The sequence below is a fragment of the Juglans microcarpa x Juglans regia genome, chromosome 4S (genome assembly GCF_004785595.1).
Source record: "Juglans microcarpa x Juglans regia isolate MS1-56 chromosome 4S, Jm3101_v1.0, whole genome shotgun sequence".
Taxonomy (NCBI): domain Eukaryota; kingdom Viridiplantae; phylum Streptophyta; class Magnoliopsida; order Fagales; family Juglandaceae; genus Juglans; species Juglans microcarpa x Juglans regia.
This window is the reverse complement of record NC_054601.1, coordinates 24960523-25032611: the sequence shown is the minus strand read 5'-3', so window position 1 is coordinate 25032611 and position 72089 is coordinate 24960523. Positions and strand designations below refer to the sequence as shown.

Here is a 72089-nt window from a genome sequence, read left to right as displayed (position 1 = left end):
GATAAAAGATGCTACTGAATTGCTGTTGGCAAGCCAATTAATGATGATTCCTTTTCTAATAAGTAAATCTGCATCTTTGGGAGTGTTGATTAGGAAAGTCAATAGCACAATGTAGTCTGTAAAATGTGAATCATGTGGATAATGGCATTGCTCAAATGCTATGATGTTTCGATAAGTAGTCTCCGTCTCGTTATCAAGATTAATGCATGGAATTTCAAACGTTCCGTTGGTGAATTTCAGGTCAAGTAAGCACTTGCTTGCGCTCACCTTAAACTTCACTCCAGCCTCGTACAACTGGCTTGCAGAATATAAATGATCAGCACTAGGAAGATCATTGCTTTCATCCGGTAGAACTAGCAGCTTTCTGGATGATGGAAGAAAAAATGTTCTGGCGAAATCAGCAAAGTGTCTTGTTAGATCAAGCAAGTATTTGCATGATCTCACCTTAAACTTCACTCTAGCCTTGTACAACTGGTTTGCAGTATATAAATGATCAGCTGATCTAGGAATATCATTACTTTCATGTGGTGACAATAGCTTTCTTGATGATGGAAGAAACAATGCTTTGGTCAAATCAACAAAGTGTCTAATTGGTTGCTGTCCAAGATTCACAGGAAATTTCTGATGTTTAATGCCCTCCAACTCAAAGACCTTAATTGCGAGTGAAGTGAAGGAAGGATGCACATGGACATCCGCAAGGGTGAATAATATCTCAAGAGCAAAGAAAGGAAGTTGATTTTCAAGTAACCGGAAGTCCAACATAATTGTCTGCCACGATATTGGGTTTAATAGTATATGGTTCTCACGAATAATCCAATTTGATCCTTTGAACCATATTTCGTGGAATAATTCAATAATAAAGATCCCATCCACCAAAATTAATTTCACGAAATCGTCACTGCTAAACTTGATGGTTTCTGCATAACAACTACGCACACTTTCTTCATTCAGCTTTATGGCGTTTACTAAAATCTCCACGTTGAAGTCATCAATCCGCCGCATGAATCTTTGAAAATATTTTAGTTTCAACTTTTCCATGGGTTCTAATCTTTTGCTGCCATGGTGGAAAGGTCCTATCGATATAACCTCAGGAGTATAGGCTTCCTCATTCAATTTGCGAAGACAAGTTGGAATCCTGTAGATACAACACTTGTTTGATGATAGGGGTGGCTCCAAGCTTGCAGCCATTTCTTTGATGCTATTTACCAACTGATCTTTATGTTGATTTCCATTTCCACTACTCAAAGTGTTCGCAGCTTCTTGATCCCATTGTTGAATTTCAGCATGATTTTGATTTGCATTTGTGACTGAAGCAGTTTCCACTTTTTGTTGAATTTCTTGATCACTTGTTGATTTTTCCATCTCACATTAATTAATCTTCTTAATTAATTAATTGGCTTCCAGCTCCCGGCCTGCTGCTTACACAAATTAAGACTCAGTACTGACTACAATAAAATTGTATTATAAAAATATAGGCTAATTTTGTTGGCAACTTAATTAGAGTACTTTAATGCTAATGCTAACTTTTTCATTTGACGGCTTTAAGAATTAAAAGAAAGGAATTAAAATAAGTAACTAGCTAGTAAAGCAGCTAGCAAACAAATTAAAACCCCATGCATTATCAGTCATTCAAAGTAAATTAACAATATCATATTATATATTATTTATAGATCACCTAGCTAGAAAAATAATACCCAAATCAACGTACAAGCAAGCTATGCATTTATTTTGTATGCAACGAGTTGAGTACATTAGCTGATGAACTAGCTATATATACATAAAAATGTCAATATCCTAATAAATTAACATCTCAATATTCAAAACAAAGAGGTCCAGATAGCACATATATAGGCATGGAATTAGATCCATAGATATAGACGACGGGGCTAATTAGTCAATTTTTTGACAAATAATTTATCGTAAATACTCGTTTTTATTATAGTGAGTAAGCCTAAAAACATAATCAGTGATTATCAATAAGTTAAAAAAAAAAATGGAAGAAATTAAAAGAAAGAAAAAGACGGTGATTTCGAATCATGTTTTCCTTACCGAAACAAACGCTTTCGCTTTTGGTCGCCGCAGTCTCAACTTCTCTGACTTACAGATCAAAGAACCGATGAAGCAAGTCGAGTGATGAAATGGAGACAAAGACGCTCGTACTCATGTTAGAGTGGAGTTAACTATCAAGAAAAGAGATCTATCCGGATGTTTCGTTGATTTCACCTACCACACTATTACTCATGCATGGTGGGACAAGCTGCAATATTCAACACCTCGGCTAAACTCAAAACCTATAACAGCATCACATGTGGTGTCTTATTCTTATTAAATTATTTCATTGAAGAAGGAATCTCTCTGTCCTCGAAAAAACAAAAGCATCATGTGTGGAGAGCACTCGTGACCTAGGTCTCTGTGAGAAGACTTGAAAATTTGGATGGGCACGTTGCTTATTAAAAAATATATATTAATAATATTAAATTCTGAATAATTTAAAAGGAAGATAAATTACTCGTGAAACATTATTAATTATTTTTTTATATTAACGAAAGATGGAAAAAAGTAATGCTTGAAAATTTGAGACATTAGCTTATCTATAGATAAACTTATAATTATCCATCTCACAATATCAAAGTATCGTGTAAATGGATAAGTTGAAAATTTCTATCAAACACTCTCCGTACGTAGAAAAATTACGAGAATTCACAATTGCAAAATGTATGTGTTTTAATAATTATTTTACTATTTTATTTTTTCCCAAATCTTATATCATGTATAACTAAAAATATTATAATAACTTACTAGAAATGAGACTATTGTAGTAGCCGGGATCATTTTAAAGTGATTTTCGTGGAGAGTAAATCAATTTATTTTATTTCTATAGAAATTTCTAACACTTGACTAGGATTGTTCATCCTGTTTTTTCCCGGCCCAGGGTCTGGAACCCGAGAAACTGGATTCCGATTCCCGCTTTTTTTTTCCTTTTCCGTTTAAATGTTTTTTAAACCAACAAACAAACATATAATATAAACTCCAACCAAAACCACTCAAGCAAAACTGGATATCCGAGTGTATTCATGAGTATCATCAACGGCTATTATATATGTAGTGAGTTTATGAGAATAAAAAAAAAACTCAAAAACTATATATAATTGCATGTATGTGAGTTAAACGCAGACAATTGTGGAGACGGAAAGTGGGTAGGGAAGATATTGGCCTACTGGAAAGAGAAGATAGAGCCATAGAACAAGGGCTTGCCGTCATTGACAAATTTGACAAGGCAATCACCGTAGCCAAGCCTCTTGAAGATTTTAGGGTTTATGATGTTATACAAATATTTAAAAAAAAAAAAACATCAAAACTGAAACACTGAAAAAAAAAGGGATACTGGGTTGTAAACCCGGGTTCCACGTTTAAAATTCGAATTCATTTGGGTTTCGGCCTGGATCTAACCCGGGCTAACCTGGTTTGGGTTTCGGCCCGAGTTTGAAACTTGGGTTGTGGTTCGGGTATACCTGGATGAACAATCCTATACTTGACGTGTTTCTTCGAATCCTAGCCATTAGTTAGCGATATTATGGTATCGCAATTTTATTATATATGGTAAATATTTAAATATTCGAATTTGATAAATGCTAGTGTAAAAATAATTTTGTTGTTGAACTTTAAAGCAGGAATAAATCTATTTGGAGGCTGATTCCCCGTAGCATACCACACACCGTACATGACAAACCCGGTTTGGAGCCATGTCACGGTTCGAAGGGCAAACCCACATTCCTTTCCCCATTCTTCTCTCTTCTCTCTTCTCTCTCTCAATTTCGGACTTCCCGCTCTTTCCCCTCCGTTGCTTCTCTCTCTCCCACTAATGCTTCTCTCTTTTCTCTCAGTTTCAGAAACCCATTTTATTTCCTTTGCTCCTTTCTCATCTCCCGTTGCTCCCATCTTCTGCTTCTGGATTCAATCTTCCAAAACCCTCTTGGCATGTGGCCTTCCTTTCATCAGGTGTGTCTCCTATATTTCTGTACAGGTTTTTCTTTGTACTTTTAATCTTCCTGGTTTCCATGATCAGATATGGTTTCGTGCAAACCATATTCTCCTCTTTTCTCTCACTTGTTTCTTGGAAAACAAATGACCTCCAAAGAAGTCCTTATTTCTTTGTTTGTTTTTTCCTTTCTTTTCAAGGAACTTAGTAAAAAATAATATTACTATTTTTGCTCTTTTATGTTTGATTTCTTTAATAACTAACTTCTAGTAATTATTTTTTGTCAACCTTTTCTCTTGTTCACACCCAAAGCCTACTCAAATCAGCCACCTTTCCACAAGTCATGCATTTTGTGTTCTTTAGATATGCTTCTCAATCAACTCAGTCTTTTTCATTTGTTCTCATTTATAATTTAATTTTGTAGATCGAAACTCTGAAATGTGCCATGTTGATACTCGATTTTTCTTTAAGGTATCGACATGAATCGACTCCCTTCCTTGGAGATTGGCAATTGCGAAGAAGAAGCAGGATTTTCATCCCCTAACAGCACGATATCTAGCTTGAGCGGAAATTGAGCGAGAGGCAAGCTAACAAGGAAGAGCATGAGATTGAGAGTGGGCCATTTTCTGGTGGAGGATGTTACAGATGCCGTCAACGTTGGGGGAGATTTGGGGGAGGGGAGAAGAGGGCCGATTGCTTGAGGGGGTGGGGGGTAAGACGAATTCAAAATGAAAATTTGGGACTTCTATTTCAAACGTGTGTTTATGTTAGAAAAGAAAAAAAACATTTAGATGCTGACAGGTGTACAATGTAATACCTCTGTATAGAAGAACTTTTAAAACAATTTTTATGATACAGAAAGATGTAACAATAAATTATTGTAGGACTAGGCAATTGGGCCTACTTCACTCAGCTCAGGGCTATTCATTTGGACTTGGACAAGTGGATTTTGTAAAAATGCGCTGAGGTGGGCGAGACAACTATTTTCTCGTGCTAAATATTATTAAGCTTAATATATTAAATTTTAGTTTGTTCAAGAGAAGTGCTAGATCTATATGCAAATCTTACAAAATGATGTTTAAATACTGACATGACGTCAAATCTATTCTACAATAAAAAGAGCTTTCCGATTTAAAGGATCACATGAACCACGACATCGTGTAAACTTTCTTGTGCTAAATTTTTGTGCAACCTAAACATTTTTATTAGGAGTGCCTCCGCTTGGGTAGGGAGTTAGTTTTTTCCCCTCACCCCCATCCTCGCTTCTATATACACCCTAACTTCATCCGTTTGACAGGTGGATGGGTGGCTCATCCATTGTCTGGATCCCTGCCCCTAACACTACCATATCACAACCAACAAAGTAGAAAAACATATCATAATCACCATATCGCAACCATATGCATTTGAAATCCAGCTTTGAATAGATCTGTGCTTGGAGATCCATGGCAATGGTTCTCCATGCACCAGTCTTGATGTTGTAATCGTTAGTTGTAAGAAAAAGAGGTGGAGGTGAAGAAGATGAGGAGAAGAAAAGTACGATGAACGGAAATGAAGAAGAAGAAGAAAAGAAGCTGAGAAGGCAAGCCTCACGAAGAGGTGCAGTCGTGCAGAAGAAAATGAGGTGAGAGGAGAGAATTAGCATTTTAGCCTTATATACTGTGTATATTAGCGGGCGAGTAACCCCACCTGCCTCTCGCTAGCCCCTTTAGTTTTTATTCATCTACCAGCTCGTCCATCCAAAAATACGAGGAAGATTATCTTCCCAATACTAGGCAAATGTGCTGGGTAGGTTGGGTACAGGGGCCAATTTTTTTTTTTTTCTTATCTAGCTATCAACTATTTTTCTTTTTTCAGAACTATTGGGCGGAGAGGCCAATGTATAGTCCAAAATATGGTTTCAAAGCGTGTAAAATTAAAGTTAAGATAAGGCATATTTGAGTATTGGAGCCACCAATCCCCATAAATGAACCTCCAAATCCTTAAAACAATAAAACCATGAGAGGAGTAGAATAAAAGGCCACAAGAATAATAAGATCGATCATGTGCTATTAAAATTTCAAGCAAATAGTTTCACTACATCTGCACAACTTAGATGAGGGAGCATATATATAGTTTGTTCGAGAGTGAGTAGCAGTGAGATACCGGAAGCTGTGTGTAATAGAAGCTATTCTCTACGGAATGCTAAAATAATCATGTTTGAAGGTTGCCTTCCAAATATGCTTAGGGTCCTCCTAGAATGCATTCAAATCTCTACACATACCACAGTAATGAAAGTTGTTGACATCGTATATAATATTCTTTACCAGATTTTTTACCAGAGATGCCACAATATTGTTTTCTCCAAGTCAGCTAACGATGATTCATTTTCTGACAAGTAAATCCACGTCTTTTGTGGTGTTTATTAGAAAATCCAATAACATGTGTTATACAATTTTATGCATGGGATTACCAATGTTCCATTGCTTAAATTTTAGGTCAAGTAAGCAGTTGCTTGAACTCACCTTGAACTTTACTCCTGCCTCGGACAATTGGCTTGCAGTGTATAAATGATCAACTGCAACAGAGTTTCTTTGTTGTATGCATGCAGATGATGGCAGAAAAATACTTTGGCCAAATCAACAAAGTGTCTTGGTTTGAAAGCAGGATTGAAAAGAAATCCTTGAGTGTTGAACCCATCAAAGAAATGAAATGCAAGTGAAGCAAAGAAAGAGATCTGATGAGATGCAAAAGTGAGGCTGAATAATATCTCAAGAACGAAAAATGGAAGTTGGTTTTCAAGTACCAGCAAGTCCAACATCATCCACTGCAATATTGGGGTTGATAGTATACGGTCTTTTGGAAAACATGGTGTCCTAATTTGGAACATGTAGTTAAGAAAAACTCAATGATAAAGTGCGTATCCACCAAAATTAGTTTCATGAACTTGTCACTGGTAAGTTGGATGCGTTCTGCATTAAATATTTTAATATAAATCATGAAATATAAGGATTTTCGATTTTCTATAATCCAAGATAATAAATAATAATAGTTAGAAAACGTACCTCCATCTATTACGGTTTGATAAAGAGTCTAACCTGATTATGTGAGAATGATCACCTTAACAACTTTACCTCCGAGTGTCTCTCAATGACTAGAGGGACAATGATGTTATCGGTGAGAACCCTTAACCCATTAGTGCTATTTGTAGACTTCTAGCCATGAAGAAATCTAGAGACATTTATATCCCACTGTGACTATATCTAGATATATTATTGTCCCACTGTGACTCATTAATTAAGTGATAATATTTGAGCTAGTCCAAACCCATTAGGATATGCGTGTGTGGGATATAAAGTTTTAACAAAACTCTTATATTCTCCCACTTGACCCATACGCTCATAAAATAATATTTTCCATTCATGGGTTTATTACAGAAAATTAACCATACTGTGCACGTTCATTTCTAGAAAACTTCATAGTTCAAAATACATTACATGAGTTCCGTAATATCATTGTCAATTCAGTTATCAATGCGAGTCATGGTAGTCCTCTGTTCTATAAACAACAAATTGCCTTCCATGTACCACAAAATCAATAACTTAATTTAACACGATCTTTAATTGGAACAATTAAGGCTAATATTGTGATGCCTTGGGATTCCAATTCATGTCTGTTGTAGACAATATCTTGTCATCATTCATCCACACTATTTAATATACATATAAAGTGAAAAGACAAGAAAATATAAATAATCATAATAGATATTTTTCAATGTCCAGTAACAAAATACTCAGCGTATCAATGATTTTTTTAACATGTTCACATCATGAGTATAAGTATATGACCCATCTTTTCCAATATGTTTTTTAAAGTATAATCATTAACGCACTATTGATATAGACATATTTGTTTCTGTACTTTTTCTTTAACACTTAGGTATTTAAAATTATATTAAATACTCATCATTCAAAGAAAAATACTCTTAGAAATTCTTGACATACATCCTAGTGGCTTGGCTATAAATCGACATTTTCAAGTCCTAAGATAAAACATACCACTGTGGTCTCAAAACATACCACAATCTTAGTCTCTATTACACATGAAGCAGTAAGATATTTACCTCATACTTTTCCATAAAATAACTCTACTAGATAGCAAAATATATAACCATAACTGTATTTTTTATCATTAGAATAATTCCACAAAATAGGGTCTGAATATCCAGTTACCTTAAGAGTATCAATTCTTCTAAAGGTAACAATTAGTCTTTAATTTCTTGCGTATTGCACTATTTTCACAACTTTTAGGTCAAAGATCCTTAGGTTACTTTGGCAACAATCAAGGATGCCAACTGTAAAACTAACGTTCGGCTCTATACAAGTTTGTGTTACCATCAAATTCTTTATAACTATCATATACAAATTTTTTTTAACAACCCAATCAATTTGAGGATACTGTAAAATATTGAGCATGCCACATTTTGTTTTTAAAGCATCTATTAACTAACAATTCTACATGTAAAGTCTTTCAAAACTTTATGCAAATATAATGAGACAATCCTAATAGTCTTTGTGGTGGTATTAAAATTCAATCCAAGTTTAGAAGGATGTCTCATTCATAAATTTCATTTTTAAAGTTCTTTAAGACATAACTTTGATATCATATGACAAACCATGGTTTATATTAGCTGAAAAGTCATATACATACATGACTATAAATGCAAATATACTCCCACTAACATTCAAGTACACAAATTAACAATAAATCCAAAAACATTATTGGTAGTATCAAATATCATATACAATTTTTCAAAAAATATTTTACCTTTTCTAAGTAGTCCTTTTATTCGTTTCTTATAGATTCAAACTTTCACTCTATAATTGTTTTCACTTCCAGTTGATGTAATTCTAAATTGTAATGAGTTACTAATATTATAGTGATCCTGAATGAGTCATTTCAGGTTTATTAGAAAATCTTATTTTCTAATTAATACTCATTTTTTAGTGAAATCCATGATTACAAAACAAACTCTATATCGTTAAAAATTGCCCTTAAAGTCAAGGTTTTGTCACCAAGACCCATTTACATTCGATTTTTTATACATTTTAGACAATTTAAATTGATTCATGGATTTTAATCTCTTAATTCATGGATTTCAATCTCTTTTATGCATCAATCTTTCACTTTTTTCTATAATTTGTGAAAACATATGTAAACATTTATTTGTTTCTATGCCAAATTCAAAATTTGAAACTACACCATGTAGCCTAACCAAATAGTAAATCAAGATGATTATATGAGATTACCTGTTCTAATGTCTCCATAGCCAATTCTTCAGCGGTGTTTCTCTAATGAGGTGGATGGTCATTTGCTTCTTCTTTCATATTATTATTGAGATAATCAGAAAAAGAAACTACAAGTATTTTCAAAGTACAAGAATGCACTTCACGACAATCACATTTATAGTTTCTATGCTCCCACTGATTTTGACAACTAGGGTTGTAACCGGTCCAGTTTGATCCAGTTTTGGAGATATTTTATAACTGAACCGGAATATACTGGTTTTGAATTTGAGAACTAATACTACACCAGTTACACTCCTAAATCGGTACTTCCAGTTTTACCGGTTCCAGTCTGGTTTGGTCTAATTTTTTTGGGTATATTATATAGCATATATAATATAGTATATATATTAGAGTATATAATAAGATAATATATATATATTATAGTATGTAATAATATAGTGATAATATATTGTAGTATATTATAATATATATTATAATTATATTATAATATATAATGATATAGTATTAGTATAACTACTAATACAATAGAATATAGTAATAATATATAGTTATTTATATAGGATTTTAAAATTTAATATTATATTAATTAGTAATTTATCATATAATACAAAATTATTTTATATATAATTATATATTATATATAAAAATTAGATATAATTAAAGAAATCATATAAAAATATTTTGTACAATATAAAAAATTAATATATATATATATGAACTGGTCCGGTCCGGTGTTAGAAAAAGGAAAAACGGAACCGGACCGATTTCGACCGATTTTGAGAAAAATGAAACCGATACTGGATCAGACCAAACTCGGCACAGGACCAAACCCACCGATTCGGTCTGGTTCAATCCGGTTTACCAATTCACTAGTTTTTTTTTCAACCTCTAATGCCAACCTTAAGGAGTTTGACATCTCAATTTTCTCAAAATTCAAACTACAAATGGAAACAATCAGCCTAAATCATTTGAATCTCCATGAATAATCAATAATGTACCCATTAAATTTTATACAATCCAACTTCCTTTTATTTGGATTGTAGAATCTTACATTAGATTAACCATTTATACATATATATACGCCTTAAATCAAGTATCCTATCACTTCACAATTCAAAACAAGTCTTTGAGACTACTTACTAGGAACACAAATTAAGATATATGCCATTGTCTTAAATAATTTTACTGCACATCTTTTCAAGAAGTTGACAAAATAGGTCATGGTTATTGCCTGACTTATAATACTTTTCCTGGCACTCTCTAATTCAATCTAATTTGATAATTTTCACCATTCTACCTAACTGCATTTCCTCCCCATGAGAAGTACCTCAAGAATTACAAAAGGCTTGAGACTTCTCATATAACAGATAGATACTTCCATACCATGAAAATCATTTATGAAGGTAATGAGATACTTCTATCTATCAAATGTTATAGAGAAAAATATTTACATGTGTTTATATGCATTATCTCAAAAAACTTTCTACTCTTCTAGTATCTTTTCTTGATATGTCTGATTTGCTTTCATTTAATATAAATAAAGACACATCTTGATATTAGAAAATCTAAATGCGGAAAATATTTTATTTACTAACCTCTACAACTTTTCTTGGGGATATTTTTCAAACTTTTATGCCATAAATTGTAACAGATTTTTTATAATTCATTTTTCTTTTGGTTTAAGTACATGCCTCATGAGTGAAAAACTTTTAACAAAATCATTATTTTGAAGGCATGACAAATAAAATTTTATTAGAAGGAAAAATGGAATCAACATAAATGGCATTTTGAAACTAATTGAAATTTGAATATTTGTGCTTAAGTTCAACCATCAAAATAAGTATAAACATTATAAAGTTTGATTTGAAACTTATACAGACAAAATAAATATGAACATCTGCACTCGAGTTTAATATCAAAAAATGTATAAACATGTATAAGATCTGATTCAGAACTTCTACAGAAAGGGGGAAAGTTTACCATTCCCTTCGAATAAAGTTTTATGTTTAAGACACCTAAACCTTCATGTGTCCTTGTTTATTTCAAAATTCAATTGACACAACTCTTATATTTTCGCGACCATCATTTCATTCATTTCCCAAAAGATAAAGTTGATTTTTCATACAAATTAACAAATTAAATTTATATCCAGCTAACAACCATGCTACCAACTTGTTCATATCTCATTATTTTAATAAAATAATAATGCCTCTAGAGTAAACCATTCTATACAAGACTAAGAAATTCCTATAGTTTATATGTAGTAATTAATTCAATCTTCTTAAACATTGTACTTTTCTAACCTTTATCACTATTCTCAATAATAATTGATGTTAGACTTAAAATGAATAAACCAGGGTCTAAAACTCTTAGTGTAAATTTGACATGCTCATGTTCATCTAAATTAGAGTCCATTTTGTACAAGAAACCTTGTAAATATATTCATATACTTGCTGCAAGAAAATCATTTTAATCACATTAATACTTTGAGTTCGACACTTATAAACAATAACAGAATTTAAACCATTATGGATGAACTAATAGTGTCATCGCGAGATCCCTCCTTTGGGAGATAACGCCAACACACAAAATGTTCCTTCCAATTTTGTGCATAAACTAGTTGTATCATAGAAATTCTCATTTGGGAGTAAACTCTGACATACAAAGTGTTTCATGCAACCTTAAATTATGCGTATGAACTAACTATATCACCAGAACGCTGCTTTGGGAGTAAACTCTGGTATACAAATTGTTCACTCCAGCTTTATTTTGATGGATGAAGTAGTAATGCTATCAAAATCCTCATTTAGGAATAGATCTTGACACACAAATGGTTCACTCCAACTTTACTTTGATGAATGAATTAATAGTGTCATCAAAATTCTCATTTGGAAGTAGATCTTGACATACAAATTGTTCACTCTAACTGTACGTTAATGGATAAATTAGTAATGTCATCAAAATCCTCATTTGAGAGTAGATCTCGAAACACAAATTGTTTGCTGCATCATATACATCTTTACTATTGAGTTTAATAGTTTTTCCATCAAAATTAAGAAAAATCTTGTATCTTTGGACAACCAATTTTTTCATTAATTTTGGTGCAAACCATTTGCTCTATATGGGATAAAAATTATATATGGCATATCAAACAGTTAGAGCCAAAAACCAATGTTAAATAATTCATGCATTTATTGAACAGAAAAAACATGCACATAAGAGAAAACAAATTTTAGATTTTGTTTTTTATAGGGCTGAGCCAAAGTTTTGGCCTACTATGCTGGCCATTACATATTATTGCCCCTTTCATTCTTCTCAGACTAGGCCGAAGCCACAACCCAGTATGGGCCCAAAGCCTTTAATGGGTTGAAGAAAACCCTACCCGCCTTTTTTTTTTTCCTCTTCTTCTTCAATATTGAGTAGTCGTTGCACCAGATAGCATTCTTACTTTGTTCTGGCACAGCCATGGATGTTTCCGGCGAGGTGAAGCCTACAAGGCGTCCCCGGCCTTCTCCCGCCTCCGATGTTTGCCTCCAACGTCCACCTCCTTTCTTCCTTCTCTCAGTTGTTTTTGTTTAATATATATATAAATAACACTGCCGCGATCATTGGGCTTTATAGCTCTATGCCCGCCGTCACAAAGCTGCATGGCGACAACACCCCTGCCTAACACTGAGCCCATAATTTAGGTGACAAAACACCCTAAGCCGCCCAAAAAAAAAAAAAAAAAAAAAAAAAAAGAAGAAGATCAAGCTACAAAATGAAGCCATAGATTTATAAAGAGCAAGCTACAACATGAAGCCGCAAAGTTACAAAGAATAAGTTGCAATTTGAAGCGTCTAATTACAATGACATACAGTAAAAGCCAGCTAAGTACAACAAAAAGTTGTAAGGCGCGACAAACCAAAGCCTTATCAAATAAAGTCGCTAAGGCCCTAAGAGGACGACTATCTAACAAGGGCGAACAAAGGCATTGCAAACAGACAAGTGGATGGCCAGTGGGATAGTTAGGAATCCCATAATTTCCTACAACAAAACTCCCCAAGCAAGCCACGGTAAAGAAAAAAGAAGGAAAAGCACAAGAGGGAAACAACGTAAAGACAAGAAGCCTAGCACAACCAAAATGTGAAACAATTTCATTAATCAAAGTTACATACAAGCTAGAGGGTGATGACACATAGGTATATACATTTACTAAAAAGAAAATAAAGGGAAGAGCAAAATAAAAGAGTGGCAACACCACCAAGAAGCTAGGGCGTGGCGACGTCAGACCTTGGCACCGGGAGTGCCAACCTCAAGAATGTTGGGAGCAGGATCACCGGGCTTGGAAGCAGCAGGCTTGGGCACGGTCAGGAAGGCAGGATGCGTGAAAGCATCAAGGATTTCTTTCCTTCACAACTGTGCTTGAACGCAAAATTTGCTACGTCGACAGTGATCTGGGCAAGGTCAAGGCCCTACAAATATTTCTTGAAAGTCCGCGAATGTAGTTGCAAACTCCCCAGCAGGTGGTCCTGCATCGACCTATGACCCTTGGCGCACTCGTGCCCCCAAGCAAGATTGTAAACTCCCAGGACTAACTTCAGTAGCCTGTCCAGGCGGGAGATGACCTCTTGTACCCGAGACAGGTTGCCCCGAAGATCTATAACAAGTCGCTCCGTCTGCTGGCTGTTGAGCCTCTTCCGACAGCGATTAAGCTCTTCACATTTCTTGTGCACCTCCCCAAAGCAAGCAGTACCCTCCTCAACTCTTGCTCCAACTGCTCCCTTTCTTCCCTCTCACCATAAGCACACTAAAGGGTAGTCTAGGTCATCACGCAAAGGTCCTAGTTTTCTTGCTCAATGGCTTCTTGGTCGTCCACAATGAAGGCCGCTAGCTGAGAAGAACCCTGACAACAAGGGGGCCGACATGCAACAATCAATAAAAGGAAACTAGAAAATAGCGAAAGAAAGGAAAAAGACAGAGAAAGAAGTCGCTGAACCTCGTAGAAAAAGCCGGACAAACACTTGGCAACTTGGCTGATAGCTTCAGCATGACACCCCTGTTTCCAGTCGAGCCAAATGGGGGATAACTTCTACTGAGCCCTCAGCCTCAGATGCTTGCGCAGCTGCCTCAGCCCAATGAGCCTCGTTGACAACCTCTTTTGGCATGCGTTCCCGTTTGGGCGGGTGGATCTCTGCACAGACTTCTCGACCGACTATAACATCTAGAGGGGGCCCACCCTCTGCTTGGTGCTCTGCTCGGATGGGCAGATCTTCGTACGGACCTCTCAGACCCAAGCCGACTACAATATTCAAAAGGGAACCACCTTTCACATGGTGCTCCACCTCCACGACACGGTTATTGGAAGTAGCGGTCATCACCCTCTCAATGACGATGCCCAAGCCTCCAAGTGACCTAACATCCTCCCCACCTACTACCAAGTCAGGAACCCTTGAGCAAACCTAGACCAAGGAGTGACTGCCTGTAGCAAAAAGAGTTGTAGTAGGGGAGGAGACCCCCAGAGAACGTTGTTCCACAATAGCCTGCCGAAGATTCTCGACTGCATAAACTCCCAGAGTAGGGCATTAATTTCACCCGTTTCTGAGAGCTTATCAGCAGCTTTAGTTGATGGGGTAGCACTACGGGAGCATCAGTCGAAGGCCTCTCGCCGGTGTGTCCAAGGACTCCAAGGAAAATGGTTCTACCGACACCTCCATGCTAGCAGGATAGTGGGATGCCTTCATCGGCATCACCGGGACAGCAGGACAACGGACCTCAGCCGCAGTCAACGCCCGTTCTTTAGTAAATTGGGCTCCAAAAAGGGGCCCACTGCCGGCCCCGGCCCTTTCAAAGCGAGGTTTCTTTTCCTTGCCCATGGAAAAGGGTCCGAGGGTACTTTCGACCAAGGGTGACCTGAGGCCAGGCAACAGTCACCCTGTCATCATAAGGAACGTGGTTAAGCGGAGGCAAAAAACCCCTTGGGCTTTCCTGAAGAAGGAGGGCTTCCGAGAAGACGCTACTAGAGTTCTTCTTCTCCCAATCCCAAACAATGGAAATATGCCAAGACTAGGCTGTAACATCCCGTATTTTAGTGTATTTTTTACTGAAGGAATTATTTTTGTAGATTCAAAATTTTATTCTCTTATTTTAAAATTATTGGATTTTTAATTGGGTTATTTTTATGATTTTTAATTTACAAAAATAATTTTCGAAGTACTTTCTTTAAATTAATTATTGTTATGTGTTTAAATTTCTTCTCGAATTAAATTAACTTATTATTGGGTTTAATTATTTATTTCCATATTAATCACTGTGTTTGAAATATTTTATTTCACTAGCTGTTTTAAAATCGTTTCCGTTGGATCATTTTCGTGACCCAAGTTATGAGGATTGGACCTCATTTCTTTTCTCTCTATTTTTCTTTTCCTTTTCTTTTTCTTTTCTTCTTTTTTTTTTTCTTTTCTTTTCCTCCTCCCTGATTTCCCTTCCCGCGCGCGACTCTCTCTCTCTCTCTCCGTCCGTTCTTCTCCTCCCCAGCCCGCCGCCGTGCGCCGGCAGTGGTCGACACCGCCCGGTTCCCTAGCTTCCCCAACCACCGGCGACGCTACCCCTCCGATCTCAACTCCATTCGCGCTACCGTTAGCCACCACGAGCCCACTGAAGCCTCGGCATTCTTTCCGCCGCTGCGCCGCCGTCGCACCACCATTGGCCACCATCTTCACACCACTTCATCCTCGACCTCTTAGCAACCCATTGGACCCAACCCCACCTCCGATCCGTCACCGGTGACGCTCCACCATCTACATTTCCGATTTGGGTATTTTGGTCTTCTACCGCCCATTGCGCCGCCACCCACGGCCAACCTTCACTACCACTAGATTCACCAACCTCCCTTGACCCTACCCTATCATTTTTGGATCTTCGTTTGTCTCCGTTGAAAAGTGGGTATCTGTGACCCACGGCCACAGTGTATTTTACACTGTTCTGTAACTGTTTTTCCACTTCTTGCAGCTTCGTGATCCTTCGGAAATTGCTTTATAGCGCTGTAAGTATTTCTTCAAAGAATTCTTGTGAATTTAATGTATTTTTGCACTAACACATTTCACTGTATTTGAACTGTTGATTGGTTTTGCCGGACTGAGTCCGAGGAGTACGGGGGTCGGATGGATTGGTGATTGGAGTTGTTTGGTTGGATTTGATGGGACTGGTTATTGTTGGTTTGGATATTGTGTTGGTTCATGTACATTGCATTTGGCACGCATGATCATGTTTGTAAAGGAAAACTGGGTTTTCGTGTATTGCATTCATGTTCATGTGTTTATGAAAACTGGATTTTCATGTGAGTATGGAATTTTGGTGCGTGTGTATCACGACCCAAGTCGAGATGGGGCATTATCTCGGTGGAGCTCCTCTGGTTACTCGGAAGCGGAATATACTGAGTAACGTCCCCTGGATTGTCGCCGGGCAACAATGGGATCGGACGAGAGATTCGTGCCGACTCCGTGGTCCTTCTGCTGGCGGGGACTAGAGGATGTTTGGCCACGTACGCACTGGGCGCGGAACTGGGCATCGCTCGTTGCGTAGTGTGGGTGCTTGGCCATGTACGCGCCGGGCGAGGAACTGAGCACCGCTACGAAGCCAGGAAGTGCGGATGGTCCATAGGGGAGGCCATGGTGCATAGGGTAATAACGGATTAATTGGCTATTTTCTGGGAAAATAGTGTGCGTTGGATTTTGTGTAAATCATTTTCTGGAAAAATGTTTTACGGATTATTTTTGGGCCAAATGAGATTTTGGCATGTGTTGGAAAATTACCATTTTCGGAGAAAATGATGTTTTAAGGAAAAATGCATATTTCATCATATGTATGCATGTTAGTTGCATTAAATGCATTTTATTCTTGAGGATTATTTGGGTTATACTTACCTGCGATACTATTTTGTGATAACGCAGATTTTGATGCAGATGAGGAGGATGAGGGCGAGCCTGAGGAGACGGCTCCGCCTGAGGAGTGATCTGGGATCACTCGTTTGTTTATTTGAAAACTATTGTATTATATTTTTATGGATGACTGTATAACTGCTATTTAAATTTTTACTGATGTTTGATTGTAAATAAATTCTGGTACTTAGTTGACTATCCGCTGCGTTATTTTATTTGTACACTGTTGTATGTACACACACTGGCACTTCGTTGGGATGTGTGACCGTGTTGTCACTATCTTGGCGTCTCGATCTCTGTGTATTTATATAAGGGGGATTGAGGGCGCCACATAGGCAAGAGTAGCCATCGGACGTATTGCCTTATGTTCCAGAACCCTTCTCCAGTTTGCTTGAATCGGGAACTCGCGACGGTTCATGATAAGTGTGATTTTTATTACTCTTTTATTTATGAAAATTGTCATTTTTCCTTCAATACTATTGATTTTATTTTATTTCTATATATATTTCTTTATTTTCATGAATTTGAAGGAATGTGAAGATTTAGTACGTAAGGAGAGAATTTTGGTACAAAATAAGAGACTACGGATTCAGATCAATGAGAGGTAGCGAGATCTGAAGAGGCATGACCAGAATTTGCGGCAGGAGTTAGGAAATAAGCGAGATATTTTACCTCTTGGGTGCAAAGACTTGGCGCAAGGCTCCGGGTGACTATATTGGACGACCAGTCTAAATGACCAACTTAAGCAACCAACCTAAACAACATCGTGGGCAACAACTAATAAAGGAGAGCAGTTTTACTGCTCGGTAGGTTGACGAGAGGGTTCTATCATCCCGGTCGGAAATTTTTCCTATCGGTAGGCGAGGAGACCAGTTATATTCAATGCACACGGCATCTACTTGGTGGGACCCTTCAAAGTTTCGCAATCAATCAGCTGACCACCAAATCCTTCCGAACTCCTTAAATCAAGCCGCCTATTACTGAATCTTCCATTTTAGATAATTCTGTTATTCTTGAGATAATTTCTTTTATGTTAACTTTTATTTTTAGAAACTATTTTTCAGATCTTTAAGCTAGATTGTAGCCGCATTTATCTTATTTTCGCATTTGAGTTTTGACATCTATTTAATCTCGTCTTATGGGATGAATAGAGGAGGAGAGTCTGAGTTTTAGAGAGTTAGAGTTTAGAGTAAAAATATTCATTTTCAATTTCATTATGAACTAATTTTATTTTCTAGAGTTTTGATGTAGTCTAACATTGAACAAACAATTTATATTCTAAGTTATCGTATTTTCAATATTTCCATGATTGAGTGTTTAATATTTATTTTTTGTTCTTAATGTTTGCAATCTTCTAGTTAATTATTGTTTGATCTATTGAATCACAATGAGATCGAGAGGTGATTTGTGATTAAATCTCTATGATTAAACACCATTAGTTGAGCGAAAGTAGAGATGTTTTACCACAATTAGTGCAATTTTCAAGAAAAATCTAAAGAACTTAATGAGTTTCCAATTAGTTAAATTCACACAGAGATATAGAGTTATTAGTTGGAGATATTTTTGGTATTGTTTGAGAGAAAGTATTGAATAGTTAGAGGATTTTTATCATCAACTTGGAATAACTGGAATTCTATAACAAGTAAGAATAAATTGTGTTAGATTTGTTAGATGAAATCAAACGCTCTAGATCTATTTTTATTATCTTTAAAAATCTAAATTTCTTCAGTTTAATTTAGATAATCTATTATTCAAATTTCGGTTTTCCAAATAGTAATTAATTTAGTAAATTTCAATGCTCAATAACATAATTATTTCATGTGGGTTCGACATCCATTTTCTTTAAAACACTTTATTACTTGTTATGATTCTGTGCACTTGTAGATATTTTATGCACAACAGTTCACCTGACCCATCAGAAACTCCTATCCGTGACCAAACACAAAACAAAAACTTTGTGGACCAGTCCTTCACCTTACGATACCGCGACTCCACATTGACGATGGCATGCATCACCCTGAAACTGCAGATGTTCTCCTTCTTCCGTAACACCTTGTGAGTAAGGAGGAACTCACGGTCGGTCAGGTTAGCTTGCTCTGGGTTTGATTCCAGCCCAGATGATACTGCAGCAAATCAAGAGCCTCCAAGCATTCAGATGAAGCTAAGAGAGGGCTAGACCAAGATAATCTAGCAAGTCGCGAACAGGGCGAGGTAAATGAAGCCTCAAGCCACACATAAACATGGATGGAAAGAGGGCAACTCGAGAAGAATGGCCCTTAACATCAACAACACCCTCTTGTTGGTCGGGGACCTTGAAGAACACCGATCCCAATATCAGCGTCTCCTCCACCGGAAGCCATAGGTTGGGTGGATTTCTCAAAGGCCATCGACAAAGAAGTAGAATGTAGTAGAGAAAGGAGAACAAGAAAAAAGAAGAAGATGGGAGAACAAGAATGAAAGGAAGATCACAATGCGGTGAAAGGAAATGAGACTCTAATCCAAATCGCATTTATATAGGGGGAAGACAACGATTAATCTCCCACACCCCGTGGTAGAAGGGAGAAGTATGAGACGCTTTGAATCCCGAAAAACACATACCATGAAGCGACGTGAAGGCAAAGAGTGGCCTGACGCACTCGACATTGATACAATTTAAAAGACGCCATCAAAGTATCAAGAGATGTGCCAACGAAAGTGGAAAGGAAACGATATCAGGGTTACAAAGCGACTGGAACCTCCTCAAACTTTGGAGTCGTGTGCACGTCAGCAGAGAGATCCCGACCTCAACAATAAGGTAGGTTCAAGATTGATAATAATTCCCACCGTACTAGTCTGGTGAAAATTAGCAGGGTAACTGCAAGAGGTTTTTCTCCCTTTCTGTCTCAGCAGGCTTGAGAATGGTGACTAAGGGGACAAGAAGCAAAGACCTAGCCCACAACAATTATTGTTTGGCAAGTGAGAGTATCTCAAGTACTCTCATTACTATTCTTTAGTTTATTATTACTTTTCACATACTTTTCTATTATTAATTACTTTTCATCTACTTTTTACTACTATTTAATATTTTATTATTATTTTTTCACTACTATTCACAAACATTCTCAACACTTCTCAGGTATTCTCACTACCCAAACCAAGATGATTCCCTTCCCATGGGTAGGCCCTTTTGGATGTTACTTGCGTGAGGGAACGTTCTGCAGGGGATGAGACTTACTGACCTGGAGACCTCTCGAATAGTGTCCAGCTCTTAAGGGCTGAAAGCACGGGGGACCCTCGATCCTCTAAAATGAGAGGCATCAATGGACAACCAAGGACGCCAGTGGGATGAGGCAAATCGAGAAACCACGCCGCATTAATGTCACCACTACATGAGCTACAGGCCACATTAATGACGTCGTCCCAGAACCACGCAGCATTAAAGGATTCTGACAAAAGGAACAGTACGAGGGGCACGGACTCCATGGAGGCAAACACAATCTGTCTCTCCAGACTCATGGTATAAATAACAAGTCTCAGGTACGAGAAATGCTCTCTGATCCTTAGACTCTCATACTTATTTACAAACTTTCAAGAGAATTTATTGACTTTAGAGTCGGAGACTCTCCGGCCCCAAGGCTACCATCTTCCAGATTGCCTTTTCTCTATTTCCGCAGACCCAAGTTTTGAAGACCTGAGTTGTTGGAACTCAGCCCAATGCATACAAAACATGATGTTAACAATAATGATCTTCGATTTTCTATGATCCACGATGATAAATAATAACAGTTAGAAAACTTACCTCATTTCATTACAGTTTGATAAAGAATCTAACTTGATTATGAGAGATGGATCACCCTAACAACTTTATTTCCAAGTGTCTTCCAATGGCTAGAGGCACAATGATGTTGTAGGGAAGAACCCTTAATCCCTCAGTGCTATTTGTAGACTTCTGACCATAAAAAAACCTAGAGACATTTGTGTCTCACTGTTACTAAATCTAGAAGTATTTTTGTCCCACTATGACTGATTAATTAAGTGATAATATTTAAATTAGTCTAAACCTATTAGGATATGGGTGTGTGAGACACAGTTTTAATAAAACACTTACATTCTGTATAACAGCGACGTGTACTTTCTTCATGCTTCTTTACGGTGTTTACTAAAATCTCAACTTCGGAGTCAATGCGCTGCAAGAATTTCTTTAAGTATTTCACTTTCAACTTTTTCATGGTTTTTAATCTTTTGCTGCCACGGTGGAAAGACCCTATTGATATAAGCTAATCCTGTAGATACAACATTCGTTTGATAAGGGGGGCTCCATGCTTTCTAACATTTCTTTGATGTTTTTTTCCCAACTCTCTATGTTGATTGTCATTCCCAGCACTAGTCCAAGTGTTTACTTGATCCCTTTGATAATATTCAAGTTCAATATTTTGATTCCCGTTTGTGATCATTGATGCAGTTTTTGCTGCTTTTTGTTGAATTTCCTGATGATCTCTTGTTCGTTTTCCCATCTGTCAAGCTCTTGTATAGCTTCCTGTAGAATTAAAAATACTAGGATGATGGTTCCTTTCTTTATGCTGAAAATCTGGTATTTATTTTTACATTATATTTATTTTCATATTTAAAATAATAGAGACGAGCCTAACAACATTTAATGAATATTAATAAAGTATACATAAGGTTAATAATATCTTCTCAATTTTTTATCCAAACTTGAGAGCCTAGCATAATAGAGATCAAGATAGAAGCATAAAGTGGATATCACAAACGCAACAATATTATTAGAATAGTGAGTTAAGTTGATATTAATATTAGATTCACAGGAGAGATTTCGATAGTGAGTTGAGTTGAGATTTGAAAGTTGAAGAAAATATTACTAGAATATAATTTTTTAATATAATTTTATTTTTAAATTTAAAAAAATTGAATTGTTTATTATATTTTTTTTAAAAGTTTGAGATAGTTGTAATGATTAAATAAGATGAGAAATGATGGGATGAGTTAAGTTGCGATCAACTCTGAATCCAAACAATCTTACAGACTCCTGCCTATCACTCCCTCACTTGAAGAGACACTTAAGCTTACACATGAATTTGAGTGTCTGATCTTGAGGATGGATGTAATACAACTAACGGAGATCAGATAAAATTATAAGGCCTCGTTTGATTACACAGATAAGATAAAATGAGATAAGAAATATGTGAATAATAGTGAGATAGTTCGTGAATAATAATGAAATGATTTGAGTTAAGATGTTTTATGAGGTTTTGCGAAATAAGAGAGAAAAAGTTGAATAAAAATGTTATAAGGTTAAAATATTGTTAGAATATAATTTTTGTTTTGCGATTTGAAAAATTTGAATTTTTTTTATATATTATTTAAAAGTTTGAGAAAATTATAATAATTAAGTAATGTTAACATAAAAAAGTTAAAAATTTAAAAAATTAAAATTAAAAAATATTTGTATTTAAATAATTTTTTGATGTTGAAACGAGATAAAATAGATTGAGACTAGCTGTGAAATCAAACGGGCCTAAGACACACCGGTAGAGAAAGTCAGTGAAAATATTATGTGTCAATTTTCAATTGACAAGTGTAAAAGCGGGACTTTGCATCCCATCTGGACTAAAGTCACTCCCTAAATTGAACGCTCAATTAGGGACGGTGCCAAGATTATAATTTTGAGGGATACCATTAAAGTGATAAAAATAATAGAGTAACTATATACATATAATTTATTATATAATTATTTTCACAGCTCAATTTTAATCGAGTGGTATAAGCATGATAAATAAAATAATAATAATAATAATAAAAATAAGTATGTGGTATAAGCATGATAAATAAAATTTATTTCCTCAATTGTAATATTAGATACAGTCCTAAAACATACAATACTAGTACATTTATTTTGAAAAAAAATAGAATTCACTATTAAAAAAATAATTTTTTTCATATAGATTTTATATTTACTCACTTTTTTCATGTGGATCTTAAAAAGAATGGACGATACTTGCACATCATAATAAATATATTTTCATTTAAAATATATCCCGTTAGTGAGATTTCTTTCCTCTTCTGCATCAAACATTTGTTAATATCTGACCTTTTGATGTTGAATTTTTCACGATTTGGGTATGAATTAATGGCTCAAATTAAGGAGTAAAAAAGGAAAGAAATATTTTAAAAATACTCTCAAAGAAAAAAAGTTAATAAAAGAAATATTAATTTATTTTAAATAAACTACAATGCTTGGCTTATATATATATATATTCAAAAAGAACTCCAAGAATTATGATGGAATATTCTCAAAAACACTGTCCCTAGTCATATAACAGCTATTTCGGAGGTTTTAATAATGATTAAAAAAAAAAGTCTAAAATATTATCCTGTAAAAAAAGCTATTTCGGAGTTTCGCGTGCAGCGGTTAGAAGCCATTGGCTCAGTGGTGATTTGGTCAGCAGCGCTAGTTAACCTGTAAAATATGTAATTTTATTTAAAAAATTTATATTTCTAAAAATTATGAGATTCTTAAAAGTAGGTTTGTATTCGTAAGTCATCTTAACTCATCTCATTACTATTTATTATTATTTATCAATTTTAACTTACAAATCTCATTACTATTCACAACTCATCTCATTACTATTCACAACCTATCTCAACTCATCTCAACTTATATTCGAATTCAAACGATACCTTAAGAATTTAAGAATACGTTTCGTTACTAAACATTTTTTAATTTATTTTAATTTATTATTATAATTTTTTTAAATTTTAACATAAAATATAATAAATAATTTAATTTTTTTAAATCTTAAAATAATAATAATATTAAAAAATAATATTTTAACAATATTTTATCATCTCAACTCAATTCAATTCAACTCAACTCACTTCAATATCAAAACGTAACCTAAGACTGTCTATCTGTCAATATATATTTTTATATATTATGAGATTTATAAACCCATGTTCTCGCTCTCTCTCTCTCTCCAATTTTGCCGATTTCATTCCCAATTTTACCGTTTCGGCAATTATGAGAAGATAAAGTTGACTCATTTAACAAATTTCATACTTTATTCTCTCCATTCCGGCACCGCCCAATTCCTTAAATTTCTCTCTTATCGTCGGATCAGATCCCGGATCAATATTTCTCCTCTCTCTCTCTCTCTCTCTCTCTCTTCAAATAAGTAATTAATTTACTGCAATTTATAAAGTAACGTCGTGAGTCATCATGGGTAGAGTTATAAATTTAGAACCACATTAGTCTAAGCGATGCCGTTTAATTGGTAGCACGAGCTCTACCTTAACGACAAGTCATAAGAACAAATATATTTATTATTTATTATTTAATTACCATAATCTTCAACATTACACCTAATCAAAATCAACCCAAAATCCTATATAAACCCCCACCACCCCAAGCTCCAAGTCCTCCACACAAAGCATCTAATCTCACTCTGACTACAAACCTTTTCTTCTCGAACACATTTTCTCATCATCCAAACAAACAAAACCATTTTCTTTTCTCAACTCCAAAACCTCATCCTCATTACCCTTTTTCTTCCTTTCCCTAGAAAAACAAACTGTTTTCTTCCAGACCAAACATCTAAAAGCTAGCCTTCTGATCAAATCCGTTCAACCGGTCTTTGTTGATATCATCCTTAATTTCTCCAAAAAACCAACTTCAAATGGCTCCTAACATCACCACCACTGGGCTAACCAAGGTCGCCAGCATGCCCACCAGGGCATACGTTACGTTCTTGGCAGGCAACGGGGACTACGTGAAAGGTGTGGTCGGGTTGGCAAAGGGCCTGAGAAAGGCAAAGAGCAAGTACCCACTGGTGGTGGCAATCTTGCCGGACGTGCCCGAGGAGCACCGTGACATTCTGGTGTCTCAGGGTTGTATAGTGAAGGAGATTGAGCCGGTTTACCCACCTGAGAACCAAACCCAGTTTGCCATGGCATATTACGTTATCAATTACTCCAAGCTTCGCATTTGGGAGGTATGCATGCTTTGTTGGTAACCATTTTCTAATTTTTCATGGTTTACACGTATTTACTGCTTTCTGTTACTGCTAGCTAGTTAGTTTGCCTGTTCTAGATAAGGCTTAGTTTTTTCTCGAATAAAAGTAAATTAGTAGGTTCGGTTCCCATCCAGATATTGAGGAAAAAGTTTTTTCAAGAAATATATCCATTTGAATCCTTTGAATCTCTCTCTTGATTTGAAAAGGAAGCCAAGCTTGTCTTTTGTCAGCTTGTGCAACCAAACAATCTTTTTACTTCTGCTTTGACCTCCTTTTAACCTCTTGTTATATATATTTGCTGTTCCTGTGAAAGTGTATACGAAATTGACGGAGCATTTTGTCTGCCACCACTAAAATATTCTTGACGGTGACATAATTTTTTGTAAAAGAAACGAAATTTCTTGTTTTTCTTTCCTACCCGCATGAGTTTCAATATCTTTGTGAGTGGAGTTTAATTTGAAGTTTTGCTACGATGGAAATTGCAGTTTGTGGAGTACAGCAAGATGATCTACCTAGACGGAGACATCCAAGTTTTTGAGAATATAGATCACCTCTTTGATCTCCCAGACAACTATTTCTATGCAGTGATGGATTGCTTCTGCGAGAAAACATGGAGCCACAGTCCACAATACAAGGTTGGCTATTGCCAGCAGTGCCCAGACAAGGTCAAGTGGCCTGCTGAGTTAGGCCCCAAGCCTCCCCTCTACTTCAATGCTGGCATGTTTGTGTATGAACCCAACATGACCACATACCATGACCTCCTCAGGACACTCAAAACTACCCTCCTACCCCTTTTGCTGAGCAGGTAATTCTCGAAACTTCAGGACACAAGAGTGGTTTTTAGTCAATCAAATCAATTATCTGACCCAAAAATATATTTATGATTCTTTCAGGACTTTCTGAACATGTTCTTTAGGGATGTTTACAAGCCGATCCCACCAGTTTACAACCTTGTCCTGGCCTTGATGTGGCGCCACCCAGAGAACATCGAGCTTGACAACGTCAAGGTTGTTCACTATTGTGCTGCTGTGAGTATCCCTTTTTTTTATGAGAACTATCTCTGAGTTTCGTATATACTATTGTTGTTTCTAGGAATGATAGTCTTCTAATGGTGAATTTGTTTGGTTCTTTAGGGGTCAAAGCCATGGAGGTATACTGGGGAGGAACAGAACATGGATAGGGAAGACATCAAGATGCTGGTGAAGAAATGGTGGGACATATACAACGATGAGTCATTGGACGACAAGAATATTGTGCCAGCAGGAGATGCTGAAGTAGGGGATGAACAGAAGAACCTGCAAGCATTATTGGCGGCGCTTTCCGAGGCTGGTGTCGTTAACTACGTTTCAGCCCCATCCGCTGCTTAGTGCTTATGTAGGTTTTATTTTGTTGAAGGGTTGGTTTTGGTCTTTCTGTTTTTCAAGTGGAAGACCTTCCTATACATGTAACTTGTAAGTAATATTGTATCGGTTGGTTTTGGTCTTCTTTATTTTTAAGTAGAAGACCTTCCTATTATTTTTTCATTTGGATTGTCAAGGACTTTTGGGTCCTGCTTGCCATTCCTTGGCCATTGTTTGGGTTTCCCCTTTGGTTTTGTTGGCAAGCTATTATAATTATATACACATGTATTCAATTCATCGTTCTTCGATCTTATGAACGTTAATTACAGATTTGATGACAATGCCATGACAAGTATGGTAGAGATGATAAAAATATGAGCTTATCACATAAAGAGAAAAGAAAAGAAAATAAACTTTTGTGAAGTTAGGTTTCGTCGTAATGCAAAACATCCTTTCGAACCAGCTAAACTCAATGCCACGAAGGGTATACACCATTTCCAATTTTCTTATTCGAGCTGAATTTATACCCATCGAGGGTCATCAAGCGAGTGTAAGGAAATAACTTATCTGCATGTCTGAAATAACTAGATGCATTGCAACCAAGAAGCACAAAAGTATAAAAGGCAGGCCAACTGCCACCGTAAGGCGAGGAAGATGAAGGCGGTTGTAATTTGTACAAAGAATGTAACAACCCAAGAAAAACTCAAACCACATCTAAGCATGCGCTCCGAAAGGACTAGTCAAAGTTATAATTGGAGTACCTTCGAATCATTGTAGATTACAAAAACTTCTCCATTCCAACCAATATGTGATCCCATTCACCACCCTCTTATACTAAATTAGGGTGATTACAAAGAAAATATGGATTTAACGAATTCCAATGAGGAATTTAATCTAACAACATCAAATCTAATGGAAAAAACCCTCTCTTTTGACTCGTTCATTGCTAATCTGCCATTTCCTTCACTAAATCAACCCCGCCCATCTTTTGCTGCTCATATAGAGGCCACACAACCATTGATATGCCCCCCCACGGGCTTAAGCAGTGATTTCCACCTTGAGTGAGGCAAGAACCTGTCCCCCGATTTAGTACCTTCTCACCTGTGGAGTCCATTGCTTCAACCTATCGTTGGAGCTCAAAAATAATAATGAAAAAAAACATTCCTTGGTACTTTTCAAGGAAACCCTTAGCAAGATTTTATTCAAATATGATTTGCTGTTTTTTTCAAACATATGGCATCCTCCCCTTTATACATTGGAGGCTTGCAACAGGAGGCTAGCCTCTCCCCAGAAAAGTGATACTAGGCATATAAAGGGTGGAAGAGGAAGAGGTGGAGTTGGAATACAGAACAGAATTCGACATAGTAACAAAGAGTAAGAAAACAAATAGGTGTTAAACCCTGAGGGGTTCTAATACCATGCGAAAAATGGACCAAAAGAGAAGTTTTTATATTCACTCAAACTTATCTTTTTACAGAACAGTATTGCTGTATATATACATGTATGTCCATAAATAAGAAGATTGCAAGATATCCAAAATTGAGAGGATTACAATAAGCAGAAAAGGAAAGTGTACAAAGATAATAAGGAAAGAATTAACTAGAAAGAGTCAACTGTCTAGTGACAGAATTGATCTTAATCATCGTGGTCTGGCTTTCCAAAGATGCAGATCGGTGTCTAGCTGCGTATGGCCTTTAGTCAGGCTATTAGTTAAGCCTCCATCTGAGGCTAAAGTTAGGCCTCCATTTGAGGCTGAAGATACTCTTAACATATTTGAATGGCCTCACTTTTTATGTTCAAATATAATTTTTTCCATTCCATCATTGACAATAAAAAAGAAGTTATTATATAGAAATACAACAAGACAATTAATTATAAGAGAAAATATAAAAAAATTCTCATGAATACAAGCCCATTATCCCAACAGTATCAACAACAACAAAGCTATATCATTCTATGTTAATAAGAAACAAAGACACAAAAATCACTTCATTCAAATCCCTCGGGTTGATAGCATGACCTCCACTTTTGTTGCATGAAATTCATCTCATGTATCACTAGCTTAATCTCCTCTTGCTTTGCTCCAATCTCAGCCGTTATATGTGTTCCTGCAAAAAAGTTTATAATTTAACAGTTGAACTCTTAGGTCCAGATCCTCTTTGACCGAACGTGTTTTCATATGGTAAATCACAAATTGTTCCAAATCAAGCAACTAAATCTTGAATGATGCAAAGAGAACATTGATATCACACAATTCACTAGACATCATGTAAATCACAGAGGGGATGACATCGAACTATGATTTTGTACTTTATTCTAAGAACTTGTCTGAGTAAACAATGAGGAAAACATAACTCAACAACAAAGAAATCACCATAGAATCCAAGACCTCACCTGTGGTGCTATCAAATGCAAGGGGTTTGGAAAATCACAAAGCAATCTGTAAATCAGCAAATGAAGAACAGGGTAAAGAATGAAAATGTGGTGAAGTTAGAAGATATTAGTGTAGTATATGTTCTATAAATAGGCAGGTGTATTTATACAGCATTCAGAGCTGAGGCTCTGTACTAAAAGATGAAGAAAGTGATGATAAGGCATATTATTTCAAGCAGTACTTATCTTTGTGCATGTTATGTTCAAATTTTCGAAGCTGTTGCTAGCAATCTAACAAATTAATTTCTAAAGGTGAGGAGTAAAATAAAATGTGATGTCCTACCAGAATTCCATGCACAAAGCTTCTTCATATCTTCACAACTTGGATGATGGAGCATATAGTTTGTACAAGAGTGAGCAACAAGAAGGTAACAGCCGTTGTAGTAGATGCTATTTTCCAAGGAGTGCCAAAATAATCACGTTTCAAGGTAGCCTTCCAAGTATGCTTAGTGTTCCTATAGAATGCATTCAAATCTCGAAACAAACAACGATAAGCAGATTTATTGCTAATATATACAATATTCGTCCCCAGATTATTGATAAAAGATGCCACTGAATTGCTGTTGGCAAGCCAATTAATGATGATTCCTTTTCTAATAAGTAAATCCGCATCTTTGGGAGTGTTGATTTGGAAAGTCAATAACACAATGTAGTCTGTAAAATGTGAATCACATGGATAATGGCATTGCTCAAATGCTATGATGTTTCGATAAATAGTCTCCGTCTCATTATAAAGATTAATGCATGGAATTTCCAACGTTCCGTTGGTGAATTTCAGGTCAAGTAAGCATTTGCTTGAGCTCACCTTAAACTTCACTCCAGCCTCGTACAACTGGCTTGCAGAATATAAATGATCAGCTCCAGGAAGATCATTACTTTCATGCGGTAGCACTCGCAGCTTTCTGGATGATGGAGGAAAAAATGCTCTTGTGATATCAGCAAAGTGTCTTGTTAGGCCAAGCAAGCATTTGCATGATCTTACCTTAAACTTCATTCCAGCCTTGTACAACCGGCTTTCAGTATATAAATGATCAGCTGATCTAGCATGATCATTACTTTCATGTGGTGACAAAAGCTTTCTGGATGATGGAAGAAAAAATGCTTTGGTCAAATGAACAAAGTGTCTAATTGGTTGCTCTCCAAGATTTCCAGGAAATTCTTGATCTTTTCTAGCCTCAAAGACCTTAATTGCAAGCGAAGTGAAGGAAGGATGCACTGGCACATCTGCAAGCCTGAATAATATCTCAAGAGCAAAGAAAGGAAGTTGATTTTCAAGTAACTGCAAGTCCAACATAATTAACTGCCACGATATTGCATTTAACAGTACATGGTTCTCACGAACAATACTATTTGATCCTTGGAACCATATTCCGTAGAATAATTCAATAATAAAGATCCCATCTACCAAAATTAATTTCACGAAATCGTCACTGCTAAAATTGATGGTTTCTGCATAACAACTACGCACACTTTTTTCATTCAGCTTTATGGTGTTTACTAAAATCTCCACGTTGAAGTCAACCCGCTGCAGGAATCTCTGAAAATATTTCAGTTTCAATTTTTCCATGGGTTCTAGTCTTTTGGTGCCATGGTGGAAAGGCCCTATCGATATAACCTGAGGAGTGTAGGCTTCCTCATTCAATTTGCGAAGCCAATTTGGAATCCTGTAGATACAACACTCGTCTGATGATAAGGGAGGGTCCAAGCTGCTTTCACCCATTTCTTTGATGCTAATTACCAACTGATCTCTATGTTGATTTCCATTAATTCCACGAGTCGAATTGCTTGCAGCTTCTTGATCCAATTGATGAATTTCAGCATGATTTTGATTTCCATATGTGACTGATGAAGCATGAGTCGCCATTTTTTGTTGCATTTCTTGATCATAACTTGTTGATTTTTCCATCTCACAATTTAGCTTCTTATACAATAAATTGGCTTCCTTCCGGCCTGCTTACACAATTAAAGAATAATGACTCCAATAGAATTATATAAAAATATAGGCCAATTTTATGGACAGCTTAATTAGAGTACTTTAATATACTAATAAAATAAGTACCCAGCTAGCGCTAGTAAAGCAGCTATAAGCAAACAAATTAAAACCCCATTATATATGATCAGTCATTCAAAGTAAATTAACCATATCATATTATATATTATTTATAGATCACCTAGCTAGAAAAAATAAATACCCAAATCAACGTACAAGCAAGCCATGCATTTATTTTGTATGCAACGAGTTGAGTACTACTGCATTAGCTGATCATGAACTAACTATAGATAAAAATGTCAATATCCTAATAAATTAATATCTCAATATTCAAAACAAAGAGGTCCAGATAACATATATATGCATGGAATTAGATCCATAGATATCGACGACGGGGCTAATTAATTAGTCATTTTTTTTTGACAAATAATTCGTTGCAAATACTTATTTTTATTAAGTGAGTAAGCCTAAACATAATAAAACCAAAAAAAAAAAAAAAAGGCCTAAAAACATAATCAGTGATTATCAATAAGTTAGAAAAGAAAATGGAAGAAATTAAAAGAAAGAAAAAGACGGTGATTTCGAATCATGTTTTCCTTACCGAAACAAACGCTTTCGCTTTTGGTCGCCGCAGTCTCCAACTTCTCAGACTTACAGATCAAAGAACCGATGAAGCAAGTCGAGTGATGAAACGGAGACAAAGACGCTCGTACTCATGTTGGAGTGGAGTTAACGATCAAGAAAAGAGATCTATCCGGATGTTTCGTTGATTTCACTTACCACACTATTACTCATATATGCATGGTAGCTGGATACCGGACAAGCTGCAATATTCAACACCTCGGCTAAACTCAAAACCTATCACAGCATCACACGTGGTGACTTCTCCTTATTAGACTATTTTAACAGTCAACATCAATAATTCAAGAAGGAATCTGGCTGTCCTCAAAGAAACAAAAGTATCATGTGGAGAGCACTAGTCTTGACCTAGGTCTCTGTTAGAGAAGACTTGGAAAGTAGACGGGCACGTTTTCTAATTAAAAAAGAAAAAAGATTACATAATATTAAATTCTAATAATTTAAAAGAAAGATAATTACTCGTGAAACATTATTAATTATTTTTTTATATTAATGAAAGATAGAAAAAAGTAATGTTTGAAAATTTGAGATGTTAGCCTATCTATAGATAAACTTATAATTATTCATCACACAATATCAAAGTACTGTGTAAATGGATAAGTTGAAAATTTCTATCAAACACTCTTCGCATGTAGAAAAATTACGAGAATTCTCAATTGCAAAATGTATGTGTTTTAATAATTATTTTACTATTTTATTTTTTCCCAAATCTTATATCATGTATAGCTAAAAATATTAAAATAACTTTCTAGAAATGAGACTATTGTAGTAGTCATGGGATCATTTTAAAGTGATTTGGTGGAGAGTAAATCAATTTATTTAATTTCTATAGAAATTTCTAATATTTGATTAGGACTGTTCATTCTGGCAAGATTTTTTCCTGATCCGCGAAACTGGATTTCAATAAAAGTAAAAGAATCGTTAGAAACAAATATAGTTTGGATCAAGTAGGGGCATGAATTTATTTTCTCTCGTGTCAAGAGAAATGCAATGTATAACTGAAGTGAATGAATGAAAGGTTACAAGGTTTATTTAAAATAAAAAATAAAAAATGAATAAACTTTGGCAGAAAGACAAGTATGAAAGGGAGACCACTTTGTGGGTTTTAATAAAAAAACAAAAAGTTGTAACGTAGAGAAAGGCAAAGTTAGTCAGAAAGACAGGTATGAATGGGAGACCACTTTGCCTTTCTCTACGTTAAAGTAAAAAGGCAAAAACAAAAGAAAACGACAAAGTAGAGGCCATTAACCTTTACTTTCTAGAAAGAGTAAAAAGGCAAAAATAAAATAAAATGACAAAGTTTTATTTCTTCTTTTTCTTTCGGTAGCAGATCACACTTTAAAATTTTCTATTTTTCATCTTCTTTTTCGATAGAGTAGCAGACCACTGCTGCAATAAAGGTTAGAGTACTGTTATGGACATCTTCTTTTTATTTACATATTCATTTTGTGGTTGAAGTATTTTCTTAAAAGTTACTGTCTATATCCTAATTAATTAATATCTCAATATTCAAAACAAAGAGGTCCAAATAGGATATATGGAACAAGAAATGCTTTGGCTACAAATGAATCATATAAATATAAACTCACAAATTAATTGATGTGATTTGGTTGGTACATCAAATTATAAAATTATTTTTATTATAAAGTAGATCTAACGTATCACATAATATCATGTCAATTTGTGAATTAATTTTTATGAAACCTATTAATTTGTGATCGTTACACTTTTCATTTGGAATTAGATTACGGTTAGAAAAGGCCCTGAAATAATTAACCCACAACTGAGTAAAATAATAAATGATTCTCAATACTATAAGCTATAAAAATAGGAGAATTATGGAACAGATTAAAAAAGAGAGAAAAAAGAAGATGATGGTGAATGTTTTGCTTACCCAAACAAACAAACCCTTTCGGTTTTGGTCGCCGCGCGCGCAGTACCGTCTCTAACTTCTCAGTAAGATTAACTGATGAAGCTAGGAGATCACCTGATGAAGCTCGTCTCTGTTTTTTTTGTTTCCACAAAAGTCGTAGACTCGTAGTTTAGAGTACTGCATGGACTGAGTACTCAACGATCAAGAACGTACAGAGTTTTATCATTATTTGACGTTTCGTTGATATCACAGCATTACGCATTGTAGCAGGTGGATGCGGGACCAAGCATAAATCTCAGTGGAGACTCCACTGAGAACTGAGAAAGCCAAATAACTTTAAGGCCTTGGGTTCTCATCGGGCTTGGTCCGGTCTACGCCCGCTACTTGGTTGTTCAGCAAAAATGGAATATTAAAGGAAGTCTCATAATATTTGTTTCCCTTTGAACAATTATGAATGAAAATTATGAATACTTATGTGTCAATTATTATGTTTTTTTTTTCATAATAATAATTTTTATTATGAATGAAAAAAGTCTCAAAACATTTTTTTTGGGATGAAATTTTTTCAACTTGTTCAAAAGCTAGTGTTCGAGTGGATTTTTTTGGACAAAATATTTTTTGTCCCTAATATGTGTTCAAACGGCAACAATAACATTCAAACATAATTTTTTGAGACGAAATTTCTTTAGCCCTAATAATTGTTCGAACACCAATAATTCTATTTTAAAACAAAAAAATAATAATAATAATTTGATCCCCAAATCTTTATGCAAATAGATATTGTAATTTTTCAATTATTTTTACAACTAAACATTCTATTATTAAAACTTAGACAAATTAAAATAAACAATCGAATGGTTTTTTAGCCAATATTTGAATGGCCTCATTTTTTATGTTCAAATGTAATTTTCTCCGATCCGTAATTGACAATAAAAAAGAATTTATTATAACGAATTTCAGCATGATTTTGATTTCCATTTGTGACTGATGAAGCAGTTGCCAATTTTTGTTGAATTTCTTGATCATAACAGCTTGTTGATTTTTCCATCGCACAATTTAGCTTCTTATATAATAGATTGGGTTCCTCCCGGCCTGCTTACACAATTAAAGAATAATGACTACAATAGAATTATATAAAAATATAGGCCAATTTTCTGGGCAACTTAATTGGAGTACTTTAATACTAATAAAATAAGTAACCAGCTAGTAAAGCAGCTATAAGCAAACAAATGAAAACCCCATGCATTATCAGTCATTCAAAGTAAATTAACCATATCATATTATATATTATTTATAGATCACCTAGCTAGAAAAATAAATACCCAAATCAACAAGCAAGCTGCCATGAATTTATTTTGTATGCAACGAGTTGAGTGCATTAGCTGATGAACTAACTATTGATAAAAATGTCAATATCCTAATAAATTAATATCTCAATATTCAAAGCAAAGAGGTCCAGATAGCGCACACACACACATATATATATATATATATATATATATATACATGGAATTAGATCCATAGATATAGACGACGGGCTAATTAGTCATTTTTTTTTTTATAAATAATTTGTCGTAAATACTCTTTTTTATTACAGTGAGTAAGCCTAAAAACATAACAAATGATTCTCAAAAAGTTAAAATAATAAAGCAGAATATTATGGAACAGAATAAAAAAGAGAGAATGTTTTGCTTACCCAAACGAACAAACGCTTTCGGTTTTGGTCGCCGCGCACCGTCTCTAACTTCTAAGTAAGATCACCTGATGAAGCGAGGACTCTGTTCTTTTTTGTTTCCACAAAAGTCGTAGACTCGTAGTTTATAGTCCTGGACTGAGTCAACGATCAAGAACGTACATAGTTTTATTATTATTTGACGTTTCGTCGATTTCACCTATCACAGCATTACTCACGGTAGCTGGATGCGGGACCAAGCATTAATATTCAACACCTAATTTAAACTCAAGACCTATCATGGAATTACACGTGCCGTGACTTATCATTATGAAAATGTCTTAACATTAATCTGGTTGTCCCAAAAAAAAAAACATGTTGGCCTAGGTCTGCTGTGAGAGAATTGGATGGCCACGTTTTCTAATTAATATATATATATATATGTACACACATACATACACACTGGCAGAGCAGAGGCTCAACGTGCGAGACACATTTACCTAATTTGAAGGAAAAAAAATTACCAAAATATAAAGGTTTTCCTGTAGAAAGCAGATGATAGAATAAAAATATTTTTAGAAATATTTTTAGAAAAATTTTAAAATTATTATAAAATATTTTAAAAAATATTATATTTTTAAATATTTAATGATTTATTTTTAAGATATTTAAATAAATATCTTATCCATCCTACCAACATACTGTAGCATAAAAAAGGAACTACAATTTCGTCTTCAGAAGATAAACTCGGCCAGAAAGTAATTAAACAGAGCAAAGACGTAATTTTTCAGAAAAAACAAAACTAATAATAAGGACAAAACGGGAAAATGATAAATGCAGAGGGATAAAATTGGAAACAAATTTGGATAAAATTACTGTTCATATACGGTTACACAGCAATTAGAGGCAATTAAACAGGGTCAAATATGTTAAATCAATCAATTAATTTAAAAGAACAAAAATGTAAATTTCCAAATAGAAGAAAAGCCATGGACAAAAAGGAAAAAGCAAGAATAAAAGGGATAAAATAGAAAAACAAATTTTGAAGAAAAAACACTGTAGATTGCCGCTTAGGTTTTTAAACTGTGTTTTGATATTGAACTGAGCTCAGATGAGTTGAGTTTTTTATATATAGTAGTGAGTTGAGTAGTAAAGAGAATTATGTGGGACTCATCTAAACTGAGTTTAAAGTGTGTTTGGATGTTAAAATGAGTTTAATACTTTTTATGGGAAATTGAAAAAGGTTACGAGTCCCACGTATTAAGATGTTTTAAGTTGAAAAAGGTTGTGGATCCTATGTGAAAGAATGTTTTGAGTTTGGATGAATTTAGTAATTTTAGAGTTGAGTATTTGGATGTTAGATTCAGTTTAAATTAGACTGAACTCAATTGAGTTCAATAACCAAACGAAGCCTTATTCACTCTTAATTGGGCGAACTACCTCCCTTGGACCTGTTCCCACTACTAGTATATATATATATATATATATATATATATATATATATATAGAAAAATAATAAAATAATATACACATCAATCTTAGCATGATATTTGCATCAATTATAGTAATATACATGCTAAAAAAATTTGATATAAGTGTACAAAAGAAAGTAATATACATGTTTAACAGAAGCTAAGATTTTATATTCACATAATATCATATTATATTATAATGTTTACATTATTCTACATGTTCTGAATAAATATCATGATGTTAATTTAAACATTAAAACATTTATAACATACAAAATAAATCTTGTTCTCAAAACAAAGAAGATCATGAATGAGGATTTTTATCAAACAATGGAGGAAAGCTATAATAATAACTTCTTTTATCTAAACACTATCACAGTAAAGATTGTGTTAAGAACCCCATCAACTAATGAAAATCTTCATCATCTAAATTCTCTTTTTTGAGAAGAAGCAAAATAATAAATGTTATTTTTTATTTTATTCTTACAATAGATCATACAACAATCAGAAAATGGAAAAAATAATTACAACAAATAGAAGATCGTCCAAAACATACATGATGAAACAGAAATTTACTTTTTAAAATTATATACCTTAATAAATCAATTAGCATAAATCTTGATAGATAAATAACCAAATATTTCTAGAATGAAATATAAAATTATAAACAAAAATTGTCAAAGATTTATACAGAAATGATAAAATCCACGAACACAAACCTTCAACTAAATAGCATAAGTTATAAAAATAGGAGAATTATGGAACAAAATAAAAGAGGGAGAAAAAGAAGGTGATGATGAATGTTTTGCTTACCCAAACAAACAAACGCTTTCGGTTTTGGTCGCCGCGCGCGCACCGTCTCTAACTTCTCAGTAAGATCAACTGATGAAGCGAGGAGATCACAATGAAGCTCGTCTCTATTCTTTTTTGTTTCCACAAAAGTCGTAGACTCGTAGTTTAGAGTACTGTATGGACTGAGTCAACGATCAAGAACAGATCAGTTTTATGATCATTATTTGACGTTTCTGAGACACACACACACACACACACACACATAGACACACATACACATAATACCCACCCATCTGTCTTGGTAGCTGGAAAAAAATTGAAAAAGAGAGAAAATCAATTATTCCTTAATCTAAGAATCCAAAACAGTTTGATTCGAACTCAAACAACTTAAAGGCTAGTCTTTCTCACTATTACCCAGTTTCTTCAAGAGAATTTCCTTTTCAACAAAGAAATATTTTGTCGGGAAACAAATAGAAAAAAATATCCAAGTCTAGCGTGTGACAAAGAGAGAAACAGAAAGGAACCAACCTTGTGAAAGATCAAGCCACCAGACTTATTGATGATGCAGAGGCTGTAAATTGCTGGCATTTCGAGGGGAATCTGGAGAAAGAAAATATTGAAGAAACGAGAAATTACGAGGATGAAAAGAAAGAGACTCAGCAATGAACTACAAATGCAAAATGGAGCTGTTAAAATTCAAGTAAGTATTGAAGAAAAGAAGAGCCATGTGGCCTATTAGCTCAGCTGGTTAGTGCGACGTGCTAATAACGCGAAGGTCGCAGGTTCGAGACCTGCATCGGCCACTTTTCCACCTAAGCTTTCCGTAACACTCTTTTTTTTCCTCCGTTTGGCTTCTAGGAAAATAGAAAAAAAAGTACTATTTAGTACCATCTCAATTCACTCATCTCATTATTACAATTTTCTCAAATTTTTACATAAAATATAATAAATAATTCAATTTTTCCAAATCACAAAACAATAATAATATTAAAAAATAATATTCTAATAATATTTTATTCAACTTTTAACTTTTATCTAAAATCATCTCATCTCTTCTCGCTATCCAAACGAGTAATATTTTATTCAACTTTTAACTTTTATCTAAAACCATCACATCTCATCTCACTATCCAAAACGAGAGTTTAACCAAGATTAAGCCCCGTTTGGATACAATAAATGTTTCATTTTATTTCATTTCATCACATCTTATTATTACAATTTTCCTAAATTTTCACAAAAAACATAATAAAAAATTCAATTTTTTCAAATCTCAAAATAATAATAATACTAAAAAATAATATTCTAATAATATTTTATTCAATTTTCAACTTCTATCTCAACTCACTATCCAAATGACACCTAAAATTTCTTCTCTAATTGGTTAATTTTCTCCACAATGAATTGATTTGTATACGATGCTTGGTTCAGAATCTTGTTCAGTGTTTTAAATTTTGTACCGTACCGGCCGGTACGGCCGAAATTTTTCGTTTCGGCCGTCCGGCCGGTACAGGTACTATACCTGTTCCGTACTGGCCAAAATACTGGCCGGTACCTCAATTTCGGCCTGTACCAGCTTATATTTCGGCCGGTACCGGCCGATATTTCGGCCTGTGTTTTTTTTTTTTTTTTTTCGTTTTTTCAAACTACAAGCTTATTTTTTAACCCCCAATTCAGACTAGACTATTTATAATTTATATATATATGTATTTGTATATAATTTATTTATATATAGATTATTATTTTGGAATATAATTTTTATATATATTTATATATATAATTTATTTATAGATTGACTATCCCGAAACGTTATCCCGAAACGCTATCCTAAAAAGGTACCGGTACCGAAATATTTCGTTCCAGTGCCTTGACCGGTACGGCGTCTGGTACGGTATTCAAAACATTGATCTTGTTCCATTAATTTAGATTTTTTTTTTAAGATAGAAAAAATTCTATTTATTCATAACGTAACATTACAACTTTGATTTGAGATATATAGAATACAAGTCAATTATTGCTTTTAAGGCTCCTCATTACACAAATTTCTTTGTGACTGACATGGTCTAATCCATTGTTGTAACTCTCTACAGACAAACAGTCTGAGAGACAACACTCTGTCCTAAGAAAAATTTAACAAACCTCACATTCCGTCCTAAGACAGAATTAAACAACCCAACACTCAGTCTAAGACGGAGTAGATGATACACTCTATGGACAAAATTCAAGAGACTGTTATTTTTTTTTAACCTAAAACAAAAGAGATAACAGAAAATGTAAAAGATACATAGGAAAATAGCGGATTACAACTTGGAAAGTTGTAAATTCTAAGCTGTAGATCCGCATTTTCAACTTTAGAGGAAATAAAAAATGTGAACACCGAGGTTGTGGTGGTGCGTGAGGGGCAAGCGCCATCTTGGAAGTACGGTGGAACGTCAGGTTTGAAGAAACCGATGGCTCTGGTCCCAAAAAGGCCGTGCGTGGCGGCGATAGAGCTCCCTTTGTAGTGGTGCGTGGATGTCACACACGCACTTTGGGCCTCGTGTATGGCTCACGCGCTGTTCCGTTCGACCAGATTTGTCGTCCGTCTGAAGGATCGGTGCCTTGAGAATCTTGCGGTGGGGCGCGTGGTGGTCGCTTGGCTCCGGAGAACAGCAGATCTGCATTTCGCCCTACTGTGAACGAAAAAAATAAATAAAACCAGAAAAATAAAAGAAAAACTAGAGATAAGAGAGATGAGAGATGATGGAGGAAGGGAGGGGGGAGGGAGGAGCCAAAGTTCCAACACCCCTCATTTGGTCTTTTTTTTTTTTGGGGAGGAGATTGTATAGAGAGAAAAGAGACAGAGAGCGAGAATAGGATTTTTTTCTTAGTGCAAGATTTTCTATTTTTAATTTAGTTATTGGTTCATTATGATGTTTACACTCCTTGTCGTCTTCATCAAAATTGCATTCCTATTACCTAAATTTTCATACACCATGATCTCCATGAATAAGAGTAATGAGTTCAACCAAATACCCAATTCAAAATGAATAATTCTACTTATCATCCTCACACATTACACACTTCACCTATTTTAATTTTATTTTTTATTTTTTGTATAACAAATATGTAGTGTATAGATGATAAGAAGAATAACTCAATTAGTTTAATAAGAATAAATAATAATAATAATAATAATAATAAAAATATTATTAAAATATGTAAAGTATGTGATGTGGGATGGTGAATAATATCCCTCGCCGTATATATCCATGATGGTGAAGAAGACAATATACTAGCAGTGGGGCCAACATGCGAGGCACGTTTGCCGGTTGAAAGAAATATATATATATATATATATATATATTTATATGGATCATATATATATATATATGAATTTTTTGAGGTGATAAATATTTCCAAACCAAAATAGATTGACCATATCTAGGGTTAGTTTACAGACAATCAGCCTGATGGGCTAACACATAGACACCATTAACTATTTCTAATGAACAACCAAATCATATACGTTGGGATGCCACATGCAACAAGAACATCATAGAAAACATCATAGGAATGTAATCAAGTAGGCCACAGTTCATTTGTTGGTCAATGAAATAAAAGAGAATAGAACAATGATAGAGCGAAACACAAATACATATGACAACCAGTATCTTTGATTGTTAAGCTGTTGATAAATAACACTTTTGAAGACACCATAGTTATCACTTGCACATTTGTTAACGAGGAAACCACTTATGTATTGTTATGATAATAATAGAATCTATACGGTTTTTGTCTCCCATAGGGCCATAAGTTTAATTATCATTATTACTATTTTAGATTTCTCAAAAAAAAGACGAATAATATAATCTCTCCATACCTTAAAAGATGAAGGTAAAGTAGATGAAAAGCATAATAAATGAGAAATCTTGAAAAAAAAATTTAGAGGCCAGCTATAAACCGATTACTAGTTACCCTTTTAAACCGATCACTAATAGTCATTTTCTTAACTATCAAATAAAATAAAAAATCTTTAAAAAAAATAATAAATAGATGATAGGAAGGTAGTGAGCATATCATTATCATTAACAAATTATTTGGTCATACAAACGTACCTGCAGGTTTTGTTTTGTTGCCATGTGACAATAAATGCATTTTTTATTTTTTATTTTGAAACGTGACAATAAATGCATGAACTAAAATTCCAGGTGTGCAAAAGCATTGTATGAAAATAGTAATGCATCATAGCTTGGGGAAACATTAACAGAGTTAACAATATGTCATAAACACTTTATTTGCGTAAGTTCTTTTTTCTTTTTTGGGATCCTTGTCGAGATTTTGTGTATTAATTATAAAAAGATTCATAATGCAAGCCTACTGTTCTAGTACTACCAGCCCAGCCCATCTCTTTTTTTTTTTTTTTTCATTTTTCTTCCCCATTTCCGTCCCTTCCCGAACCTTCTTCTCTTCATCTGATTCTCTCTCTCTCATCTTGAAATTTCACAAACCGGTCCCTCACTTTCTGCTCTCTCTCGTTCTACCCTCCCCCCTCAAACCCACTCTCTCACATGTTTATCTTTCATAATGTTTCCTCTCTTTTTCTCTTTCTGCATTCGTTGGAACCAAACCTCTCTCTCTCATGGTTCCTTGTCTTCTCTCTCTCTATCTCTTTCTCCATCATGCATCGGTAGCGAAATCAAAGTGCCGACTTTTCTATTGCTTTGACAACCTATCGTTAAAAGAAGTGGTATTTGTTTGTTGAGAGATTCGACGACCTGGCCAAATTGACTTCTCTATCTATTCTGTAAAGTTCTATTCACACAAGGGTATAAACGAAATGAAAGGTGTCAAATAAAATTAAGTTTACTGTTCATTTCTGCATACTTACCGATAGACTCTTTTAAGAATAAGGAGATATATTATTTTTTTAAATCAATGAAAATATTACGTCTCAGTTTCAATTGGCTGGTGTAAAAAGGGAGCTTTATTGCACCGGACTGTCACTCCCTAATTTGTAATGGGTTTTCTTGGCAGTGAGATGAGCAAAAATTGAACCCCTCTTACGACAAAGCCGAGATTATAATTTTGAGGGGGCCCGCATATTTTAAATTGGATTAACTTCTTCAATTGTAATTTAACAACATTAAAGTGATAAAAATAAAAGAATAATCATACACATGATTTATTATACAACTATTTTACAATTAGATTTTATGTATATTTTAAAATTCAACTATTTTTAGGAAGTTGTACTGTTATATTAGTTAATTGTAAAATATATTGTAAAATATCATTATGAAAAAAAAAAGCCAGTGAAAAAAAAAATTCAAAATCAAAATAAAAGATGCATTTTTCTTTTACAAAGAATCGGGCTACTCTGCCGTCAAGAGTAGTATGTTCAAGTTGATCGCTTGTTACTTTTTGATTTTTTTAATATATTTAAATATATTTAAAAAATAAAAAAATATCTCAATATACTTAAAATTACTTTCTTAATTACTATATAAAAAAATATTTTTAAACGGTCAAATTAAACAATATAACTTGAGAGGAGGCAAAATAATTTTTTCCTTTTACAAAAGTTACAAAAGCAAAAAGCTGATACAACCTTATCTGTCAACTTTCTTCATGACATTGGGGTTCTCACTTGGTCCGGTCTACACCCTCTATTGAGTCTATTTGGTTGTTCAGTAAAAAGGGAAAATTAAAGTCAGTCTGAAATCAAGAACGTCCTGACTTTGAACAATTATGAATGAAAATTATGAAGACGTGTATTTATCTATTGCTATTATAGTAAGATTATAAATTTTAAAGAAAAAAATTTCACTTATTTTTAATTTTTTTCAATCATCTCTAATGTAACATTCAATGACTGAGAAGCTATTTATTATTTTTTACTTATCTATCCATCATTTCGTACCATGTCGTGGAATAATGAAAATTACTACAATAAAATTTCTTTTTAGAAGGACAAGTATTTTGTTCCAAAAACTTTTAATTTCGTCTCCGAAATTATGCCTCATTTATTTTTGTAGATGATATGAGATGAATTAAGATTAAAGTTTAAAAATTGAATAAAATATTGTTATAATATATTTTTTAATATTATTTTTATTTTGAGATTTGAAAAAATTAAATTATTTAATTTATTTTATATTGAAATTTGAGAAAATTATAATAACTAAATTAGATGAGATGAAATGAATTAAAAATTTTTTTGAAAACAAACGAGGCAGAAGAAAACAATTGCATCCCCATTTTATTCTAAAAGTTCAGTGCCAAAAATCATTTTGGGTCAAAATTCAAAATTTGGTCTCAAAAGATTTTATTTGAGATGAAATTTGTCCAGCCCGTTTGAGAAGCGTTCGAATGGATCTTTTTGACAAAATGTTTTTCATCCCTAGCTAATGTGTGTTCAAACGACAATAATACCGTTCAAACATAATCTTTTGGGACGGAATTTCTTCATCCTTAATTGTTATTTGAACACCAATAATTCTGTTTAAAATATAAAAAATAATAGTAATTTAATCCCAAAATCTTTATGCAAATAGATATTGTAATTTTCCTATTATTTTTACAACTGAATATTTTATTGTTAAAACTTAGACAAATTATAACAAACAATCGAATGAGTTTTTAGTCAATATTTGAATGGCCTCACTTTTTATGTTCAAATGTAATTTTCTCCGCTCCGTAATTGACAATAAAAAAGAATTTATTATATAGAAATACAACAAGATAATTAATTATGAGAGCAAATATAAATAAATTCCCATGAAGACAAGCCCATTATCCCAACAGTATCAATAATAACAAAGCTATAAAATTGTATGTTAATAACAAACAAAGACACACAAAATCACTTCATTCGAATCCATCGGGTTGATAGATAGCATGACCTTCACTCTTGTTGCATGAAATTCATATCACGATCTATCACTGGCTTAATCTCCTATTGCTTTTCTCCATTCTCAGCCCATATACGTGTTCCTGCAAAAAAAAAAAAAAAAAAAAAAAAAAAAAAAAAAAAAAAAACAATTTAACAAATGAACTAAGTCTAGATCTTCTTTGACCGAACTTGATTGCAAAGAGAACATTGGCATCACACAATTCACCGGACATCATGTAAATCACGGATGGGAGAACATTGAGCTATGAGTTTGTTTATTCTGAGCGTATGTTGTACACGGCGTTGGGTTCAGGCATTTCATCGAACCGTTTGTACACACTGGCAGCCATAGAACTTGTCCGAGTAGGTAATGAGGAAAACACAACTTAGCAACAAAGAAATCACCATAGAATCCAAGGCCTCTCGTGTGGTTCTAGCAAATGCAAGGGTGGGTTTGGAAAATCACACAGCAATCTGTAACTCAATAAATGAAAAACAGAGTAAAGAATGAAGATGTGGTGAAGTTAGAAGATACTAGTGCAGTATATGTTCTGTAAATATGCGGGGTGTATTTATACAGTATTTAGAGCCTCAGCTGAGGCTCTGTACTAATAGATGAAGAAAGTGATGATAATGCATATTATTTCAAGCAATACTTAATACCTATCTATAATATGTATGTCAATACATTTATCTATCTGCTGTGTTACTTACTAATGTGTTTTTTATTCTTGTGTAAATAAATGGATCTAATGTGGCACAATCTGGACCTTTGAAACAATTAAAGCTGAGCTGCTTAAATCACGTGGGAGATCCATGACTACATCTGAGGATTAAATTGCTAAGCCGCTGAATTGCTCCACGTGTCTGCATCTGTTGTACCATATATATTCGTTGCTAATCATTGTAACCCTAATTCGATTCTCATTCTGTATTTTGATGGCAACTAAGAGAGAGAGCAGAGAAAGGGGCGATTTTAGGGTTTCTAGGGTTTTGCTCTTAGAAAAGAAATTAGTGCGATTTCTGGTAGAAAGTGAGAGAGATTTGTAACTCTAAAGTACTGAGACATTCTCTGTGATATATTGTTCATCAATAAAGATCTCTGAGGCCATTCCTACCGTAGATGTAGACCATTAGGGTCGAATCACGTATATCGGTGTGTTCTTTCCTTTATTTTCGTTATTTTCATTATTTCCTTTTACAGGTTATATTTTCTTGTCTTTCTTGTTTGCTGTTTATGATTCTTGATAAGTTTCATGCGTCATATTGTTCTATACTGTTCAATAATTGTAATCTGGTCAGATCTTGTAATATTGGTTATTCTTTGGTTGTGGTTGATATCAAACTGCGAGACTTGTGATAATTGTAGTTTTCTGTTTGGTTGAAAAACTGAAAGTTTTATAACAAAGAATCAGAAAGGTTTTATCACAAATTAATTAAAAGTTTTGGTAATAAAACTAATCATTTTTCTAACACTACATTTGTGAATGTTATGTTCAAATTTTCGAAGCTATTACTAGCAATCTAACAAATTAATTTCTAAACGTGAGGAGTAAAATAAAATGTGATGTCCTACCAGAATTTCATGCACAAAGCTTCTTCACATCTTCACAACTTGGATGATGGAGCATATAAATTGTCCGAGAGTGAGCAGCAATAAGGTAACAGCAGCTGCAGTAGAAGCTGTTTTCCAAGGAGTGCCGAAATAATCACGTTTCAAGGTAGCCTTCCAAGTATGCTTAGTGTTGCTATAGAATGCATTCAAATCTCAAAACAAACCCCGATAAGCACCTTTCCTGCTATCATATATACTATTCGTCCCCAAATTATTGATAAAAGATGCCACTGAATTGCTGTTGGCAAGCCAATTAATGATGATTCCTTTTCTAATAAGTAAATCTGCATCTTTGGGAGTGTTGATTAGGAAAGTAAATAGCACAATGTAGTCTGTAAAATGTGAATCATATGGATAATGGCATTGCTCAAATGCTATGATGTTTCGATAAGTAGTCTCTGTCGAATTATACATGTTCATGCATGGAATTTCCAAAGTTCCGTTTGTGAATTCCAGGTCAAATAAGCATTTGCTTGAGCTCACCTTAAACTTCACTCCAGCCTCGTACAACTGGCTTGCAGAATATAAATGATCAGCACTAGGAAGATCATTATTTTCATGCGGTAGCTTTAGGAGCTTTTTGGATGATGGAAGAAAAAATGCTCTGGCGAAATCAGCAAAGTGTCTTGTTAGGTGAAGCAAGCATTTGCATAATCTCACCTTAAACTTCACTCCAGCCTCGTACAACTGGCTTACAGTATATAAATGATCAGCTGATCTAGCAAGATCATTACTTTCATGTGGTGACAATAGCTTTCTGGATGACGGAAGTAAAAATGCTTTGGTCAAATCAACAAAGTGTCTAATTGGTTTCCAAATCAACAAAGTGTCTAATTGGTTTCTCTCCAAGATTTCCAGGAAATTCCTGATCTTTTCTAGCCTCAAAGACCTTAATTGCAAACGAAGTGAAGGAAGGATACTCATCATTCGGTGCACATGCAAGGCTAAATAATATCTCAAGAGCAAAGAAAGGAAGTTGATTTTCAAGTAACTCCAAGTCTAACATAATTGCCTTCCACGATATTGGGTTTAACAGTATATGGTTCTCACGAATAAACCTATCTGATCCTTCGAACCATATTTCGTAGAATAATTCAATAATAAAGATCCCATCCACCAAAATTAATTTCACGAAATCGTCACTGCTAAACTTGATGGTTTCTGCATAACAACTACGCACACTTTCTTCATTTAGCTTTATGGCATTTACTAAAATCTCTATGTTGAAGTCAATTTGCCGCAGGAATCTCTGAAAATATTTTAATTTCAACTTTTCCATGGGTTCTAATATTTTGCTGCCATGGTGGAAAGGCCCCATTGATATAACCTGAGGAGTGTAGGCTTCCTCATTCAATTTTCGAAGACAAGTTGGAATCCTGTAGATACAACACTCATTTGCTGATAAGGGTGGCTCCAAGCTTGCAGCCATTTCTTTGATGCTATTTAGCAACTGATCTCTATGTTGATTTCCATTTCCACTACTCAAAGTGTTTGTAGCTTCCTGACCCCATTGTTGAATTTCAGCATGCTTTTGATTTCCATTTGTGACTGAAGCAGTTTCCACTTTTTGTTGAATTTCTTGATCATCACTTGTTGATTTTTCCATCTCACAATTAATCTTCTTAATTAATTAATTGGCTTCCAGCTCCTGGCCTGCTACTTACACAAATTCAGACTCCGTACTGATTACAATACAATTATATTATAAAAATATGGGCCAATTTTTTGGGCAACTTAATTAGAGTACTTTAATGCTAATTTTTTCATATGACGGCTTTAAGAATTAAAAGAAAGAAATTAAAATAAGTAACCAGCTAGTAAAGCAGCTATAAGCAAACAAATGAAAACCCCATGCATTATCAGTCATTCAAAGTAAATTAACCATATCATATTATATATTATTTATAGATCACCTAGCTAGAAAAATAAATACCCAAATCAACAAGCAAGCTGCCGTGAATTTATTTTGTATGCAACGAGTTGAGTGTTAGCTGATGAACTAACTATTGATAAAAATGTCAATATCCTAATAAATTAATATCTCAATATTCAAAGCAAAGAGGTCCAGATAGCGCACACACACACACATATATATATATATATGCATGGAATTAGATCCATAGATATAGACGACGGGCTAATTAGTCATTTTTTTTTTATAAATAATTTGTCGTAAATACTCTTTTTTATTACAGTGAGTAAGCCTAAAAACATAACAAATGATTCTCAATAAGTTAAAATAATAAAGCAGAATATTATGGAACAGAATAAAAAAGAGAGAATGTTTTGCTTACCCAAACGAACAAACGCTTTCGGTTTTGGTCGCCGCGCACCGTCTCTAACTTCTAAGTAAGATCACTTGATGAAGCGAGGACTCTGTTCTTTTTTGTTTCCACAAAAGTCGTAGACTCGTAGTTTATAGTCCTGGACTGAGTCAACGATCAAGAACGTACATAGTTTTATTATTATTTGACGTTTCGTTGATTTCACCTATCACAGCATTACTCACGGTAGCTGGATGCGGGACCAAGCATTAATATTCAACACCTAATTTAAACTCAAGACCTATCATGGAATTACACGTGCCGTGACTTATCATTATGAAAATGTCTTAACATTAATCTGGTTGTCCCAAAAAAAAAAACATGTCTTAACAAAATCCTCTACTGTAACCTTGCTCTTGGTATAAAATTGTAAATCTCTAAGATTTTCTGCATGGTAATGGATACCAAACCTGTGAGTAATTATTGTAGGCATGTGGTCAATAATAAACATGACATGGCAAATCTGGACACATATAACTTAACAGTTTTATCTGAATCTAAATGAAGTATCTAAGATGCAGCAATCTAAAATATACCATTTGGAGAGATACATAAGTTAACCATTTGACAGATTCTTTTGCAGCTAAAAAATACAGTTAGGGTGGAATTTACAACAAAAAGACCCTATCTATTACTGTATTTAATTAACACTTTATAATTTATCATCTCTGCCATGTGGATAGTGTATTTAATGAGTGGAGGATAATAATTACTTGTGGATGCTCCCAACATAGTGGTTAGTGCACTAGGGAAGTAAAGAATCCACTACCATGCAGCAGAGGGTACGTAGCTCCATGCACTTTGGATGTCCCACTAGCCCAAAACACTTCTTCATAATCACATTTTTCAGCTTTAGCTACATAACTGATTGGTAGTTTTCATCAACTAAAATGAGAAGCATTTTTAATTCTCGGCTATCATGGCATCACACGTGTGCTGTAACGCCCCGTTCCCAGAAATCCGAAGAGTTAGCTCATGTAACCTAAATCCAACTTCCATAACATATTTAAATACTCCAAAATTTCCAAAAAAGTACAAATCCATTTATTCAAAATCCGAAAATGATAAACCTACTAAAAAGACTCTCCAATAAACTTGTACCCTCAGTTACTTATTCCACTACGATCATCGCATCTTACTAAAACTTCCTACTCTTGTTCACTAGCTGAACCATCAAAATTATCTGAAAAATATTTAGAGATAAGGGGTGAGTTATCAACAACTCAGTAAGCAGAGGACATATGCTAGCATGCAAACATGAACATTTACAAAGTACAGTATGCAGAACAAAATGTTTTCCAGAGTTATCATGCAGAACAAAACATGTTTTTAAAAGTAATAGAGCGATGATTTTAAGACAAGTAAAACCTATAGTACTTTGACATAACATAACCTGAGCATCATCACCACATCAAAATAGAGCATCTTACAGAGCAGAGACCATGTTTCACCCCCGTGGTAGGATTGTGCTATCCCCAGTGGCCAAACCGGGCAAAGACAGAGGTGAAATCTTTCTCTTATTCTTCTCGGAGCCGCAAGTGTGTACACATGAAAGACCACAATAAAACCACTTTGTTTCCAAAGTGGGTGCACTCAGAGACAGAGAAGTTGGTACCAACCCAAATAGAGCAGAGCATAACAGAGCAGAGCAGAGATATAGTCAGATACAAAATCAGTACACTATGCCAAAGGTTTTCAGATGCCATATCAAAACAAAACAGAGTACCAAAATATAATCAGATCATTCTCACATACTGAAAACAAAAGTCGGAGCATCTTTCTAAATCAATGCACAATTTTTCAGATTCTCAATATCGCTCTTTTTTAGATTTCAGAGACAGCATGACAAAATTTAACTCATGTCTACACAATGCATGTCAGAAAATATTTTTCCTTTTTCGTACAGATTTCATGAGTAGTGCAAATAAGTGACCGAGGTTGGTTTTTCCTAAGTTCTCATTTCATCACAAAATACGTAAGGTTTTCAAAAAGTCAACCTCAGTCTCAATAATTCGTGTAAAACCTAGTATAGGAATCCCGCTTACCTGACTCCTGCAGAGTATTATCTATGTCTTGAAAACGACCTCTAATGATTTCGTCACCTATTGATAGGAACAAAATATACACTAAGTGTTAAAAGACAATTGACACAACTTCTATCTAAATAATTAAAACCCATAATCCCAAATCATATTATAGCAAAAACAACTCACTAAAACAACCATATAATAATCTGGACAGCCCGCACTTCAACCCAAAATACCATATACTAATTTTGATATTGACCTATTCACCCACCAAAGTCAACGTCGAACACAAATAATCAAAATATCAACCCCACTTCAATGGCCCCTAACTGCAAGCAATCACTAACAACTCAACCAAAACAACAATAATGTAACTCCAAATAATTTAACCTCCACTCCAACGGTCGTATAAAAATTCGAATAGTACAAAAACAACCACTACTTAATCCCGAGTATCCATTTGGTTTACTGCACGTCCAACCCAAAATAATCCAACACTCCAAGATCATTCCAACACAAGGTGTTTGCTTACACACAAAAATGCCCGAGAGCTCACGAACTACATATTTCAAATATTACATTGGAGTGAAATAAACTGACTTGAAGTGAAAGTGTGTGTGCGTGCGTAAGATACCGAGAACGAGAATGGCCTACCCGCAAAAGCTAACTTCTCCAGTGATGGCTTCAACGGTTACACGGAAAACAAATTCGGGGACCCACGAAAACGCAATACCAAAAACCACAAAGCAAAAACAAATCTGCAAGTGATGAGAAAGAGAGGGCCGGTTGAGAGGGTTGTAGTTCAGAGTCTTAAATGTCGAATAAAAGAGAGGGAGAAAGAGATACCTGTAGGCAAAAGATTACCAAGTGGAAGAGGAAAAGCCGCATCTGAAGAGAAAATAGAGGTACGCGAGAGAGAGAGGCACATTAATCTGCAGAATTGGAGGGATCGATAGAGTGAGAACCGATTTTGAGGGAAAAGAAAAATGGAGGAAATTTAGGGCATGAGATTCGGACTCACGAAACAGAACCAACGAAAACAAGAGATGGAAACGAGAAGGGAAGTGGGTAACGTGAGAGAGAGAGACACGAGGGAAACCAAAAATCGAAAGAGAGAAACGAGGGAGAAAGAATCGGGGAGAAAAGGTTGAGGAAGGAGGGAAACTTACCCCTAAACGGCGCCGTTTCGCACTCCTCCAAGGAAAGGGCTAGGCCTTTGTGCATGATCCGAGCCTCACAAATACTGGGCCTTACATGTGCTGACTAATTATCATTATGAAAATTTCTTAACATCAATCTGGTTGTCCCAAAACCAAACATGTTGGCCTAGGTCTCCTATGAGAAGAATTGGATGGCCATGTTTTTTAATTAATTTATATATATATATATATATTAAGAACATTATGTCATTATTTATATTACTCGTGAAATATTATTTTTCTATATTTACAAGTTTTTACACTACATACCATCCACGTTGCATAACTTGATTTCAAAAATAAATTTTCAATCTTACAAATAAAATTATACCAAATTTAATAGATAACTATAAGCAAAATAAGCAACCAAGCAAGAGACTCACTAGGTGAGGCAAATTTGAGCCTATTGAAACAAGAAGATTTGTTGTAGCTCAACAAGGTTCAATAAAACTTACCCAAAAATAATGAAAATGTTGCACCTCCTTGGACATTTTGAGCCACATAGCACCTCAATTACCATACAATAATTGGCTTAAAAAAACTTCTTGACATTAGCTGCCAGGAATAACCCTAATATGTTAATTTTCTCCACATTGAATTGATTTGTATACAATGCTTGGTTCAGAATAATCTTGTTCCATTAATTTAGTTGTTTTTTTTTTAAGGTAGAACAAACTCCATTTATTCATAACGAGACATTACAATTTTGACCTGAGATATACAGAATACAAGCCAACTACTGCTTTTAAGACTACTCAATACACAAATTTCTTTGTGACTAACATGGTCTAGTCCATTGCTGTAACTCTCTACAGACAAATTGTCTGAGAGACAACACTCTGTCTTAAGACAGATTTAAGAAACTCCACATTCTGTCCTAAGACAGAATTAAACAACCCCACACTCTGTCTAAGACGGAGTAGAGGACACACTCTATGGACAAAATCCAAGAGACTATGTATATTTTTTTTAACCTAAAACAAAAGAGATAATAAAAAACGTAAACGATACATGAGAAAATAACGGATTACAGCTTGGAAAGCTGTAAATCCTCATTTTCAACCTTAGAGGAAATAAAAAAATGCAAACACCCTGGAAGTACGTGACTTGGTACGTGAGGGACACGCGCCACCCTGGAAGTGCTGTGGAGAATCAGGTATGAAGAAACCGATGGACCAGGTCCTAGAAAAGCTGTGCGTGGCAGCGATAGAGCTCCCCTTGCGGTGACGCGTGGATGTTACGTGTGCACTTTGGGCCTCGCGTGTGGCTCACGCGCCACTCTGTTTGATGAGATTATTTGTCCGTCTGAAGGATTGGCGCCTTAGGAATCTTGCGGTGGGGAACGTGGTGGTCACCTGGCTCCGGAGAACTACATATCTGTATTTCACCCTACTGTGAACGAAAAAATAAAAATAAAACCAGAACAATAAAGGAAAAACAAGAGAGGAGAGGGGGGAGGGATGAGGGAGGAATGGAGAGGGAGGGAGGGAGGAGCCAAAGTTCCAACCCCTCCTCTGGCCTGAGTTTTTTTAGGGGGATTGTGTAGAGAGAAAAGGGAGAGAGCAAGAATAGGGTTTTTTTCTCAGCGCAAGATTTTCTATTATTAATTTAGTTGTTGTTCCATCATGATGTTTACACTCCTTGTCGTCTTCATCAAAATTGCATTCCTACTGCCTAATTCTTCATACCCCATGATCTCCATGACTAAGAGTATTGAGTTCAACCAAATACCCAATTCAAAATAAATAATTCTAATTATCATCCTCACACATTACATACCACATCTATTTCAATTTTCTTTTATTTTTCGTATAAGAAATATATAGTGTATAGATGATAAGAAGAACAACTCAATTAGTTTAACAAGAATAAAAAATAATAAAAATAAAAAATATTATTAAAATATATAAAATGCGTGGTGTGGGATGCTAAATAGCATCCCTCGCCATATATATCCATGGTGAAGAAGACAATAAGAAGGTAAGATTGGGCACATCTTTTATATATATATATATATATATATATATATATATATTTAAATCAATGAAAATATTACGTGTAAGTTTTCAATTGGTAGGTTTAAAAAGGGAGCTTTATTGCACCGGACTAAGGTTCTGTTTGGTTGCAAGACTCAGCTAAGATCAATTCAGTCTAGTCTAATTTTAACCTGAGTCTAACATCCAAACACCCAACTCTCAAATTATCAAACTCATCTCAACTCAAAACTTCATTACACGTGAGATTCACAACTTTTTTCAACTCAACATATCTTTATACGTGGGACCCACAACATTTTTCAATTTTTCATAAATAGTACCAAACTCATTTTACCATCCAAACACATCTAAACTCATTTTAGATGGACCTCACATAACTCACTCCACCTACTCAACTCACTGTTATTTATAAAGAACTCAGCTCAGATTAGCTCAACATCTAAACGCAGCCTAAGTCACTCCCTAATTTGTAATGGGTTTTCTTGGCAATGAGATGAGCAAAACTTGAACCCCTATTAGGGACAAAGCCGAGATTATAATTTTGAGGGGGTCCGCATATTTTATATAGGATTAACTTCTTCAATTGTAATTTTTTTAGCAATACCATTAAAGTGATAAAAATAAAAGAGTGATGATACACATTACTTTTTATACAATTATTTTACAATTAAATTTTATTTATGTTTTAAAATTCAACTATTTTTAGGAAGTTGTTCTGTTATATTAGTTAATTAATTATAGAATATATTGTAAAATAGTTGTACAAATATCATTATTAAAAAAATAAGTGAAAAAATAAATTCAAAACCAAAATAAAAGATGCATTTTTCTTTTACAAAAGTTACAAAAGCAAAAAGTTGATACAACCTTATCTGTCAACTTTCTTCGTGGCCTTGGGGTTCTCACCTGACTTGGTCCGGTCCAGACCCTCTATTTAGGTTGTGTTTATATGTTGAACTGAGTTAAAATAAGTTAAATTTTTTATAAATAGTAGTGAGTTGAGATGATATTATGAATTTTTTGAGATCTACTTAAGTTAAGTTTAGATATATTTAGATGTTTAAATGTATTTATAAGAAGTTAAAAAATGTTGTAAATCTCGCGTGTAAAGAATTGTTGAGTTGAAAAAAATTATGAATCCCACGTGTAAATAGATCTTGAGTTAAATAATATTTAGTGACTTGAGAATTATGTTATTAGATATTAGGTTAGGCTTAAATTTGAACTCAGCTCATATGGACTCAGCTGCTTTCATGTTCCAAACGTAGCTTTCGCTGTTCAGTAAAAAGGAAAAGTTAAAGTCAGTCTCAAATCAACAACGTCCTGAATTTGAACAATTATGAGTGAAAATTTTGAAGCCGTGTGTTTATCTATTGCTATTATAGTAAGATTCTCAATTTTAAAGAAAAAAAATGTCACTTATTATTAATTTTTTTCATCATCTCTAATGTAACAATCAAGGACTGAAAAACTATTTATTATTTTTTACTTATCTATCCATCATTTCGTACCATATCGTGGAATAATGAAAATTACTGCAATAAAATTTCTTTTAGAAGGACAAGTATTTTTGTTCCAAAAACTTTTCATTTCACCTCCAAAATTACGGCTCATTTATTTTCATAGATGAGATGAGTTGAGATTAAAGTTTAAAAGTTGATTACAATATTGTTAGAATATATTTTTTAATATTATTTTTGTTTTGAGATTTAAAAATTTTGAATTGTTTATTTTATTTTGTATTGAAATTTAAAAAAATTGTAATGATTAGATGAGATGACAAGAATTGATAAGTTTCCTGAATACAAACGAGGCAGACGAAAACAATTCCATCCCCAATTTGTTCCAAAAGTTCCGTGCCAAAAATCATTTTTGGTCAAAATTCAAAATTTGGTCTCAAAAGATTTTCTTTGAGATGGATTTTTTGACAAAAAGTTTTCCATCCCAAGCTAATATGTGCTCAAACGCCAATAATATCGTTTAAACATAATTTTTTAGGACGAAATTTCTTCATCCTTAATAGTTGTTTGAATACCAATAATTCCATTTAAAATATAAAAAAATAATAATAATTTGATCCCCAAATCTTTATGGAAATAGATATTGTAATCTTCCTATTATTTTTACAACTGAACATTCTATTGTTAAAACTTAGACATATTATAATAAACAATCGAATGGGTATTTAGCCAATATTTGAATGGCCTCACTTTTTATGTTCAAATGTAATTTTCTCCGCTCCGTAATTGACAATAAAAAAGAAGTTATTATATAGAAATACAACAAGATAATTAATTATGAAAGCAAATATAAATAAATTCTCATGAAGACAAGCCCATTATCCCAACAGTATCAATAATAACAAAGCTATAAAATTGTATGTTAATAACAAACAAAGACACACAAAATCACTTCATTCGAATCCATCGGGTTGATAGCATGAAATTAATTCATATCATGATCTATCACTAGCTTAATCTCCTATTGCTTTTCTCCATTCTCAGCCCTAGCCCATGTAAATGTTCCTGCCAAAAAAAAAAAAGAAAAAAAAGAAATCATAATTTGGCAGCCATAGAACTTGTCTTGAGATCTACACCTCTCGTCGCAAGCCATTTGTACTGAACATTCAAGTAGCATGTCCATCATCAGAATTTCATAAAATGTAGTTATCATCCACGGGATTAAAAGTCATTTCATTGTCACTGCACCAATCATAGCAGTAAACACTGGGACTAAATCGTCGACTCAAACCATAGATGTCCAAGAACAGACTGAGATCATACCAATTTACAAACCACTTATATGGCAACCCCATATGGCACCAATGCGAAAAATGGTCCCTATTTGGCAAGTGTGTGGTATTATAAGGGAAATTAATTATAGACATTTGAAGATAAGTACAAGCGACACTGAAGACTTGCAAAATATGTGTAACTACTATAGATTGTAATGGGCTGAGTTTTCATGATTTAATCATCTCTTTTCCTGTTCCTAATCAAGAGTTCATGTTGTATACTACTCATGTGCTTGGGCTATACCTTTTGGGATTTTAATAGAATCTTTGTTTGGTCATTTATTTAATTCTTGGAAATAAATATGGAGAAAAACACCCATATCGAACTAGTACACTTAAAAGATACAAGCAAACAATTAGCAAGAGGCTAACCATAGAATATTTTGAGAAAAGATCCTTAGGCAGCTGTCACATCCCACTAGCTGAGTGTACGTAGATATTCTTCTCGACAGAGGACGACAGGAGCAACTGTGGCAAAATAAAATAGCATTAATATTCATCGGGTTTGGGAAACCAAGTTGCTAGAAATATATTGAACACTTCACTTGTACAAGTAGATTTTATGGTGGATAACTCCAAATGATACTAACCCCATTTGCAGACCATGAGAGATCCAAGAGTTCCCCGGTGTAGACATAGATCCAAGATTTATATAAATATATATATATATATAATACTATATATATATATATATAGCCCAGTGTCGTATAGACTAAGTACAAAAACCACCCAAAAGCACAACACATCGACACCCTAACTTCATATCTCCCCGGTGTCACAAAAAACCACCCAAAAAATGTGCCCTTCTATGAGAAGCCCCTTATGGGCCGGGGGAATCGTTACACTGAGTCTGTCGAATTGACTCAGTGAACGACGGGAAAGCCCTAAAGAAAGACTGCATCAGATTGTCATTTTGTATCTGATGCTCCCTCAGCTCCCGCAACTCTGTCCTCATTTCATCCAGCTAACTCTTGTAAGCTTCAGCATCCTTCTTATATTGTTCAGCATCCTTCTTATATTGTTCAGAATCTTTCTTGTGCTTTTCAGCCTCAGACATGTATTGTTGCATTTGAAGTTTGTCACATTGTCTACTTGACTCGGGGATGACCATTTCCCCAAGTCCCCGTGCATATCCAGGTCGATGGCCAAGAACCTCCCTAAAGACAGTCGCTGCTGCCTCATCACTACGTTGCTCTGGTCCTAGGCCATCTAACCTACCTTGCATCTCCTTCTGCACATTGACAAAGCAACGATTAGAAACAAATTTAAAGCTAGTGCTATGTTAATATTTATCACGTATAGAAAGAAACATAGATCCCAACGGTTGTTTCTGTACTACTCACATAAGTAGTTTTTGTAGCAGGTGATACAAATGCATTCTTTTTCTTCGACCAACGCGTCTCTTTGTAGAAGTCATCCAACTTTTGTCCATCTAAACAAAGACATGGTGGGGAAGAAAGTTAGGTCAGCAGAGACTTTAAATATATAAGTTCGATGAAAAACTCACCATAGGCCAAATGTTGGGATAGGAAAAGTACAAGTTAACTTGAATCAGATTTATGAATGTGGCTAGCTAGGCATCTCAGAAGGTTTAAACTCGAAGCCATTTTCAAGGATAATTGGCTAACAAAACTTATATGGGAGCTACAATGTTTATGACATCATATGATGCCATATGTCCCAAAAAAATTTTAAACCGGGGGGAGGTAGCTATATGAATTAACGTGAGTCAAGTATCGATGAGGACGCTAGCTACTCCATCCCTAGTTTTTTGTCTTAAGGTTGTAATGTGTATTGATATATATATATATATATATATGTATATATATGTATTTATCAAGACTGGACCAATAATGTTTGATTGTGATAGTAATAACCGTCGATGGCCAACTACATGTCTAAGCCCCTTCCCTCTCATGTGTATATATATATATATATCCATGTGTGTGTGTGTGTGTGTGTGGGTATGTATGAGATATACACATGATATATATAGACTTGCAAATGAACAACATCACCCAAATGAACAACATGGATATATATATATATATATATATATATATATATATATATCCATGTGTGTGTGTGTGTGTGGGTACGTATGAGATATACACGTGTGTGTGGGGCTAACCATGCATTTATGTACGTAAGGGAGATCGAGTATTGATTCTCAGTCTGTTGAATACTCTCTGCACAATGGCACGCTATATATTGACTTGAATATATAACTAGGTTGATAACATGTTTAAATTAGAATATTAACTATGTTCAGATAAAAAGCCTACACATGTACTAAAACAACTTGTTGACTAAATATGATGAATGCATGCATTATACTGATAATTAAAGAGTAGTTTAAAATGTTTTGAAGGTTTTTCACATCATGCAGAACGGCTATTTAAACTCCATTGCAAAGAAGGTGGCCTCCCTCACAGCCCAAAAGCAGAGCAATGCCTCATTGGGAAGTGGGTTTTCGTTCAAAGACAGTGTAGTAACAGGGAGTGGCCAGGTTTACCTTGGCAGAGCATGGGGTGAGTATTCCAGGGTGGTTTTCTCATACACATTCTTGGACAAGGTTGTTCTTCCCCAAGGGTGGAGTGATTGGGGTGATCAAAAGCGGGATTCGTAAGTGTATATATATATATATAGCACTACTACTCTTGGAAAATCAAATATGATCAAATGATTCATTAAAAGTTAGTGATCAGTTCTTGCGCATAATCTATATATTCTTTGGGGTTGTTGCAGAGGAGTGTATTATGGAGAATACAAATGTAGTGGACCAGGAGCCAACTCAACAGGAAGAGTGCCTTGGGCTAGAATGCTCACCAATGAAGAGGCTGAGCCTTTTATTGGGACTCACTATGTTGAAGACAATACTTGGCTCATAAAACCTCTTTAGGTAATTATTATTATTTTCTTTTTTTCCAACCATCCTTATAAAATAAAATATTGCTTCCTAGCAGCTACTTGGTGAAAATTTATATTAATATTCATTGTCATTTATTTAGTAATATTGAAGTACTGCAATTAAAAAAAAACTAAAATTATATATAATATATATATATATATATGTAAGCTATAACGTACAAGTGAAATAAAATTATTGCAAGGATTTTCAGAATTATGATGGATCGATCTCAAGCTAGCAATTATTCCTGAGCCATATATATATATATATATATATATATATATATATATATATATATATAGATATGTATATATATAGCTAGTGCACTTTGTGGAGGACCCTGCTGGCCTGACCCCAAAAAATGTGTGCACCATTGAAAATGGAGGCAGCAGTATAATATATATATTGTCGATCGATAGTGGAATCATGAATACCGGAGTATTAATTGGCATCACTTCATGAATTCTTAACCGAAGCTTTAATTCTAACAACAATACCACTATCATGCTAACTCCTATATACACACACACACACACACACACACACACACACACACACACACACACATACACGCACATGATATATAAAAGAAACGCGAGGTACTGTAAACTCGGTAATAATCAAACAATGAACAATTAACGCTTTATTAATGTACCAGTACTATACAACTTTCCGGCCTTATACAGAAATATAAAAAATGTATGGATATGTATATATATATATATGTGTGTGTGTGTGTGTGTGTGTGTGTGTGTGTGTGTGTGTGTGTATAAACCACATGTACTGATCGTCGAAATCATCGATATATACATGTTTATATATATAACCAGAGGAGAGGGATACTGCATGCATGCAGGCATGGATAATTGAGAAACAACTCTAGATGATCAGCTAATTATATATTTCTAAGGCCAAACGCAGGACTTGGCTATTTTCCAATTCTGAGCATCCTCGACGTTGTCAACGTATTTCGCAATATTAATACATGATCCAATGTCGAAGTAGCCAAGGTACTCTTGGTTAGGCGGCTTGACAGCAAATTGGCAATTGCCATTCAAACCATTAGGCATTAATGTCGTCCCACAGACAAAATACAAGTCATCGTTAACTCCATATACCCACAAACCAAAAAGAAATGCAAACACTGATATTGCCATTCAAACACTAATTATATTTTAGTAAATTCAGACTTTAAACAAGGATTTTATTTCTGGATTGATGTATTATAATTTAGTTGATAAAATTAACTCTTTGTGCGAAATATTATTTAGTTTTCATTTAATTAGTAATTACAAAATTGGCCGGGTGGTGGCTTTATAGACTAAATATTAGAAGTAATAACACAAATATGTTGGTATAGCTGAATCATATACTTTAGCTTCATTCTTAAAAGTAATAACACAAAAAGCCTAGTAATATGTTATTCTTAACAGTATATGTTTATAGATCATATACAAAGATAAATGTTTGGTTGATCACAAACAGAAATTAGAAATAGTTGTCATACAAACTGAAATACATACCTACTTATATATACACCCCTACTCGCATTTGTATATAGTTTGCTGTGATAAATTAATTAATTGATATATATATATATATATATATATTATATTGGAACCCAAAATTAATCTCTATATGCAGAAAGAACTTGAGTTCCCCAATGTATAGACTAATGTTTGCCTAAATATTTAGTACAGAAAACTTGTCAATGGCTTAAGGTATTGACAAGTATTATAGATCTTGAAACCCTAAGGGAAATTTTTGCCTCTGCTCAGCTGTTTAATTGACCAGTACTAGAAAGAACTTGAGTTCCCCCAACTAGCAAGAACATAGATATATGAATATCAACTACAAAAATGGATCATATTCGAAATACCCTATAACTAACTTTAAACTAAAGGGGTTTTTAATTGAAGTTATGATCTTAAGTATAACGTTTCAATTGAGGACAGTACTGTGCTAATAGATCCCACTTCATTTTCCCCCAAAAGGGGCCATAAATGCAGAGAGAAAAGGCTCGGTTTCAGGGTTCAACATCACCAGCAATTACATACATCGCCGGTAAAGGAGGTTTTTCTTGTAGTGGTGGAGACTCCACTGAGAAAGCCAAATAACTTTAAGGCCTTGGGTTCTCACCGGGCTTAATTGGTCCGGTCTACGCCCTCTACTTGGTTGTTCAGTAAAAATGGAAAATTAAAGGAAGTCTCAAAATATTTGTTTCCCGTATTTCATTTTATGAACAACAACGTCCTGACTTTGAACAATTATGAATGAAAATTATGAATACTTATGTGTGTTTATCTATTACTATTATAGTAAAATTATAAATTTTATGGAAAAAAATGTCAATTATTATGTTTTTTTCAACCTGTTCAAAAGCCAACAATAACATTCGACGAAATTTCTTTAGCCCTAATAATTGTTCGAACACCAATAATTCTATTTTAAAACAAAACAATAATAATAATTTGATCCCCAAATCTTTATGCAAATAGATATTGTAATTTTTCCATTATTTTTAAAACTGAACATTCTATTATTAAAACTTAGACAAATTAAAATAAACAATCGAATGGTTTTTTAGCCAATATTTGAATGGCCTCACTTTTTATGTTCAAATGTAATTTTCTCCGTTCCGTAATTGACAATAAAAAAGAATTTATTATATAGAAATATAACTAGATAATTACTTATGAGAGCAAATATAAATAAATTCTCGTGAAGACAAGCCCATTATCCCAACAGTATCAATATATAATAACAAAGCTATAAAATTGTATGTTAATAAGAAACAAAGACACACAAAATCACTTCATTCGAATCCATCGGGTTGATAGCTAGCATGACCTTCACTCTTGTTGCATGAAATTCATATCATGATCTATCATTAGCTAATTAATCTCCTATTGCTTTTCTCCATTCTCAGCCCATATAAGTGTTCCTGCAAAAAAATTCATAATTTAACAATCGAACTAAGTCTGGATCCTCTTTGACCAAACTTCATTGCAAAGAGAAAATTGACATCACATAATTCACCGGACATCATGTAAATCACGGATGGGAGAACATCGAGCTATGAGTTTGTTTATTCTGAGCGTATGTTGTACACGACCTTGGGTTCAGGTATTTCATAGAACCACACTGGCAGCCATAGAACTTGTCCGAGTAAGTAATGAGAAAAACACAACTTAGCAACAAAGAAATCACCATAGAATCCATGGCCTCTCATGTGGTTCTCGCAAATGCAAGGGGGGGGTGTTGTTTGGAAAATCAGAGAGCAATCTGTAACTCAGCAAATGAAGAACATAGTAAAGAATGAAGATGTGGTGAGGTTAGAAGATATTAGTGCTGTATATGTTCTGTAAATATGTGGGTGTATTCATACAGCATTCAGAGCTGAGCCTATGTTACTAATAGATGAAGAAAGTGATGATAAGGCATATTATTTCAAGCAGTACTTATCTTTGTGCATACTATGTTCAAATTTTCGAAGCTATTACTAGCAATCTAACAAATTAATTTCTAAACGTGAGGAGTAAAATAAAATGTGATGTCCTACCAGATTTTATGCACAAAGCTTCTTCACATCTTCACAACTTGGATGATGGAGCATATAGTTTGTACGAGAGTGAGCAGCAATAAGGTAACAGCAGCTACAGTAGAAGCTATTTTCCAAGGAGTGCCAAAATAATCACGTTTCAAGGTAGCCTTCCAAGTATGCTTAGTGTTGCTATAGAATGCATTCAAATCTCGAAACAAACCCCGATAAGCACCTTTCCAGCTATAATAAACAATATTCGTCCCCAGATTATTGATAAAAGATGCCACTGAATTGCTGTTGGCAAGCCAATTAATGATGATTCCTTTTCTAATAAGTAAATCTGCATCTTTGGGAGTGTTGATTAGGAAAGTCAATAGCACAATGTAGTCTGTAAAATGTGAATCATGTGGATAATGGCATTGCTCAAATGCTATGATGTTTCGATAAGTAGTCTCTGTCGAATTATACATGTTCATGCATGGAATTTCCAAAGTTCCGTTGGTGAATTTCAAGTCAAGTAAGCATTTGCTTGAGCTCACCTTAAACTTCACTCCAGCCTCATACAACTGGCTTGCCGAATATAAATGATCAGCACTAGGAAGATTATTATTTTCATGCGGTAGCACTAGCAGCTTTCTAGATGATGGAAGAAAAAATGCTCTGGCGAAATCAGCAAAGTGTCTTGTTAGGTCAAGCAAGCATTTGCATGATCTCACCTTAAACTTCACTCCAGCCTCGTACAACTGTCTTACAGTATATAAATGATCAGCTGATCTAGCAAGATCATTACTTTCATGTGGTGACAATAGCTTTCTGGATGATGGAAGTAAAAATGCTTTGGTCATATCAACAAAGTGTCTAATTGGTTGCTCTCCAAGATTTCCAGGAAATTCCTGTTCTTTAATGTACTCCAAGACATCAATTGCAAGCGAAGTGAAGGAAGGATGCTCATCATCCGGTGCACATGCAAGGCTGAATAATATCTCAAGAGCAAAGAAAGGAAGTTGATTTTCAAGTAACTCCAAGTCCAACATAATTTCCTGCCACGATATTGGGTTTAACAGTATATGGTTCTCACGAATAACCCTATCTGATCCTTTGAACCATATTTCGTAGAATAATTCAATAATAAAGATCCCATCCACCAAAATTAATTTCACGAAATCGTCACTGCTAAACTTGATGGTTTCTGCATAACAACTACGCACACTTTCTTCATTTAGCTTTATGGCATTTACTAAAATCTCTATGTTGAAGTCAATCTGCCGCAGGAATCTCTGAAAATATTTTAATTTCAACTTTTCCATGGGTTCTAATATTTTGCTGCCATGGTGGAAAGGCCCTATTGATATAACCTGAGGAGTGTAGGCTTCCTCATTCAATTTTCGAAGACAAGTTGGAATCCTGTAGATACAACACTCATTTGCTGATAAGGGTGGCTCCAAGCTTGCAGCCATTTCTTTGATGCTATTTAGCAACTGATCTCTATGTTGATTTCCATTTCCACTACTCAAAGTGTTTGTAGCTTCCTGACCCCATTGTTGAATTTCAGCATGCTTTTGATTTCCATTTGTGACTGAAGCAGTTTCCACTTTTTGTTGAATTTCTTGATCATCACTTGTTGATTTTTCCATCTCACAATTAATCTTCTTAATTAATTAATTGGCTTCTAGCTCCTGGCCTGCTACTTACACAAATTCAGACTCAGTACTGATTACAATACAATTATATTATAAAAATATGGGCCAATTTTTTGGGCAACTTAATTAGAGTACTTTAATGCTAATGCTAACGCTAACTTTTTCATTTGACGGCTTTAAGAATTAAAAGAAAGGAATTAAAATAAGTACCCATGCAGCTAGTAAACAAATTAAAACCCCATGCATTATCAGTCATTCAAAGTAAATTAACAATATCATATTATATATTATTTATAGATCACCTAGCTAGAAAAATAATACCCAAATCAACGTACAAGCAAGCTATGCATTTATTTTGTATGCAACGAGTTGAGCGCATTAGCTGATGAACTAGCTAGATATACATGCATAAAAATGTCAATATCCTAATAAATTAACATCTCAATATTCAAAACAAAGAGGTCCAGATAGCACATATATAGGCATGGAATTAGATCCATAGATATAGACGACGGGGCTAATTAGTCATTTTTTTGACAAATAATTCGTTGCAAATACTCGTTTTTATTACATTGAATAAGCCTAAAAACATAATCAGTGATTATCAATAAGTTAGAAAAGAAAATGGAAGAAATTAAAAGAAAGAAAAAGACGGTGATTTCGAATCATGTTTTCCTTACCGAAACAAACGCTTTCGCTTTTGGTCGCCGCAGTCTCCAACTTCTCAGACTTACAGATCAAAGAACCGATGAAGCAAGTCGAGTGATGAAACGGAGACAAAGACGCTCGTACTCATGTTGGAGTGGAGTTAACGATCAAGAAAAGAGATCTATCCGGATGTTTCGTTGATTTCACTTACCACACTATTACTCATATATGCATGGTAGCTGGATACCGGACAAGCTGCAATATTCAACACCTCGGCTAAACTCAAAACCTATCACAGCATCACACGTGGTGACTTCTCCTTATTAGACTATTTTAACAGTCAACATCAATAATTCAAGAAGGAATCTGGCTGTCCTCAAAGAAACAAAAGTATCATGTGGAGAGCACTAGTCTTGACCTAGGTCTCTGTTAGAGAAGACTTGGAAAGTAGACGGGCACGTTTTCTAATTAAAAAAGAAAAAAGATTACATAATATTAAATTCTAATAATTTAAAAGAAAGATAATTACTCGTGAAACATTATTAATTATTTTTTTATATTAATGAAAGATAGAAAAAAGTAATGTTTGAAAATTTGAGATGTTAGCCTATCTATAGATAAACTTATAATTATTCATCACACAATATCAAAGTACTGTGTAAATGGATAAGTTGAAAATTTCTATCAAACACTCTTCGCATGTAGAAAAATTACGAGAATTCTCAATTGCAAAATGTATGTGTTTTAATAATTATTTTACTATTTTATTTTTTCCCAAATCTTATATCATGTATAGCTAAAAATATTAAAATAACTTTCTAGAAATGAGACTATTGTAGTAGTCATGGGATCATTTTAAAGTGATTTGGTGGAGAGTAAATCAATTTATTTAATTTCTATAGAAATTTCTAATATTTGATTAGGACTGTTCATTCTGGCAAGATTTTTTCCTGATCCGCGAAACTGGATTTCAATAAAAGTAAAAGAATCGTTAGAAACAAATATAGTTTGGATCAAGTAGGGGCATGAATTTATTTTCTCTCGTGTCAAGAGAAATGCAATGTATAACTGAAGTGAATGAATGAAAGGTTACAAGGTTTATTTAAAATAAAAAATAAAAAATGAATAAACTTTGGCAGAAAGACAAGTATGAAAGGGAGACCACTTTGTGGGTTTTAATAAAAAAACAAAAAGTTGTAACGTAGAGAAAGGCAAAGTTAGTCAGAAAGACAGGTATGAATGGGAGACCACTTTGCCTTTCTCTACGTTAAAGTAAAAAGGCAAAAACAAAAGAAAACGACAAAGTAGAGGCCATTAACCTTTACTTTCTAGAAAGAGTAAAAAGGCAAAAATAAAATAAAATGACAAAGTTTTATTTCTTCTTTTTCTTTCGGTAGCAGATCACACTTTAAAATTTTCTATTTTTCATCTTCTTTTTCGATAGAGTAGCAGACCACTGCTGCAATAAAGGTTAGAGTACTGTTATGGACATCTTCTTTTTATTTACATATTCATTTTGTGGTTGAAGTATTTTCTTAAAAGTTACTGTCTATATCCTAATTAATTAATATCTCAATATTCAAAACAAAGAGGTCCAAATAGGATATATGGAACAAGAAATGCTTTGGCTACAAATGAATCATATAAATATAAACTCACAAATTAATTGATGTGATTTGGTTGGTACATCAAATTATAAAATTATTTTTATTATAAAGTAGATCTAACGTATCACATAATATCATGTCAATTTGTGAATTAATTTTTATGAAACCTATTAATTTGTGATCGTTACACTTTTCATTTGGAATTAGATTACGGTTAGAAAAGGCCCTGAAATAATTAACCCACAACTGAGTAAAATAATAAATGATTCTCAATACTATAAGCTATAAAAATAGGAGAATTATGGAACAGATTAAAAAAGAGAGAAAAAAGAAGATGATGGTGAATGTTTTGCTTACCCAAACAAACAAACCCTTTCGGTTTTGGTCGCCGCGCGCGCAGTACCGTCTCTAACTTCTCAGTAAGATTAACTGATGAAGCTAGGAGATCACCTGATGAAGCTCGTCTCTGTTTTTTTTGTTTCCACAAAAGTCGTAGACTCGTAGTTTAGAGTACTGCATGGACTGAGTACTCAACGATCAAGAACGTACAGAGTTTTATCATTATTTGACGTTTCGTTGATATCACAGCATTACGCATTGTAGCAGGTGGATGCGGGACCAAGCATAAATCTCAGTGGAGACTCCACTGAGAACTGAGAAAGCCAAATAACTTTAAGGCCTTGGGTTCTCATCGGGCTTGGTCCGGTCTACGCCCGCTACTTGGTTGTTCAGCAAAAATGGAATATTAAAGGAAGTCTCATAATATTTGTTTCCCTTTGAACAATTATGAATGAAAATTATGAATACTTATGTGTCAATTATTATGTTTTTTTTTTCATAATAATAATTTTTATTATGAATGAAAAAAGTCTCAAAACATTTTTTTTGGGATGAAATTTTTTCAACTTGTTCAAAAGCTAGTGTTCGAGTGGATTTTTTTGGACAAAATATTTTTTGTCCCTAATATGTGTTCAAACGGCAACAATAACATTCAAACATAATTTTTTGAGACGAAATTTCTTTAGCCCTAATAATTGTTCGAACACCAATAATTCTATTTTAAAACAAAAAAATAATAATAATAATTTGATCCCCAAATCTTTATGCAAATAGATATTGTAATTTTTCAATTATTTTTACAACTAAACATTCTATTATTAAAACTTAGACAAATTAAAATAAACAATCGAATGGTTTTTTAGCCAATATTTGAATGGCCTCATTTTTTATGTTCAAATGTAATTTTCTCCGATCCGTAATTGACAATAAAAAAGAATTTATTATAACGAATTTCAGCATGATTTTGATTTCCATTTGTGACTGATGAAGCAGTTGCCAATTTTTGTTGAATTTCTTGATCATAACAGCTTGTTGATTTTTCCATCGCACAATTTAGCTTCTTATATAATAGATTGGGTTCCTCCCGGCCTGCTTACACAATTAAAGAATAATGACTACAATAGAATTATATAAAAATATAGGCCAATTTTCTGGGCAACTTAATTGGAGTACTTTAATACTAATAAAATAAGTAACCAGCTAGTAAAGCAGCTATAAGCAAACAAATGAAAACCCCATGCATTATCAGTCATTCAAAGTAAATTAACCATATCATATTATATATTATTTATAGATCACCTAGCTAGAAAAATAAATACCCAAATCAACAAGCAAGCTGCCATGAATTTATTTTGTATGCAACGAGTTGAGTGCATTAGCTGATGAACTAACTATTGATAAAAATGTCAATATCCTAATAAATTAATATCTCAATATTCAAAGCAAAGAGGTCCAGATAGCGCACACACACACATATATATATATATATATATATACATGGAATTAGATCCATAGATATAGACGACGGGCTAATTAGTCATTTTTTTTTTTATAAATAATTTGTCGTAAATACTCTTTTTTATTACAGTGAGTAAGCCTAAAAACATAACAAATGATTCTCAAAAAGTTAAAATAATAAAGCAGAATATTATGGAACAGAATAAAAAAGAGAGAATGTTTTGCTTACCCAAACGAACAAACGCTTTCGGTTTTGGTCGCCGCGCACCGTCTCTAACTTCTAAGTAAGATCACCTGATGAAGCGAGGACTCTGTTCTTTTTTGTTTCCACAAAAGTCGTAGACTCGTAGTTTATAGTCCTGGACTGAGTCAACGATCAAGAACGTACATAGTTTTATTATTATTTGACGTTTCGTCGATTTCACCTATCACAGCATTACTCACGGTAGCTGGATGCGGGACCAAGCATTAATATTCAACACCTAATTTAAACTCAAGACCTATCATGGAATTACACGTGCCGTGACTTATCATTATGAAAATGTCTTAACATTAATCTGGTTGTCCCAAAAAAAAAAACATGTTGGCCTAGGTCTGCTGTGAGAGAATTGGATGGCCACGTTTTCTAATTAATATATATATATATATATATGTACACACATACATACACACTGGCAGAGCAGAGGCTCAACGTGCGAGACACATTTACCTAATTTGAAGGAAAAAAAATTACCAAAATATAAAGGTTTTCCTGTAGAAAGCAGATGATAGAATAAAAATATTTTTAGAAATATTTTTAGAAAAATTTTAAAATTATTATAAAATATTTAAAAAAATATTATATTTTTAAATATTTAATGATTTATTTTTAAGATATTTAAATAAATATCTTATCCATCCTACCAACATACTGTAGCATAAAAAAGGAACTACAATTTCGTCTTCAGAAGATAAACTCGGCCAGAAAGTAATTAAACAGAGCAAAGACGTAATTTTTCAGAAAAAACAAAACTAATAATAAGGACAAAACGGGAAAATGATAAATGCAGAGGGATAAAATTGGAAACAAATTTGGATAAAATTACTGTTCATATACGGTTACACAGCAATTAGAGGCAATTAAACAGGGTCAAATATGTTAAATCAATCAATTAATTTAAAAGAACAAAAATGTAAATTTCCAAATAGAAGAAAAGCCATGGACAAAAAGGAAAAAGCAAGAATAAAAGGGATAAAATAGAAAAACAAATTTTGAAGAAAAAACACTGTAGATTGCCGCTTAGGTTTTTAAACTGTGTTTTGATATTGAACTGAGCTCAGATGAGTTGAGTTTTTTATATATAGTAGTGAGTTGAGTAGTAAAGAGAATTATGTGGGACTCATCTAAACTGAGTTTAAAGTGTGTTTGGATGTTAAAATGAGTTTAATACTTTTTATGGGAAATTGAAAAAGGTTACGAGTCCCACGTATTAAGATGTTTTAAGTTGAAAAAGGTTGTGGATCCTATGTGAAAGAATGTTTTGAGTTTGGATGAATTTAGTAATTTTAGAGTTGAGTATTTGGATGTTAGATTCAGTTTAAATTAGACTGAACTCAATTGAGTTCAATAACCAAACGAAGCCTTATTCACTCTTAATTGGGCGAACTACCTCCCTTGGACCTGTTCCCACTACTAGTATATATATATATATATATATATATATATATATATATATAGAAAAATAATAAAATAATATACACATCAATCTTAGCATGATATTTGCATCAATTATAGTAATATACATGCTAAAAAAATTTGATATAAGTGTACAAAAGAAAGTAATATACATGTTTAACAGAAGCTAAGATTTTATATTCACATAATATCATATTATATTATAATGTTTACATTATTCTACATGTTCTGAATAAATATCATGATGTTAATTTAAACATTAAAACATTTATAACATACAAAATAAATCTTGTTCTCAAAACAAAGAAGATCATGAATGAGGATTTTTATCAAACAATGGAGGAAAGCTATAATAATAACTTCTTTTATCTAAACACTATCACAGTAAAGATTGTGTTAAGAACCCCATCAACTAATGAAAATCTTCATCATCTAAATTCTCTTTTTTGAGAAGAAGCAAAATAATAAATGTTATTTTTTATTTTATTCTTACAATAGATCATACAACAATCAGAAAATGGAAAAAATAATTACAACAAATAGAAGATCGTCCAAAACATACATGATGAAACATGAAATTTACTTTTTAAAATTATATACCTTAATAAATCAATTAGCATAAATCTTGATAGATAAATAACCAAATATTTCTAGAATGAAATATAAAATTATAAACAAAAATTGTCAAAGATTTATACAGAAATGATAAAATCCACGAACACAAACCTTCAACTAAATAGCATAAGTTATAAAAATAGGAGAATTATGGAACAAAATAAAAGAGGGAGAAAAAGAAGGTGATGATGAATGTTTTGCTTACCCAAACAAACAAACGCTTTCGGTTTTGGTCGCCGCGCGCGCACCGTCTCTAACTTCTCAGTAAGATCAACTGATGAAGCGAGGAGATCACAATGAAGCTCGTCTCTATTCTTTTTTGTTTCCACAAAAGTCGTAGACTCGTAGTTTAGAGTACTGTATGGACTGAGTCAACGATCAAGAACAGATCAGTTTTATGATCATTATTTGACGTTTCTGAGACACACACACACACACACACACACATAGACACACATACACATAATACCCACCCATCTGTCTTGGTAGCTGGAAAAAAATTGAAAAAGAGAGAAAATCAATTATTCCTTAATCTAAGAATCCAAAACAGTTTGATTCGAACTCAAACAACTTAAAGGCTAGTCTTTCTCACTATTACCCAGTTTCTTCAAGAGAATTTCCTTTTCAACAAAGAAATATTTTGTCGGGAAACAAATAGAAAAAAATATCCAAGTCTAGCGTGTGACAAAGAGAGAAACAGAAAGGAACCAACCTTGTGAAAGATCAAGCCACCAGACTTATTGATGATGCAGAGGCTGTAAATTGCTGGCATTTCGAGGGGAATCTGGAGAAAGAAAATATTGAAGAAACGAGAAATTACGAGGATGAAAAGAAAGAGACTCAGCAATGAACTACAAATGCAAAATGGAGCTGTTAAAATTCAAGTAAGTATTGAAGAAAAGAAGAGCCATGTGGCCTATTAGCTCAGCTGGTTAGTGCGACGTGCTAATAACGCGAAGGTCGCAGGTTCGAGACCTGCATCGGCCACTTTTCCACCTAAGCTTTCCGTAACACTCTTTTTTTCCTCCGTTTGGCTTCTAGGAAAATAGAAAAAAAAGTACTATTTAGTACCATCTCAATTCACTCATCTCATTATTACAATTTTCTCAAATTTTTACATAAAATATAATAAATAATTCAATTTTTCCAAATCACAAAACAATAATAATATTAAAAAATAATATTCTAATAATATTTTATTCAACTTTTAACTTTTATCTAAAATCATCTCATCTCTTCTCGCTATCCAAACGAGTAATATTTTATTCAACTTTTAACTTTTATCTAAAACCATCACATCTCATCTCACTATCCAAAACGAGAGTTTAACCAAGATTAAGCCCCGTTTGGATACAATAAATGTTTCATTTTATTTCATTTCATCACATCTTATTATTACAATTTTCCTAAATTTTCACA

General features: G+C 34.1%; 4 protein-coding genes, 1 long non-coding RNA gene and 1 pseudogene across 7 annotated transcripts in view; 2 read left to right on the top strand and 4 right to left on the bottom strand.

Moving 5' to 3' along the window:
* Positions 1-2086, bottom strand: part of LOC121262202 (UPF0481 protein At3g47200-like) — a 3049-nt gene extending 963 nt beyond the window's left edge. The window contains exons 1-2 of the mRNA XM_041164602.1: positions 2050-2086; positions 1-1377 (exon numbers count right to left, since the gene is read on the bottom strand). The exon at positions 1-1377 is cut by the window's left edge and continues 255 nt beyond it. Of these exons, the coding sequence (XP_041020536.1) occupies positions 1-1362 (1362 nt within the window). The 5' untranslated portion in view covers positions 1363-1377; positions 2050-2086. The remainder of the gene's footprint in view (positions 1378-2049) is intronic.
* Positions 2087-24651: 22565 nt separating this feature from the next.
* On the top strand, positions 24652-26772 carry LOC121261920 (annotated as a pseudogene).
* A 1883-nt stretch (positions 26773-28655) lies between these two features.
* On the bottom strand, positions 28656-37596 carry LOC121261918 (putative UPF0481 protein At3g02645). 2 transcript variants are annotated; one of them, XM_041164333.1, is made up of 3 exons: positions 37428-37596; positions 31560-31816; positions 28656-30918 (listed from the first exon to the last, which is right to left on the bottom strand). In XM_041164333.1, the coding sequence occupies exon 3, from the start codon at positions 30872-30874 to the stop codon at positions 29276-29278; it is 1599 nt and encodes a 532-aa protein (XP_041020267.1). In that variant the 5' UTR covers positions 30875-30918; positions 31560-31816; positions 37428-37596; the 3' UTR covers positions 28656-29275. The 2 variants fall into 2 exon arrangements, with proteins under 2 accessions (XP_041020267.1, XP_041020268.1); XM_041164334.1 differs by lacking the exon at positions 37428-37596 and adding an exon at positions 35167-35246.
* A 6528-nt stretch (positions 37597-44124) lies between these two features.
* On the bottom strand, positions 44125-46698 carry LOC121261923. Its single transcript, XR_005940025.1, has 2 exons — positions 45854-46698; positions 44125-44378 (listed from the first exon to the last, which is right to left on the bottom strand). It is a non-coding gene; the product is annotated as an uncharacterized LOC121261923 (long non-coding RNA).
* An 11781-nt stretch (positions 46699-58479) lies between these two features.
* On the top strand, positions 58480-59223 carry LOC121261922 (probable pectinesterase 53). Of its 2 annotated transcripts, none has more exons than XM_041164337.1 (2): positions 58480-58764; positions 58982-59223. In XM_041164337.1, the coding sequence occupies exons 1-2, from the start codon at positions 58617-58619 to the stop codon at positions 59122-59124; spliced, it is 291 nt and encodes a 96-aa protein (XP_041020271.1). In that variant the 5' UTR covers positions 58480-58616; the 3' UTR covers positions 59125-59223. The 2 variants fall into 2 exon arrangements, with proteins under 2 accessions (XP_041020271.1, XP_041020269.1); XM_041164335.1 differs by having other exon boundaries at positions 58480-58858.
* Positions 59224-61907: 2684 nt separating this feature from the next.
* On the bottom strand, positions 61908-71038 carry LOC121261916 (UPF0481 protein At3g47200-like). Its single transcript, XM_041164331.1, has 4 exons — positions 70876-71038; positions 65009-65265; positions 62707-64334; positions 61908-62088 (listed from the first exon to the last, which is right to left on the bottom strand). The coding sequence occupies exon 3, from the start codon at positions 64320-64322 to the stop codon at positions 62730-62732; it is 1593 nt and encodes a 530-aa protein (XP_041020265.1). The 5' UTR covers positions 64323-64334; positions 65009-65265; positions 70876-71038; the 3' UTR covers positions 61908-62088; positions 62707-62729.
* Positions 71039-72089: the final 1051 nt, after the last annotated feature.

Coding starts and splice junctions, on each gene's coding strand:
- LOC121261918 (XM_041164333.1), bottom strand. CDS start 30,874: ATGGAAAAATCAACAAGTTATGATCAAGAAATGCAACAAAAAATGGCG.
- LOC121261922 (XM_041164335.1), top strand. CDS start 58,617: ATGCAGAACGGCTATTTAAACTCCATTGCAAAGAAGGTGGCCTCCCTC. Junction 58,859..58,981: donor GGTGATCAAAAGCGGGATTC/GTAAGTGTATAT, acceptor GGGTTGTTGCAG/AGGAGTGTATTATGGAGAAT.
- LOC121261916 (XM_041164331.1), bottom strand. CDS start 64,322: ATGGAAAAATCAACAAGTGATGATCAAGAAATTCAACAAAAAGTGGAA.